This window comes from Pagrus major, chromosome 1 (assembly GCF_040436345.1).
Source record: "Pagrus major chromosome 1, Pma_NU_1.0".
Lineage (NCBI taxonomy): Eukaryota > Metazoa > Chordata > Actinopteri > Spariformes > Sparidae > Pagrus > Pagrus major.
Genome location: NC_133215.1, coordinates 24,756,691 through 24,811,843, shown reverse-complemented (window position 1 = coordinate 24,811,843; position 55,153 = coordinate 24,756,691). Strand labels below are relative to the sequence as shown.

At 41.0% G+C, this 55,153-nt stretch overlaps 2 protein-coding genes across 2 annotated transcripts; both read left to right on the top strand.

The window, feature by feature from the left end:
• The first annotated feature begins 24,490 nt into the window (after positions 1 to 24,490).
• dusp5 (dual specificity phosphatase 5) lies at positions 24,491 to 29,604 on the top strand. The gene is made up of 4 exons (XM_073478384.1): positions 24,491 to 24,955; positions 25,778 to 25,920; positions 26,527 to 26,746; positions 28,793 to 29,604. The coding sequence occupies exons 1-4, from the start codon at positions 24,592 to 24,594 to the stop codon at positions 29,197 to 29,199; spliced, it is 1,134 nt and encodes a 377-aa protein (XP_073334485.1). The 5' UTR covers positions 24,491 to 24,591; the 3' UTR covers positions 29,200 to 29,604.
• An 827-nt stretch (positions 29,605 to 30,431) lies between these two features.
• smc3 (structural maintenance of chromosomes 3) lies at positions 30,432 to 54,941 on the top strand. Its single transcript, XM_073471210.1, has 29 exons — positions 30,432 to 30,615; positions 31,327 to 31,402; positions 31,605 to 31,643; positions 31,741 to 31,808; positions 32,101 to 32,172; positions 32,917 to 32,996; positions 33,097 to 33,175; positions 33,446 to 33,563; positions 34,009 to 34,184; positions 34,395 to 34,475; positions 35,035 to 35,199; positions 37,253 to 37,374; positions 37,672 to 37,885; positions 38,619 to 38,722; positions 39,915 to 40,014; positions 41,246 to 41,406; positions 41,804 to 41,945; positions 42,301 to 42,451; positions 42,944 to 43,096; positions 45,243 to 45,394; positions 45,491 to 45,649; positions 46,580 to 46,687; positions 46,979 to 47,087; positions 48,414 to 48,661; positions 51,117 to 51,329; positions 51,511 to 51,702; positions 51,854 to 52,031; positions 52,378 to 52,484; positions 53,684 to 54,941. The coding sequence occupies exons 1-29, from the start codon at positions 30,601 to 30,603 to the stop codon at positions 53,753 to 53,755; spliced, it is 3,654 nt and encodes a 1,217-aa protein (XP_073327311.1). The 5' UTR covers positions 30,432 to 30,600; the 3' UTR covers positions 53,756 to 54,941.
• Positions 54,942 to 55,153: the final 212 nt, after the last annotated feature.

Below are 55,153 nucleotides of genomic sequence, written 5' to 3'. Positions count from 1 at the left end.
TATCCAGGCTTCACTACCCAGCCTCAGACCTCCGAACAAAAGCGAGTCCATTTCCTGTTGTAGAGGAAGTACATGGCTGGTTGTGTGTCACTTACGTGAGCGGGGACAGGAAGAGTTCGTTGGCCAACAGGAAACTGTTCCCTCCTGCATGCCAAACATTGTGCACAGCAATGTTTGGACGACCTTTCTAATCACATCTGTGCTGAATCCACAGTTTTGTTTTACTCCTGAACTTGTCAGTCCTGTTTTTTGTTGTTTTGGCTTTTAAAAATAACCCAAGTTTTTGCAGGATTTGGTGGTACACCTGCAGATGCTCACATTTACTGTCTCGGTAATCTGTATTATTTTCATTATCATCACAGGAAAGAGCTATTTTAACATGTGGGAAAAGTCCAGTTTCCATAAAGTATTTTTTCTTTAAGCGAAAACAGAATAAGATTCCCAGAAAGGACAGCCCCCACTGTATGCTGGGAAATCAGATTTAATGAAGCCTCAGGATTTTAAAACGTGTTTAACAGGTTGTTGTTATATCTTGTGAAGTATTATTTAACAAACAGAAGTCACACAGGAGGTCATGAAGAGAACTGAACCGGTCAGAAGATATTATTTCTTAATTGTTTTATTTCATAATTTACAGCAGTTCTTCTTTTCACCTTCCTGTTGTCAGGCTAAAACAAAGTATATGTGTAATGTGTTGAAATGTATTCAGAGCGTCTCTTCACCACTTTGTTGACGTTTAACAGAGTTTCTCATGCTCTGGTTGTGACACAGATGTTACACCTGTTTTCTCTTCAGGGGAACTTAAACTTTGAAACTGCCACCTCATTTGATCAGGGAAGTACAGAAACCACACTACAGTTTAAGCCCCGAAACTGAAAAAGTGCTTTCGTTTTTTCTGTCATGGTGCATTCCGTTTCCACAATCGAAATGATGTAACACGTTAAAATAAACATTGTTCAAATGTGTTAAGTGCAATGATTCAATCACTCATTAATGTCAGCGAAGAATTTAACACAAAGCCAGATTTATTAAAAAATATATATTCTTGTATTTTTAAAAATGTTTTGATAATGTATTTATTTCTTTGTTTATTTCATATTACAGACATGTAGTTTTGGTTTTCTTTTGTCCATTTGAAGTCAAGTTGTTATCGTTTTTGATAGAGAGGACAGTTTTATGATGAACAGGAACTTTGTGTGTGCTTCTATAATGTATCCGTTTATCTGTTTATTTCATCAAAAATGTGTAATTTTAACAACATGTCATAACATTTATAATTAAAATTTTAACTAAATTGATTTTGCAATACATCCTGAACTAAAAAACCAAAGGCAATCCAGGCACTCCAAACAAGATAAGTAGAAAAAACTAGAGAGGAAAATGATTGTTGTGGCTAAATCGCTAAAAAAGCCAACATGTTTGGACCACTAGGTCTTCATCAGGGCTCAAGACAACAAACAATGATGTGGCCCCTCCTCTATTGTAGCAACAGCCATTAGGCGGCATTCACCTGACCCAATTAATGACATACCAAGTGAAACTAACAGAAAATAACAACAATTAAATGACAAGAGATTACGAAAAAAGTTTACATCCAAACAACATACAGACACCCATATACAATATGATACCCCAACAGGCTGTGGAAAAAGAGGGAGGCCTGTACAGAAACAATGGTCTCATTAGGACCAGGATAGTTTAACACATCCAGTCTAAGAATCCAAAATGCTTCCCTCAAGTAAATCAAAGGTAATCCCTCCTGATTTAATGATGACACGAAGATCAATTTACTTATTACATGCTGAGCTACACAGAAAACCCTGATGATGTCACAGTGATGTCAACAAAGCTTTGTTTTTGCATTTAGCCTAGTTCTTGGATTTTTAATCATTTTAACAGGCAGAGAGTCGAATAAAAAGACACTCAGACAGGCTTCAAATGTTTTTGGAGCTTGACCTCTATTAGCGTAGAAAATTGTGAATATTTTGATCTGATTTGCATCAATTTGTTTCATTATTTTACTAATCTGTCTTTTAAAAAGTCCCTAAACTTCATGGAAATGCAATAGTACAATTTAAAAGGAGTTGTGTGACCCAACAGACATCCACCTTAGAGCATTTAGCCTAAAGTTTTACATGATCAAAAGCGAGTCATAACATTTCATGAAAATCTAACCAGAGGACGTCCAGATAATGGTTATGTTGACGTGTATTTTTAGTGAAATGATGCTTCAAAACATTCAGAAACTTCCTCTACAAGAAAACCACAGACAGGCCCAAATACCCCCATCTTTCACACATCACAATTGGAATTTGCGTATGCAAACCGTCCACAGAACCACAGGCAAAACTGTGAGAAAATATTTACATTTGGTGTTTTTGAGTCTCGGTTTACGAGAAAGTTCTCATCTCCAGTTTAATTTTAGTTCATGACTGTAACCATGGTCTTGGTTACAGATGTTCAAAAAGTGACTATAAGAGCGTCACATTATAGATCAACAACTTTAACCTCCTCCATGTCATATATTTGCACGCTGTCAAAGTGTCACCACATTCTCACACAGCCCCTCCTCGTAGACTCTGAAATCACACCAAAAACACAGCAATCAGCTCAGCGGAGTCTCAACGTGACCTCAGACAGTCATCGCCACTGAGGTCAGCATCATCATTACCACGCTGACGATGGCAGCTGCTAATAAGAGTGTGAACGCAGGCGGGTGGCGGCATGGTGGTGACTCATCGGGTGATGCCTAGCCCCCACAGCCAGACAAAATGGACGCTAGCTAAAGGGAATCTGTGTGTGTGTTTATGCAGAGAGCGAGCTATAGGGATACTTACACGGGTTCATTCACAGCCAAGAGGGATAGACAATCACTTTCAGCGTTTTGACGTCGAAGTAGGTAGAAGGTAGAAGTTGACTTTGGAGGATGAGAGGGGGTCGCGAGCGAAGAGTGACAGCTATTTGAGTTGACATTTATCAGGTTTGCAGCGGGCGCGATGGGTGAAACAAAGTGCAAGATGGGAGGATGAGTCAAGAGGCAAGGTAATTGCCATCAAATGAGATAAAAATAAGCTTTTAAGGCATCAGCTGTCAGTGAGCAAGAGAGTTGGTGGGGTGGGGGTGGTCACTCCTCTGACTCATTCATTTTGTTCACAGAGGTCTTTCATTCATGCTACGTGTATGTGGAGGCTCTTTCTTCTAATCACCTCCTTCACATATTAGTCAACCTGAATGTCACATGTGTATCTTTAGGTGTGTGTGTGTGGGGGGTGGAGGTGTTTGTGAACCGCTATAATCGTATGTTTCAACCTTGTCTCCTACGACACATTTATATGCAGCTACTCTGCACCTGCAGTTCACATTCTGTGGGAACCTTCAGTGGCAAAGCAGGAAGTAGTGTGACGTTTCGTATGGCTGAATAGTAAAAGTGTGGAAACATGAGACTGTCTTCCCAACAAGGACAACATCAGTTGTTTCAGAAAGTGCTCCAAAACAACTTCTGTTCACATCCATGTGACAAATCCCTTGAGCGATCATATTTATTTTAGCAGGTGCAAAGGAGGAAGTCAGGTGATGTTGTTGTCGAACTATAAAGTCAATGAGGAGGTTGGTTTGGATGCTTGGATCACCAAAATACCAACTGACAGTCAACGTTTTTTAAAACATGTCCACCATCCTTCACTTACCTTAACCACAAAGTTCTTATTACAATTGTGTCTATATCCAACCAAAACTTAACCAAAGTTTTGTCACATAATTAAAGACACTAAAAGGTTTTTGGAAGGCACAGACAGACGATGTCAACCTGCCAATAGTGGCACCAAATCTAAAAACGCTTCTATATGTTGGTCGAGAGGGCATGTACTTCCAACCTAAATGACAAAGAAGGTTTAACAATGTCAAAGTGGAGTTCCATTATTTTTAAACCAGGGCCCTACATTTACATGTTTAGGTGTGTAAATGTCTGCAGAAGTTTTGGAATAGGTCCAGCAGATTGCCTCAGCTCGCAACCAGGACACAGCTGCAACGGCTGCCGCATGATCCTTTGGGACAACTCATACGTCAAAGTTACATCCACTGAAAGTGCTTGTTTTTACTGACCGACTGAGGTTGTTTTTCTTAGTGTCAGACAACATTACTGTGATGATTCCTACAGAAACAAACCTTTTTATTAAAATATAAGATCTTCTTTGTAACCAGAAACACAAGTCTTGTTCAAGAAGAAGGCTCTCTCAGGAAGGCGGAGAGAGTTGGAGAGAGGAGTTTGGAGTTTTCCTCGAGGAACAGCCAGCAAGAATTTAATTCCAAAGTCATTGCTGAGTATTTAACTGACTTTGACGATCTATATGAGGCAACTACTGTAACAACCCTCCTTTTGCAAGATTTCAGAGCAAGACTTCTCCTTGAATGAAACATTGCCGATTTACTGGACTAATTCCAAAGCTTTTGTTGAGTATGAATCATTTCTACATCAAAACATGTCAATACAGGGCCCAGGTTTAAAACAAAAAAAAAAGTTTGGTAAAGTGTGATTGGATTGGCCTTCGTGATGGTTCAGGAAAGATTGTGGCCACACTTAATAAAAATGCAAACATTCAATGCTGTTCTGCAGCAGGACATAAACACTTCTTTACTACAAGTCCACTGCATGAAGATCAGACACACTATACACTGATTCAACACCTTGACCACTACACCCACACATCCCACCTCTCTACATGAAGGTCACACTACTTCTATAAATCATGAGGTGCAGAATCGTCTAATATCAAGCCCCTTTCTGAGGATACTGGGCTGGTTTACCTGATGAGGACCTCTTGCCATGCATGAAGGTCCTCTTTCGGGCACAAAGGTTGAAGAAACAAAACATTATTGCTCCACAAACCCTCTAATGAGAAGGTTCAGGGTGGGTGGTTTGGCATCCAAAAAAAAAAAGGCTTGTGACAGAACAAACCACTGTTTCCATTACGTCTCCTACTAGCTGTCAGTGTCAGTTTCTGTAACCATGACGATTATCTTTCCTTAACCATATGTGTTTTTTTTGCCTAACCTTAACCGTACCTTCATTTACAAACTATCATTTATTTGCCATAACTACAGTCTTGCTCTCACCTTAATCGTACCAGTCGACATGCGCAGATATTGAGGATGCATGAATTTTTAAAATGCTGTCTTTTAACCTAAGCTGGGGTTTTGCAGAGTCACACAATTGCAATGTTCATAGGCAACCAACTAAGTAGCTTAATAACAGAGATTTTGTTTTGACGTTGCTTGTTAAAAGGGCTATGGTGTACTGGCATTATGTAATGTAAATAAAATACAAGAAAAAGTATTTATATCTGTTCTATATTGAGGAAAATAATGTGATTAGAAATAGCTGTATAGTGTTTCTGGATTAGCTCGGAAAATACTTGTGGGAAACTTGTGTGTGAGAAAATGTGCATGAGACGAGACGGCTGTTCAAACTGTGACAGGTGTTCATCGACGTGAAACAAATAAAGTTTCTATTTGTGTTCTAAAGGAAAAATTCTGACGAGCTTTCCTTCTCCATACCTCGGATGGCCAATAATCGTTCAGCAACTACATTACATACTGAATTTGGTTCATCGCCAGATGACAGATTACATTTTTCTGGGAAACTTTTAGGCAAAAATCTTTGTTATATACAAGTATATTTTTTACTCTCTGAAGATCTGGTCTTATGTCCAGAAAACCTTTAACGTAACAACACAGAATTATAGGATACCATCTCGTTACTTCCTGCTCCCAGATCCTCTCTAGGAATTCCACTCAGAGGGGAAATGCCTCACTAGCATCCAGCCCCACCCGGCTCCCCTCCGCTGGGAGACGTCTGCCTGCCTCGTCCCCTTTCATCAGTGCCAGAGGTACTTCATGATAACAAGCTTTAGCTCCGTCACTGATTGAATTCAGGTAGCAGGACTCATTTCCAGGGCATTGATCGCTTCCTTAATGAGCAGACACCACGGAGCCTTTCGTATCGAGACTCCTAGTTTTACATTTATAGGGGTAAAACTCAGACAAACAAAGAGCAGAGATAACCTGGCTTAGAGTGTATCTGCCTCCACTTAGTGTATCAAGAAAGGAATCCGTAGCAGTGGTAGATTAAATGGCCATTAGCCTGCGTCAGTGGCTTGACTTTCAGGAGACAGGAAATTACCTTTTGATCTTTTACCTGTTTTACCAGGCAACTCGATTTTTACAACATGAAAACAAACAAAAGACAATGACTTACTAGCTGCCTGAGAGGCTGGTAGAATGGAAAAACAAATTATCCCAAGCAACAGTTTACCAGCAATTCATGGATAACAGCTGACCAGTCTGTTGATGCTCTTCTCTGATCCAGCTGACGATATATGACTCACAATGAGAGTGCACATTAGTCCTCCATGTGATTTCATTATAATGTGTGCTGAGGGAGATGAGACGAGGAAGAGGGAGATAAAACAACACACTTGGATGTTACTTGGAAAAGGAAGCGATTTTCCTGGCATGGCATGTTCTTTGGTATTATAACATAATAATGTTCCATGAGTTATTTTGTAATAAAGTGTTTGAAGTATGCAGGGGCTTGTCTGTCACTGGTTTCATACCGTGCTTCCTCAGAATGAGAATCAGAAGCTCCGGGAGAACATGCCTGGACTTGTTCAGGCTGAGTAGGTGGAGAGGAAAGTAGTGTTGGCATAAAAAAAGCAAGGTTTGTGGAAGGAAACTGAGAAAATAAAACATGTTTTATTCATCCTGGTCAACTGAGGCATCAAAACGCTTTTAGAAAGAACCATCCTTCTCATCCTTTTTTCTTTTTTTACAGCAGTACGTTGGTGCAGTGGTCAGCAACAAGAATGTTCTGGGTTTGAACCTGAAAAACTTCAGTGTGAACTGACTGTTTCTGCTCTACTGACACAGGTGGAAATGTATCTACGCATCAACAACCGTGACTTCAACGCAAATTATGTGTATGTCATGTGATGCGGGAATAGATGCCTATTTTACCCTTTTCTATTAAAGACCAAAGCGAGATGTTCGCGGGTGTTGCTGAGTTTTTTGTCCAGTGTGACAGGGGTTTATGTGTCAGCCCTGTGATGAATGGCAGCCTGTCCACGGGGGATGTCCAGTGTCAGCTGGGATTGTCTCAGCCCCCTGGGACCCTGCAAAGTATAAGCAGTGACAGATAATAGATGGAAGTTGGATGTTGCTGCAAAATTGTGCCTCCAAACCAAGTCAGTCCCAGTCAAAGCATTTGATTTTTAATTCTGCAGGGCTAACACCAAACCTTCACCTCAAATCGAGAATCTGGCCAAAGAACTGACAGGTGTGTCACCAGGAGCAGCTTTTTAATAGTGTCATTGTGCATACATGCTTTATGTATGGCCTATATGTGCCACCAGTCCCCTCAGTCTGCTTCAATACTGAAGGGAGCTCTCTGCCCGCTGTCCCTTTGTAGAAACGGAAATGACTGTGCGAGGGTATTCCCTGAAGATATGATGTCTGTCTGATTCTCGACTGCTCTGTATATGTGTCTGCGTGTGTGGGTCCTATCCATAGTCTGTGATGGACTTTTGTTGCTCATTTCTGTCTCAGTGACTCAGGAACGAGATTTATTTTTCAGCAGGCTGACTCATCCAGGGCGTTTTGATCACCATCTCAATAACCGTCATAATCTATTGGTAGAAGGAAAAGGTTGTTCTTTCTGACACTCACACTTTATATATGAGTCTGCTCCTTCTCTCTGTCGTTTTAACAGCCTCCCAGTCACATTTGGTAGTAATCTTCTCATTAACAGAGTAATGTGTGTGAGTTTTTGGAGGCAACAGAGATCTTAAAGTCTGTATTAATCATGACATTTTTTTTCTTAGATATCTTTCATTTTTTCTGATTTTATTCATATAGCCCAAAATCACACATTTGCTTCAATGGGCTCAACAGTCTGAACAACGTAGACCATCCCTCCTTCAACCTCATGATATAAAACACACTCATATATTCTAATGTGTATTGGTTTGTCAATTGACATCCATTCATCAGTGTAACGATTAATCTAAGGAGGTAACCTTGCATTTGACAAAGACGTCCAATGCAAGGAGCTGATCCAATGTGAAAAAGCTGCCCACAACAACTTGTCAGAAACAGTTTTCGAGTTTTCAAATTTTAAATTTGCGTCTTAAAGTCGTGTTTTGTTTGATATTTTATTTCCTGTAAAAGGTCTGGTTTGTAGGATATGGCAAGAATTAGAAGGTAGCTCCAAAAACCTAGCATATCAGCAGGGTAACCAACAACTGCTGCTCTTTGCTAGCTATCCTCGGCTGTAGCTGGCTACTGTTAGCTAATTAGTTGATGGCTCAGTTGTCCGTGGAGCCAGTCTAACTAATGTTTGTCTGGACAGGGACCTCAGATCAAAGGGGGAGTCAACATGGGCAACGGGGGCCCAACTGGATTTTGCAGCTGAGAGTGAACACAGCCTTCAAGACTGACGGAGGTCAGTTTTACAACAGGGGATACAGTATGGAGGTGATTTACAGCAGCTCTGACCAAGACTATGACTTCAGGGACAATGAGACACAATGGGTGGGGACGGGAGAGAAGTTTTATTTAGTTTAGGTTGATTTGAATGAAGTTTGCTTCACGATGTGTAATTAGGGTTGTCTTAGTTCGGTAATTTAACATTAAAAAGGGAGCAACTTGCATTCAGAAGGTGTCGGTGTGAGTTAATTTTGTTGCTTTCTTACGCTAACAGCTGACATATATCTGCCAACTAAAACTACAGGGGTCTATCAGACTATCAACCTTTGTGGTACAAGGTGGTATTGCTAAACAGGACGGGCCGGGGGCTAGCTGGTTAGCATGCTAACTTCAGTAGACAGCTCTGCAACACGTCTTTGACATAACATCAACACCATAGTTTCTCATTTTTAAAATGTTTTAAAGTAAAATCCTGGCCATATATTAGAAGCATATATTAGAACTAATGCACATAAGGTTGGGGAGTGAAGGCAGCTGGGGCAATAGAGTTTCCAGGGGAGTTTCAGCAGACAGCAGGAAGTTTTAGGTTATAATGACAGGCCATAGGATACACCTGTGTGAATATGATTGGATGTTACTGGTCAGCTGGTAGCCACGCAGCTGATGAATGAGTCAGAGATTGTGAGGCTGAATGAAGCAGCTGATGTCAGTAAGATAATGTAAACCTGACTGCAGTGATCTGCCTGAGCTACTCTGCTTCAGTACAGTATTTACTTGTATACTAAGTCCCGGTATAGTACGCTATCATTATAATAATATATATAAAGGAGTGAACATGTTGTATAGAGTCTATATTAATAGGTTAAGGAGGCTATTGAAGCTTTATGGCGAGCTGCAGTGAGAATTGTTTTATGACTTGAAACAGAATGACTGAAATCGGCCATCAAACATGCACACATGCGCGCGCGCACACACACACACACATACAGCCCCCGCTCCTTCAGCTCCAGCATCTCTGACCCACATGTCTGCCCTCTTCTGCTCCTGCAGGATTCTGGAGGATTAATGTCTTTTTCTCACTGATGACGGCACAGCAGCTTAATGTCATTCTGCCTCTACACTTACACACATCCGCAAACACACCCCCGTCTCACAAACAAACACACACACATCCCCACAATCATATATCCATACTTCTCTGTCCCCATCTCACATGAATGAGTCATTATTGGGGGCTTCTTACATGAATACAGATGGCAACCAGTCAGTGCTTTTGAGGTTTGTTTATATCATGAAGCTTTGAAAAACAAAAGGACTTCCTGGTGGTGCAAAATAACCTTCACAAATAAACATAATTTATGTATTTGCTGTGATTATAGGCAAGTTGGTCAATACATGTGACTCAACATTTTCTTTCACCACGAGCCAAGATCTCCTGGTTTCAAAATTCACTTTCAAAACCATCCTGGAACAAAAAAACTTTCCTCCCACTGAAGTTTCAAGGCACTCCCAACACCAGCAGGTACAGACCTCTCACCCCAGTTTCATGACATTATGCTTACAGAATCTGTTGGGACACCACTGGCTCGTTATCAAGGTTTTTGAAAGATCAGCCCTGATGTGGTTTGTTTTGGACATTGTCCACTGCACGCATGGGCAGCTCTATCAGCTGTGACTCAGTCATTAATAAGCATAACTAAAGTGTGCATCATTCAGACTAACCCTTGTTGGCTCAGATCTTGGTGAAATATGGAGCAGAGGTCAATGTGCACCTTTGTGAAATCTAAACAAAAAACTGAGAAACACATGTGAAGGGCAGTTTTATGAGCAGTTTGTCCACCATGAATAATACGTTTTCCTTAAAGAAACAGGCACCAAATGGTGGTTGAATAGAGGTGCTGCAACAATGGACTGAATGAGAATTGTGACGGACAGTTTGTTTTCTCTTCCTCTTTGACATGTGGTTACTCATGGCCACATGGACGCAATACTAAAATAAATGTACAGAGGAACACAGCTCTTTAACTTTTGGTTTGTCAGTGAAATCAATAAGAACATGTTGTGTTTCTCACTCTGTAATCCAACCTGTCCAGAGCTGACAGTCTGGATGTGGCCACTTGATCACAGCTTGGTTTCTAGTGTCGTCAATTTTCTGTTACGTGTCTTTCCCCCTCTGCCCCTCCCTGCACCACTTCAACATCTCACCCCACCCACGGATCAGCTTATCAAGAAGCAGCGGTTCCTCGTAATCAAGGCAGAGGGTTATCCAGATAAAATTAGTCGCTCATTCATTGTATCTGATAGCTCTGCAGGATGTATGGGGGGGGGGGGGGGGGGGATGCCTCCAGAAATGAGGATGCGTAACCTTCGTTTGTTCTCAAACAAAATCTTCCCTGAAGTGGCAGCCAGAGGAGTTAAAGCCAATATGAGGAGAGAAAAAAAGAAGAAATTGAGAGTCAAACCTCCCACGTCCTTCCCTCCCTGTCACTGATTGGGGGAAGTTAGGTGGAGACAGGCAACGTATGAGTCACCAGCCCAGCCCGTCCCTCTGCTCCCGTGAGAGACTGTCAAAGAATGGTATAGAAAGCGGAAATGTTATAACCCAGCTGATTGTCTGCGTGCCTGATTAACCCACCGCTGATTCAGTGTGCTGCATCACATCACCTCGAACACGACCACCATGATTACACACACGCAAACACTGGAACAATGCTGACAAGATTTTAATTGGTGTTGATTGTAATGGTGTCATTTTCGTCATGTATATGCACGTGTGGTATGTGCAACAGCTTTAGGTAACGTTCCTGATTTCTTCCTTTCTATTTTGTTGTGTGATGGTGTGTCTCTTATTTTTGCTAGCCCTTATTTTCAACCTACCTTAGGAAACATTACCATGCTGGTATAGTTAAAATGGCATGAACGGGCATAACCGATAAACCAGCCTGGGCCCTCTCACCTCAGTCAGAGAAGAGGAGCGGGCTACAGAGGTCTGGTAAACATCTTTCCGCTCCCTCTTTATTCACTTGTACAGTCCAAATCATCTGGCATCCCATCACCTGAAACATTAGAGCATGTTGTATTTCGCAATGAATGAAATCAGCTGACTCAGCAAGTACAATAAATGTCATATCAGTGCCACGAGCTCCTGACAGTTTACAGTAAACAAGACTGATGTGTTTGTATTTCAGACTTTAATGTGGCTCAAGACTCGAACAGTCCAGAGCAGGGATCTTTGTCTGGTGAGGTCTGAATACTGCGGAGTACTGAAGCAATGCACGGTGAAGAATAATGAGATGAAAATTTAGCAAAAACAGCACTTTGAATATGAAACAGCAAATGGTGTCTTGTTTCATACAGGTTTGTGGCTGCATACCAGCTGGGGTTTCACCTTATGAGGGGGCTTTACTTCACAGTCTGAACACAATAGAGTTGGCAACAGGACTGTGGCTCATCATGGAAACAAATAGTGTGCGACCTTCACGGGAAGCCATGTCAGAAACCCTCCCCCACACAGATGTACTCAGATAAGGGATTTTTTTTTTTTTTATCAAAGACCGGAAGTTAAGAGTCACTCTTGCACCATACCCCCCTCTGTCTGTCTGTCTGTCTCTCTTTCTCTGTTTTACTTCCACCCTCCTCTCTCATCCCATTGTTGTCCAGCCTGTCTCATCACCTGTGTGGGTGGCACAAAGCCAAATCCACTCAGCTGGAATTAAACTCACTGGGACCTTACAGATTGCACTGCTCCCCTTTAATCACACACAACACACACACACACACCTGCATATAAACACATACAATCACACACTGACACTGACACTCTCCCACTCAGTGGATGGAAAGACCGAGGCAGGGATGGAAAGATGTAATAGATAGGAGCACTGGGAGCGGGCGGTGACTGGGGAGTGCCTACGTCATAGGAAGTAGGTATAGACAGTACTGTCACACACACACACACACACACACACACACACATATCTACGCACAGTACATAGAGTTCAAATACACACATACACACACAAACTGTTATCATTGGGAGCAGGTGCCAGTGTGTCAGAGACATAGAGGGAAAACATTTGCAGCAGATGTTAATGCACACATCATTTCCCTGTTGTTGGCAGCTGATTAAAGGAAAAATACACTGTTACCATTTGCTGATATATGTCCTTTTTTTCAGACACTTATGTAATTGATTTTATGATCAAATATTTTAGTTTTATGTTCAGTTCCTGCCTGGAGCCCTTTACTGCATGTCTTCCCCATGGCCGATTATCTAATGAGCAATTCCTGAGATGGATACCAAAAGTAGTGCTGTAACTCCACTAACGTCACTCAGAAAAACTACACTGCTCTTCCAGCTTCTCTCACTGACTCAAATTCAACAGCTACAAACATTCATTAGAAGTTACAGATTGTTTGTTTGATATTATCGAAATGAAAGGGTCGTGTTTACAGTTATATATTTGGGGGGGCACAAAGGTGTCATGTCCCCCGTGTCCCCCCTGTGATTTACGCCTATGGTTCTCCCCTGTCTTCAGCCCTACTATCCAATAAAGGCAAAAGCCCAGCCAAAAAAGCTTGAAAACTGGTCTTAAGAGAATAATTAAGGCATTGTTTTCGCTTTAGATGCGGTAGCTGTAAAAAGCATCGTTAACTGTTGGGGGGATCTTAGTTAGCTGCTAATAAATGCATAATAAAGTAGAAATGTAATCTTTATAAAGAACAAAAAAAATCTCAGTTAAGATTAAGAATGACATAATGGGTAAGTCCTTAAACTTAATAAATGTGTTAGTAATGCTATTATGAGCAATCTTAAGAAACTCATAAGGCATTGATTAATGTTCCTAAGCATCAATAAACTGCTAACAAGTTTATTATAAGTGCTTATAAATGTCTTATAATCGAGCAATAAACATGTATATGATGCCATTATTATACTTATAGTCTTATTAGCACTTAAGATGTTAATAAGCATCTTATAATGACTTATGATAACAAGGACCTTAATATGATAATATAATAAGGCATCACTGGATTGGGTAACGTGTTGTGCTTTCACGAATCTGTCTCTTAGATATTACATTCAAAATTTCTTCTCCCAATTATTCAGTTGCTGCCAGGTTTATGTTAATGTTTACCACAGTTACAGGCTACACCGCTCACTGCACACTTTCACCTTTGAAACACAGACACACACACACACACAGCTGCAGATACAAACATTCAATTGTCTACAGGAATGTTTTCGTGCTCGCAAGAGAGCATGTTTCCTTGAACAACAAAGGCCGGGGTGCCAGCTATCAGGAAGTGCTCGGTTGAAGCCAGAAGCTGTTTTGCCTGTAAATCACTGAGGCTTTTCCGAGGGTTTTGGCAGGTGACGGTGTCTACAAAGCTATTGAAGAAGGAAGTACTGCACCCACTTTGCAAAGCTTCTTGAAACCAGTTTTCCAACCTTGTTGTTCAGTGAAAGTCCTGGGAAATTTGTAACTCTTCCAGCTTTTTGTTTGTTGATTGTTTCCTGCGTGGTATATTAGTATATTCAGAAACTGTGTAGCTCATCATTTTATGCACAAACAAAGGTGAACTGAGACACACAGCCACTGCGACTGTAATGGCTTCTCCACAGTGGCTGTGATATTAAAAGCTTTTTTACATAAAGAACCAAATAATCCGGGTTGTATGAATGCAACCCGGATTATTTGGTTCTTTATGTAAAAAAGCTTGACGTACACAACTGTACTTAGTGCATATTGGGATTTATTCTGCAGGGCTCTGAAGTTGATTATCCATTGGCTGACTCACTAGCAGAGTGATATTTATTGCTGTCTCAAAGTAACATTAACACCCTCAGCGAGGCAAACACCAGCTACATTTTCAGCACTGCCCCTCTGTTTATTTACCTTCTGGCTTCCTTCTTCATTTCCTCTGTGACCCACTGTACTCAACGGAAGTGAAGACTTATAACAATATAGTGACATATATGTGTATTTATAGACACTGAAATGAGTTAGAGAGCAAAGCCGAGAGGAAGGCACAGCTTTGCCCAGGCATTGTTACATATAATGCTGAGGATGTGGTAGAGTAATGCCGAGCAGGCAGACATACGGGTGGCTGTATCGAAACGTTCATACTCTCAAGCTGATTAATCACTGAGGCCGTGAGGCTGCTGTCAGGATGCATTCCTGCCCGTATTTTACACACCCACTGAACCAATTTAGCACAAAAAATAATATATCTTTCTTGTGACACAAAATGACCAATAACACATAGCACTGGGGACTGATATCAATGATAACTCTTGTCTGGCGGGGGACAGTCTATACTTTTACATAAAGTCAACAAATCACATGATATAACAAAAAACAACAATGCGCTAGTTCATCTATCAACACTTTCTGACTTCATCCTGTGTGTCGCAGGCTCATCCATCAACCCCAAACTTATAAAACTTAAAAAACAGGCCACACATATATAAATTCATTTTTTCACAGTTGAGCACTGTAGTTTTTAACAAATGTTACCCAAGTAGCAGGAAATGGAACATTTTGTTTGGGACTTTTTTCAGCTGCGGATTAACACACATTTATTGTATCACCAGCTTTAGCCTTTAACTCTCTTGAATGCTTGTATTGTTCTTGAACAAAAACTACACATCAGTTGGCACTTCGAGATATTAGAATTTTCAAACACATTGTTGACTGTCAGCGTCTCCAAAAACAACCTACATCACCGTTCCCACTGTTGCAGCGAAATCCCCAGATTCCACCAGGGCGTGTCTGGCATGTTACGGCTGCAATATGGTCGGCAGTTTTCACTGGCTGTGCCACTGCACGTTTCAGCAGCATCCTCTCCGCTCTGCTCTGTAGAGAATACGCGGCAAGTATACTTTTGACGGGAAGCGGACTGCAGCTGCGTCAAGCCGCACAGAGCTGATCGATCCAGACAGGAGGTCAGACAGCGGACGGGTAGAGTACATCAGGTCAATTTTCAAAATAAAACACCCTGTGCAGATGTAGCCTGCTCATCTACAGTAGAAGCACAAAAATCAAGAGAAAATGATGAAATATGCACAGTCTGAGCAAGCCTAAAGGCATGATGCCAAGGACAAAACAGCTTTGCGCACGCCACGTAACAGAGACTTGCCCAGTGGAATCAAGAGGGAACAGCAGCACACGTACCAGACCGCCATCGTGTCGCTGTTTGGTCGGGTTTAGGCAAAAAAAACTATTTGGTTATGTTTAGGAAAACATCATGGTTTGGGTAAAAATCACCACATTACCTCCGTTACAAACCTACCTGCATCACCTAAGGTACTTACCTCATGTCATGTATGTGACGTAACTTGTAACTTGTAACTTGTAACTTACAGTGACTTACACTTGTTTAATCTTTCCTTCCATCCTTTTATCTCCATCTTAAAAGGACTTTTCCCTCTTTATGCTACTTCTCCTCACCTCCTCCTTTCAGCTGTAATTATAATACGAATTAAAGATGCAGAGGACTTGTAAGAGGAAAGAGGAAAGCAGCTTTGTGCTTCCAGATATGGATGTGTGTAAGTGTGAATGTAAAGCAGGTGAAGAGCATGCAGGCATCTGGCATGGCAGCTTGCAGAGATCTGCATGCGCATTTCGTGTTATTTTAAGGGATGTGATATACGTGGGCCCCTCTATAATAGTCCTCCTCGATAACCAGGTCATGCTGTGATTCAGGGTACAGTACAGCACAGAATGTAATTCAGCTATTCTCGCAGTTACATCTTGTCAACCCGATGCTGTCTGCTTACACTGACTGACAACATGGGTAGATTAAAAAAATAACAATAATCAGAGGTGTTTGTTGTTCTTTATAGTCAACACGTCACAGAGCTGCATGACAAGCCCCTCGAGCTCCGCAGTCAGTTCCCACAGGACTCTTGCCTCTGCAGCCAGAACAGGACGGGCCAGATTTATCACCACCCGAGGCCACGACTATTTTTACGCAGTGAAAATTTCACCCGTAGACCCAAAGTGACTTTTCTTTGGAACAATAACTGGGGGCTAAGAAAGGGTTACTCTGTTTAATCTGCCAAACACTCTCTCTCTCTCCTTCCCTCCTTAACGGTCTTGCCTAAGAGTTCAGTTTTCCTCGAAGAGTCATGACATGACGGTGAGCAGTGGGTGGAAATGGGGGGTGAGTCAAGCCTTTGAAGCTCTTGTGTGTGTGTGCTTGTGTGTGTGCGCGTGTGCGTGTGTGTGTGTGTTCAGCATGTGTCATCTGGGGCCATCATATCATGACTTGAACTCAGGAATACCAAACATTCTTGTTCCATAATGAATTTGGCAGCGGCTGGTTGACTGGTGTATTAGATGTGATGTGATTTGAGTGTGCGGTTACTCACAACGCTGACGTTTGTTTTTCCTGTCTCTCATCGAACACGGCATCAACAAGAACTGGCGTGTGACTACATGTCATCAGCAATCCCTGAAATACTTTTTGATTGAATTTACTGAGAAAAGCTTCAGGGGTGACAAAGTTTCTTTGCCAGCAGCACTTTTGGCACTCCTTATGTTATGAAATGTAATATTGACTTAATAGTCTGCTTGTTTTTCTCCATAACTGCCTCTTTTTTCTACCCTATACAGGTGTTGCAACATTGGGGTCTCAACTCATTTAAACTACTTTTGTTTGATTGGTTGTTTAACTATTGTTTAGAGTGGGTTGTGATGATTTAGGCTACAGTACTCGTTGTACTTGGTAGGTTTCCACTAGTAAAAAGTTAGGCTATATTCTCATCCAAGTTGTATGATTGCAACTGACAGATCACTGATATCAATACCTGAGTCTACATACACAGACTGATAACTGCATTGTAAAATCTGACAAAGAGAGTTTTAAAAGAAAATTGATCGTTCTGCTTTTGTATGGAACAAAAATGGGGGACTCAAAGTTCCCAAAGTTTCATAAAGTTTCCATTAAAATGAAAAGAGTTGGTTCAGAAGATTGTATTTTACTGAGTTGACATAAACAAGCTCATATTGTAGGACAGACTGGACAACTTTCAATACAGCATACTAATAAAACAAACATATTAATAAAACACTAATATACATAAAATACTACGAGTAGAAAAGATAAAACAAAATATATGATGAATATACACAAATAAACCTTAAAGTGCCAAAGATTCAAAATTCAAAAGTTGAACAACCCAGTAACACTTTATAACAACCATCATTAATAAATGCTGAATTCATAGTTTGTTAAACTTGAGTTAATAGTTATTTCAACTGTAACAAACAATCACGAGTTTCCTATACCTTCTGACAGAGGGCATTTCCTATACAAGCGCAGGTGCTGGGTGAAAATCATCTTTATAGGTCAAGTTGATTTTTGAGTCTCATTCCCAACTTGTCAAATACTGGCAGGTTGGGACTGTAGGTCGGGTTTGGCCATCATCCCAAAGCAAATATTTTGTTGAAGCCGAACGTTATAAATTAATAAGAGAGATGGGAGGGAGTTTTAGTGAACTTATTGTGGCATTTCCTGTTTTCTGCCAACACCAGCACGCAGTAGAAAGTGTATTTATGACCAGAGAACACATCATAGTTTCCCTGTTTTATCAGCACGGCCTCACTGACTTTGATGTGATGGGACGGGTTGACATTCTGTGGGAGACATTACCAGAAATGACTTGCTGCTGCTATTAAAATAAATGTCCTGCAAACTATTAATTGTTGATCTACAGTGAAACTTTGAGTCACTTTAGATCCTGAGTGGAATTCCAAGCTGCTGGACTCAGTGGTCAGCTGAGGGGAGGTGAGATGAGTAATGTGGGCCTTATTGGGAAACAGCATCATCATCTGGAGGCTCTGTCAGCAAACCAGGAAGCACCTGCGCAGCTGAGGGGGGAGGGGAGGTGCACGTCCCTGCAAAGGCGACCTATTGTGTTTGGGTGCTTTTTATAAGTCACATGGAAAAGGGGACATTCTGGACAGGAAGTGACTTGACGCACTCACATACCGTACTAATGGAGTGTGGCCAGCGGTTATTGTCTGGTGAACATAAAAAGTCTTGACTCGAGTTACATGCAGCATGAAAACAGACACATAAAGATGGCTTCAGTATAAACTATTCTGTCAACAAGTAATGTAACCAAGAAAAAAAGGAAAAACCATTCTCATACCATACATCAAGGTAAAATAATCCTCATTAACAGACTAACACCTTTAACCAGATATTGGCATTTATGTGTTGGCAAGAAAGTTGCGGTGAAGTTTGATTGCAGGAAATATTGAGACTTTTTAGGCCTTGTACACAGTAACAGTACATTTTTGGATGTATCCCTCAGACTAAAGGACATAGTGGGTCTTTCTAGGTCCCCCATTTTGGAGCAGTGTTCAACAATAAAACAGCAAGAAATCAATCATAGAAGAGGCAGAAAAAATGATTTTTCCACCAGCAGGAGCCTCAATAGACCAGTAAATAGCACAAGCACAAGACTTGAGGTTCTGTTTCTGTGAATCTTTGACAGAGTCGTCAAAGTATTTCTGGGAAAACAAGAAGAAGAAAAAAAAGTTTATACTTGGAAGTGGGCAAAGCAGTTTATACTAAAGTAAACAAAGGCTAAACTGCAAAAATTCACCATAACTCCAAGGAAGCACTGAACACTAAATATAGTTCATCTGAAATTTTCTTGTGTTCATCCACCTTTGTGGACATTGTCAAAGCATCCGTCCAGCCTGCGTGTTATCCCCTGTGCACCACTAACAGTTATCTGATGTTTCAATCACATAAAAATAAGTACTTTGGAGGGATTTATTTTGATGGCAAGTTGACCTGAATTAACATTGAGGACCGTATGACAAATAATTAGAAACCAAAGATTTTAATTGTTCAGTAGTCATACTCCTGAGGAAGTATTTATGACAGTCTTGTCTGTCAATGACAGAAGATGGAGACTGGCTGGACCGTGGATGCAGGAACTAGGGTTGCCTAAACGAGGCACTATAAAAAGCATTATTGATAAAAAAATATTGATAAAAATATTGATAGTAATAAAGTGTGTTGCAGGCTCGCAGCAGAGCGTCTACACGTTATAAAGATTGTGTTTGATCATGAAGCCTAATGTTACTCTACAATTCTTTGGCTTATTAGTCAAGTGTCTGCTGCAGACTGGTGTCTCTGTTACCAGTGACAAACAGGCACATCAGCGTTATAGTCACTCATCCCCTTTATGAAATGTCTGTATGAATGAATGAATTGATTTATATTGGTTACATACATCTTGAGAAACAAAGATTATTTCACACAAATTTTCTCACAGTCCATCTTCACTATGCTGCATTATTATAAACTGTGAGCATTAAAATGCCTTGTGTGTCTGATGCACGTTCTCCGTGGCTGGCATTGGGTGTCTCATCACTTGTGACGGCAAACAGAGATGATATTTACTTTTGGTGATCATTGCTGCTCCTGTCTCTTGTGAAACCAAAAGCGAATGCTGAATTTAATCCAGACCGTGATCTCTTCCAAAACCTAACCAAGTACTTTATTGCCTAATCCTAATCAAACTGGGACTGAAAATTGGAACTATTCATTTAAATCGACTGAAGCTCAAACGTCGAACAAAAGCATGACAAAATCAGGCAATTCAATTTGACCTGTTGCACTTGTGACCCGATGACATCAGCACACAGATGACACACTTTGTGGAAATACTGGTTAGACACAGTCACGGTCGATACAACAGAGTCCTAATGGCTGACCAGCTGACGACAGGACTCTGTGCAAGCAGGATTGTGGCTGTCTTAAAAATTGCCTGTCTGCTTCCTAAACATATAAGCTTTACTACAGAGCCACTGATACACTGAAGCAATCCTGTTAGACACGTGTATGGACTCAAACCATTGATGTAAGAGGGGGGGAGGAGACCAGAGGAGAGAGAAACAGAGGAAAAGAGGAAAGCAGAGATAATAGACTGGAGTGGAAAAGAAAGCCAGGTCTTGTTTATCCGGCTCGTCTGGGTCTACTGTTGTTATTTACAGCTGACACCAACAAACCCCATAATGAAATGAGAGCTCGGAAACGGATGGTGGGCCTCCCCGCTCATCAGCCATGATGTCACAAGCCCAGATTAGACTGGACCATATGGCACACTGCCTGCTGTCCCTCTAATCCTCCGCTGCCATCCAGGCATGTCTCCACCCAACCTCAACCCATCCAATTCACCCTCCAGTGCATGCATCTATCTATCTATCTATCTATCTATCTATCTATCTATCTATCTATCTATCTATCTATCTATCTATCTATCTGTCTGTCTGTCTGTCTATCATCAATGGTCTGTCACTCATTCATTTAACTGCCTCTTTTTTCAATGACACTGGTGTGGCTATCTTTTGTTTTGTTTTGTTTTTTGTCTGCTGTCCATCTGTGTCTGTCACCACGTCTGTTTCACTGTCTGTCCACGTCTCATTTTTATCTTTTCTCTCGCTCTCTGTTTTGATCCTGTTATCATTCCCACACATTCATGCAGCAGACGCAACATGATGTAACACATATTTGTTGGAGCCATTTGACCAAAGAGGCTTTCAGTGCCTGTTGTTTACATTATGTATAGGCAACATTTTATGTAACGCGGCTTTGCCCTTAAATCCTGAACTTTCATCACACTGGGTGGGAAACTACCCACGAAACAAATGTTATTTCATTAAATACATGCAGTGTGCAATGGCTCAGAAATTCTGATTAACAGTGAAAGTAGTCCGAGGAGCAACTGTAATATTATGTCTTATTTTATGTATTCAATTTTGTACACATTATGTCTTATTCTTTTATTTAGCTTGTCTTTATTTCTTTGTATACATATTGAATGAGCATAGACAGCCACCATTAGCATTCAACCACATTCTAGCTAACACTACTGTTTGATACGATACTGTTTTGATGCGATACGGTTAGGAAACCTGGAAGTGAAACACACAGGATATAATCAAACGGTAATGTTAGCTAGGCACTTGTTGAATGCTAACATCAGCTAACGAGTTATCAAATATGTTGGCGTATGTGTGTCCAAATTTTCACTATCGATCACCTTTTAAGTTGCTGATGAGTTGGGGAGCTGTAAAATGACCACAACTTGTCAGATTACCTACGTTTATACGACTTGTAACCTGGAGCACAGCAGCATTACGTTACCTAGCGTTCAAGCTTCCTATTCAAATGTCTAGAAAATTATTTTAATTCATGAGAAGTAAAAATAGCTCTGCATGTAACCCCCTGGTAACATTGCAAATTGTTATTTTCCCATTTCAGTTTTTATTAATTTAACAAATGAAAAATTAAGTGTTAGCTTTAGGTAGCTACTGATTTTTGGTACCTTTGGACAGACCAGGTTTGCTATTTCCTCATGCTTCCAGTTATAATGCTAAGCTAAGCTATTTGGCTGCTGGCTGTGGCATCATATTTACTGTACTAACATGAGAGTGGTATTGATTTAAGCATTTAAACTTGGGGGAAAATGTAAGAGTAAGAGTATTTTCCAGCCTGTCTACCTCACTGCGGATGACCAGAATCCACGAGGCTCGGTCACAGACGGTTTGCTTTGGCTTGACAGGAAATATAGCTTGTATTGCTAAAGCAAAGCTAGCTAGTCGGACAAGAATGGCAGAGAACGTGCAGCCAAAATGTTCCAATACTAACATGAGACAGTGTGTTCACAGTACACAGCCACTGAGCCTGTTGTTCAACAGCTAAAGCCAATAGGACAAAGCACACAGCCTCTGTACTGAAGAACAGAGCCGCTGCAGCAACAGACTCGTTGAGTGGCTAGCACAATACACACACCCACCGCAGAGAGCAGTAACTGCTTGGGCGGCCTTTACAGACTGAGGTAAGTTTGCTTGTATTTATTTGGCTGTGGCATTCAACTGATTTGTTTATTTATGTATTTATTAGACTGCAAAAGCTAAGAGATCTTGCTGAACGTATCAAACTAGCTGTTAACGTCCCAGCTGGCCAGCTGAAGCTAAGGGCAGTCGGTGTACTGAGGCGGTGCGGTATCAGTGGGATTAAAGGCTACAGTTACATTTCAAACATACACACACTAACACACATGCAAACAAAACCCAAACACAGTCCTCAGCTCTGTGTCAGGGTTAGTTGTCATGTCATGTGAGCACACGCAGTATGACGTTAAACCTGTTAATTCATTTGAGGGATTAGGCTTACATGCTGAGGGATATAAGGCAGGTTCACTGGGCTATACATGGGACCAAGCGGAAGTTGGGGGTTGCTTGTGTCAGCTTCTTGTCGTCCAGCTACTGAGCTCTCCTTTAAATTCTCCACAAAACTCAGGACTACAAGAAAGATTATTCAGAAGTAGCCTTAACGTTTGGCCATGGACTTTTTTACTGTATTTGTATACAATCTCTTAACATCCAGACAGTAATTAAAATGTTGTTTTTTTGAAGGACCGTCAGTATGCCATGTCACACTCTGTGTGTTATGAAGGTCCTGCAAGATCATTGCAATATTTTTCTGTAATGTTCCCCCAAAATTGTATGTATTTGTATGTGTTTGGTGTACAGTATGCTTATGTGTGTATGAGTTTATGCATACAGTATGTACCACACCCACCTTTTTCATTTATTGCATTAATGTGTATGTTGCATTTTACTGCTGTATGTGTTTAAGGTTAAGCTCATTCCATCTACTTCATACAGGCCTACTGTTGGTAGTTTAATCTACAGCAATGTTTCATCATCTATAAGATCATTACATGTTTGTAGCATCTCTGTCCTGTTGGAGCCACATATCTCTGAGTCAAATTTCAAGAGCTCAGAAAAACGTGCATGCGTGTGTGTGTGTGTGTGTTTGTGTGTGTGCATTGTGAAAAAGGAAAATGTAATAATTATTTTTTAAAGTATAACCAAGGTAGACAAAAAACGACCTTCACAGGGCTGCTTAATCCTTCAATGTATCAATATTCAAAATTAAAGATAACCAAATTTGGAGATACATGGTTTTCACTGTGTCAGAAGGGTATGAAAAATTGTAATCTGAAAAGTAACTTGTAACTAAAGTTGACAGATTAATGTAGTGGAGTAAAAATATTTGCTTCTGAAATGTAGTGGAGTCAAAGTCGGCTATAAAGTTGCAATAAATGAAAATAATCAAGAAAATTACAAGTAGGTCACCTCGAATTCGTACGTAAGTCCAGTACTTGAGTGAATGCACATTAGTAGTTGCATCCCACTAATGAAAAACATGGCTCAAAATAAATTTAACTTGAATTGCTGACCATCAAGCTACTGCAAAATGTAATTTAAAATGCCTTAATTACACAATGCTCCCTTTTTCTATCATTAAAACTTGGTTTCCTCTGTGCTTTGGACGTGTTGGTTGGACACAATGAGACATGTGAAGATGTCACCATGGAGTCTGTAAAACTGTGACAGCGTTTCTTATTATCTTCTTACATCTTGCAGACGACACGACTAATCACTGGCTGTAATCAAGAATCCAGCAGATTAACAAAGGCTGATGACATTGCTGTTGCAGCCTTACTTCCCTGCGATATTCCTGTGATACCTCCTTTTACTTAGAAATGTGTTAGTGTTGCATTATTCATCATTCATCACAAACAGCCTGTGATGGCTGACAGCATCCTTCCAAAACATTGCATCTTTTTTTTAGCCAGTATGTTTAACAGTATTGTTAGGTTTGTTTTCTATTAGCTGGAGTCATTCTTCTCATGAAAGAAAACAAGAAACTGTGGTTTTATGTTCAGAGGTGTAGAAGCTGAAGATGAAAGAACATGGTGCTGCTTCAGGACACAGTGAGTAATAGCTGAATCGAGCACACTGCAGTGTGGTTTTGACTTAGCAGCACCGGGGGCGGAGCCACAGTCCAGTCATAGTTGTGGGCGGGTTTTTCTGCTGCGATCACACCTCGCCGGTGTCCATATATGGTTCCTGACGTCACTGGCCGGAGGTTCCATTCACATAAAACTGATCAGCCGGAATCCCCTTGGAGGACATGTAGGCACAGACGCGCACGGGACTCTAACCCTAACCCGTACCCACCGTACAGGAGTCATCCAGTTTATTCTTTAGGCAATAATAACAACTCAAGATGAAGGTGTCCAGCATCGACTGCCGGCGTCTGAGGAAGATCATCAGGAAGGAGTCCGGGAGCTGCCTTATTGTGGATTGCCGACCTTATTTCTCATTCACGAACTCCAGTATCAAAGGCTCTGTCAATGTCAATCTCAACTCAGTGGTGGTCCGGAGGTCTCGAGGTGGGCCGGTGCCTCTGCAGTTTGTCATCCCGGATGAGAGAGCCCTGTTTCGGCTGCGGGAGGGGAGCATATCGGCTATCGTAGCTCTGGATGACCGGACGTCCCACTGGCAGAAGCTGAAAAAGGACAGTGTAGCACAAATAGTAATAAACACTCTGTCACATCTAGCGAGCGGGGCGAACATCTGTTTCCTGAAAGGTGAGAGCTTTGGGGTTATTTTAAATCCAGAAAATAAAGTGTATCAGTTTAGTTGTTGTACATAAAATAGACTGTGACAACAAATTCTCTGCTTCACGTTTGAGTAAACTTTTTTTTTAAATGTCTTGGGATTGAACTTGTGAACACGAGTCTGTACTTTGTTTTTTTCCCCCGCGTCAAACTTAAAATGTAGGCCACTCTTATAGACAATTAATAGGCCGAATGGAGGCTACCCATGTGAATCTACATAAACTGAGAATAAAGAAAGGCTTCACCGTATATATATATATATTTACATCTTATTTTACTTTCCCTAATAAGCCGGATTCGTTAAGGCCAACTCATCTTCCACTGATTATCCTCCTCGCTTGGTGTTGGGAACATTTTTTCTCTCACTTCTTGGAGAGATAAATGTCCTGCGTGCGTCAACGGAGCGGATGAGTCAGTGCGGGAGTAACGCATTCAAATTGGTGGTGCAGTGACTTTCATTTATAAAAATAAAAAAAAAAGAAGAAAACAATAAATGTCACCCGAGACGTTTCTTTAAGGTGTTTGTGATAATGTATTTGAAACTCATCCATTTCCGTCTGTCACCTCTGCGTCCTCAGGATGTTGCTCTAAAAGGATTACCGGTCCTTCCACTGCGGGGCCCCTGTAATTAATTACGCGCTTATAATCAGGTTATAAAGGTTATAATCCGGTGCTAAGACTGTTTCATAAACGCTGCTATTTCACAAGATGTGTATTTGTGTGTGTGGAGAATTATTCTAAGCTTGTTTATCACAGTTATGTGCTCACGGTTTATTCCCCCCCTTCTCTCAGGAGGATACGAGAACTTCCACTCTCAGTACCCTGAACTTTGCACTGAGGTGAAAACCGTCGACCAGAGCGGAAGCGAAACCGAGAAAAGAGTCAACAGCAGCCACAGCGAGAAGCTTTCTCACCACAAACCAGATTACGATCAGGTATGGAAACACCCTTCACAACACAATGCTGCCCGCTCTCCCACACGGGAGCCACTTCTTTATATTTTATTTCTAACCTTATCCGAAAAAAGAACAAACACACCCGAGCCCTGCTGACATCAGACAGACTTATATTTGGCATCAAAACATTTTCTCAACATACTATAATATTCTGTGACCTTCACTGCTCCCCGGCCATCTCATGTGTGGCTCGCAAAAGAGGAGAGAGAACCCGATGATGCCCAGGACACCTCACAGAGAGAAAACCCTCTTTCATCCCTGACCTTTCTTCTATCTCCTCCACTGCCCACATAGAGAGCAGGCGCTCTGTTGTGTCTGTGGTTGACATATTATGAGTTAATTCACTAGGTTGAATTCATTCCTGCAGCTGTGTGCAACCATGCGTTTTGTCTGCAGATGAACGTAATGTTCTTGGGCTGACAGGTGTTTGGATTATGTGGCTTGGACCAATGAGTGCATACTTACCAAGCTTGATGCATCAAAATCTGCCATCCAGTGTTGTCTTGTCAGGTGGCTACGAAATCTTGTATATTGTTCCTTATCTACATGAACTCACCCCCCACCCCCTCTCTCTCTGTCTTTCAGGGTAAACCTGTAGAGATCCTGCCTTTCCTCTACCTCGGTAGTGCCTACCATGCCTCCAGACAGGACTATCTCAGCGACCTTCACATCACGGCCTTGCTCAACGTGTCGCGCAGGGACCTACAGCCGGCAAAGGGCCACTACGACTACAAGTGGATCCCAGTGGAGGACAGCCACATGGCTGACATCAGCTCCCACTTCCAGGAGGCCATAGAGTTTATTGGTGAGTTGAAGGGAATGGCTCTCTATTCACTATCTTCTGATCGAATCTGAAATCTAAAAAGTGAAGGGTTAGGGAGATGGAGTTCAGTCAGCCGATTAGCTTGTGAGGGAAATAAATACACCACCACCAAGATAGAGTCTTTTTCTGGAATACCATGAAACCCCAGCTTCACTATATTTATAGTAGTACAACATCACCCCAAGGAGTCTTAAAAAAACCTCCCTAAGCTGAGTCACCTAAACATAGGTGTGTTTATTTCTGTGTCTCGGAATAAGCCCCCCTTGTCGCTGCGTCTCACCTGCTACCATTCACAAATAGAGGGCTATAAGAAACCCAGCTGTAATCAGTTTAACTTGATCGCCTGCCTCCAATCCCTCACCAACATATCCAGCCAGTCTGCTTTCATTCAGGATTTGCTCACTGCCCCCCGCGTCTTAACTTGGAAAAGACGCTCCCATGCCGTCATTGCCTCCCAGGCCTAATCTTAATGGCTTTACTCTGCCGGGTGTGGCCAGTCAGTGTGACAACTGGGTGAGCTGTCCGTGTTTAGTAATGGGCGGGTGGAGGAGGCTGGGGGTGGGGGGGTGGGCTGACTGACACACACAAACACAGTTGTTTATGGCGACTGACACACAGTGAGAAAGCACAGTTGTTGGCTGCTTGCAGGTGGAAATCATCGATGGGCCTGAGGGCAGCAGGTAGGCTAATGTGTTACAGAGGAAGAGAGAGTGTGTGGGAGAGGAGAGAGGTGCGGGATAATAGCAGCAGCTAGCAAAAGATGTACACAATGTGCTGGTGGCTATTTATAGCCAGGCATAACCAAGGACAAAGCTCACCAACGAGCAGCTTGGCTGACCAGTACTGGGTGGCTGCTATTGTTGGTATTATGCATTGTTTGGGGATGCAGCCCACATTTAGGGTGTCTTTTGTGTAAGCCCGTCTACGATTACATAAGGCCGAAAAATGTTCCAGGGGCAGGTTTAGCCTACATTCAAAGAGGGACTCCAAAATTCATCAACCATGCCAAGCGATTAGAAATGTGGTGCACACAAATCCTCACCGAGCTGCAGCCGCTCCCCAAAAGGAAATCAATCAGCAATCAGAAAACCTGTCTGACCTGGTGGATGATGTACAGTCAGGGAGGAGATAATAAATATTATTGACCCCCTGGATGAAAGCAGCTGTCGAAGTGTGTCATGACATCTCCGGCCAACGAGGGCGCATCGCTCGAGGACGGTCATTAAAACACCCACGGCTGCTGTCACTCCTTCTTTTCACCCCTCTTCCCTCTCTCGTTGCATCCTCCACTCCAGATGGGAGGTTCATGATTCATTCATGCGATTTATCGAGGATCAGAGCTGTCAGAAATCATCATCGGTCCCTGTCTGCAGTGGCTTTCGGGAGCAGGCAGAAGTGGCCCTCGATGTTTCTGTTTAATAGAAAGAGAGAGGCACAGGTGTAGGTGGAATTAAGTGTCTGTAGGTAGATCAAACTTGAACGAGACAGACAGTACAGAGACATGTAGGCGTTGGCAGTAGTTCTAAGAATTAACAGGATCTTGAAATGTGTCATGAGCGACACTTATGCAGATGACAGAGAAGAGATTTTTGTGTGGGCTTAAGAACATACACAGTGAACTGTGCAGCAGCACCCAGTGCCTCCGCAGACGTGTAGGAGAAAGAAAGTCTCATGTGCAGCTGCACTCTGTGACTCAGACAAGTCTCACACCTGAAACTGGTATAGGATGTGTGTACATTTCTGTGCCTACAAATGAGGTGTGCCAACAAGATTGACGTTCCTGTTGTGTGTGAGAGAGAAAGAAAAGAATGTACTATGTGAAAAGTGTTCACATTAATAAGTGAGTGGGAGTAAAGAGTAGGCAATTATTACACAGTTAAAATGTGATTTTCCATATTTGTTATTATTCTGTTTAAAACTCCCTGTTGAACCTCTTCACCACGTAACTTGACTTAAAAAAATATCAATTACAGACAAACACAAATAAAACAACAAATTAACCTTTACCTCATCTTCTTCTCTTTCCAGATCACGTGAAGCAATCAGGGGGAAAGGTCCTGGTCCACTGCGAGGCAGGCATCTCACGCTCACCCACTATCTGCATGGCCTACATCATGAGGACGCAGCAGCTGCGGCTAGATGCGGCCTTCGACATCATCAAGCAGCGCCGGGCAGTCATCTCACCCAACTTCAGTTTCATGGGTCAGCTGCTGCAGTTTGAGTCCGAGGTCCTCTCGACGGCCCCGGCTCACGCAGCCACACCTGAACCAGCCACACCCTGCGCCCCAGAGTCCGCCTGCTTTTTTGCCAACGACTTCACCACTACCTTCAACAGCAAAAACTTTGAGCCATCTGTGTTCACCCTCCCTACCTCTTGCCTGCAGGCCCCGGTCCACCACCAGTTCAAACTGAGCCCAATAACTGCACTGCCTTAAAATGAACTGTGACTGCTTGTAGTCTTACTTGAAAAAAAAAAAAAGAAAAAATAATGCTGTCTGTGTGCCTTGTGTTGAAATCAGCAGAGCAGATAGACTTGAGATCAGTAACAGAAACAGAAGAGTCAAGATAATGGTATTCAGTTCATGGGCCTATGAAATCTATGGGCTTACAGAGTCTGATGTTGCTTCCCTGTCTTCTGAGCTGCAGTGATGAAACAACACAGCACAGTAATAAACTGCAATATACATGCCTTAGGTTGTTATTGTGATTTATTTGCCTATTCACAAATACAGTCAGGCATTGAAACCTAATTTATTTGAAAACTACTGTCTGTCTGATGTTTTTTCAATAATGTGGATATAAATATGTGTTTAATAAATGTTTTCACCACAAAAATAAAAGCTGTTGTCGTGTAATCATTGTAGCATTGTTTGTAGTTGATGGGTCTATAATTGAGAAGTTAAGTTACCACAGCCTGTTCCCATAAACAGTAATACAGAGCAAAATCTGTAGCCGACTTTATAGACTTTGCATGTAGAGTACAACTTCTGACAGGACAGGGCAAACATACAACTGGAGGGGCAACAGTGACACCTGCAGTGACTGAGTTGGCCTTTATAAGCAGATACAGAACAGCAGCATTGCTTCCATTCAGTCAGAATGCATATTTCTAGATTATTAGTCAACAACTTAGTGTAACTAAGTGGAAAACTATCAATGAAAAGTAATGCATTAGATTTTTGAAAACCAGCCTCAGGAAAAAAACAACAACAAAAAAACAACAACAACAAAAAAACAGTCAAAATTCCCATTAGATTCAGAGTGGCAGTGTGCTAATACAATACATAGATATAATAAAGCGTATCAGTTGGTAATAAGTAATAAACAGCTACATTTATCTATTGACCGGTTTAGTTTCTAATTGCCTTCAGTTTGCACGGAGCGTGCTATCCACTCTTTTCTGTCTTTGGCGCCTAGAAGACAGACAGGAAGACTGTACCAACTGTACAAATAGGGAGATCAGTAAATAGCGTCGTGTCAAACACATTATTTACGTAAATTTGTATAACAACCAAAGGGTAACCTTAATGTACAAGGCTGTATGCTGCTTTTCCGTTGACGGATTCGGTCTAAATAATTTAACTATTGCATGTAATTTAGTATACATTTATTGCTACAACCCTGTTTTCACACAGTGGTATTGTCCATTTTATCCCGCCCCCGCCGCCATTTTCCATGTTATTCTCTGTTGCCACACAGGGTTTCACAAATTTTGAATGCATCTATTTCGAATATTTTGTTGAGTTTGGGTTATTAAACACCCGGCTTCTCCAGTTTAGTGGAGGAGGGGAGCTTATCTCCAAATTCAGCCAAGGAGACATCCTGCTTAGACAGCCATGTACATCAAACAGGTAAGCTAACGGCATCAGACTTGTGCTTGTTGCAGGCTATCACTGGCCTATCGTTAGTAAGGCTATGTTAACATTATCCCAGTGAGTGATTGTGCCCGGAATAACGAGGTCTCACACACAGTCTAATGTTATTGTGATCGCAGAGCTCATCAAAATCGCACCAAAGACGGCAACAAGTTTAAGAGCTAGCTTGCTAAAGCTAGCTTAGGCTACATTGATTAATGTTGAATTGGACAGCCCGTTCTCCTTCTCAGGATGCTAAGCTAACGCTAACGTACATTGCTAACTTCTGTTAGCGGATTTGTCTCGTTTCTATTAATGTTGCACATTACCACTTAGCAGATAATTTCATTACATGTAAATATGAGCTTTGATTGTATTGTGGTTGCTTAAGTTTGTATTTATTTTTGTTATTAAGCATGCAAAAGCGTTGACGTCCTGAATGAAAAGTGGCTCGTACAGTAGCCGACAGTAAAGGCCCTGGTGGAAGTCGTACACCGCTTATGATATATGTGATGCTGCGCTTAGCACACAAGTTGTACAGCTCGAGTCGACTTTATATAGGAGGGCACAGGTTGTTATAATGCTACATTAAGGATAAGTTCCTCTCTATCTGTTTCACATAACCACGTCTTGGTACAGTATAGTTAACCTAAATATGAGGATGTTTAATGACTGTTTACTTACGGTGGTCTCTGGGTTCTTGTGCAGGTCATCATCCAGGGGTTCCGAAGTTACAGGGACCAAACGGTGGTAGACCCTTTCAGTCCAAAGCACAATGTCATTGGTGTGTATATGCTCACCTCAACTGTCCACTCATGCTTTTGTAATAAATGTATTTTTCAATAATATGTGGATGTAAGGGGATGTACTTTGAGTGCACCTACATAAGTTGCCAGCCAGTATTGGTGCACTGAAGACTAGTCTTATGTGGGTGGCTGTGGACATACCTTACCATGTCCTCATTCTGTGTTTTTTTTCTGTTACAGTCGGAAGAAATGGGTCAGGGAAGAGTAACTTTTTCTATGGTACGTGAGCCTCAAATAATTATACAACACAGCTGTCAGACATTTTTCCTTCAGTGTTTTTGTTCTCTAAAACTGTGTCTCCGCTCTGTTTTCTTAGCCATCCAGTTTGTGCTCAGTGATGAGTTCAGTCACCTGCGACCTGAACAGCGGCTGGCCCTGCTCCATGTAAGTAAAAGGCAAATGTCAGACACACTACAGATCCCAGTGCCTGAAAATGAAGTGCCCCCTTGATGTAGTGAATGTGTAGAAATTTCTTGTCAGACATGCTTACGCTGACAAAAACTTGTGTAACTTCCTAATTATAAATAATGGATTACGAAAGTCTTTACACGAATTGTTGCATTTCTGTTAATAATGAGTTTGTGTGTATAGAAGTTTGAGATACAAAGGGAAACATTCATACGTGTAAACATTTATTTATTGTATTGAATATGTATTTCCTCCCTTTTCACTGTAGGAGGGAACTGGTCCTCGTGTCATTTCGGCTTTTGTGGAGATTATATTTGACAACTCTGACAACCGGCTGCCGGTAGGAAGTTCAATTTAATCCTTTGACTGTTACTGCACACACACTGATTGATTCTTTCTAACTTTAAGTAAAGTCTTTTCAATTTGTATGTGACAAATACTCTGTTGCTTTGATTTGCAAAGCCTAAATGTGTATATTGTTGTACGCTGAATTTATTTCCCCAATCAGTCAGTAGTTGCATTGGCGCTTGTGAATAACACTTGTGCTAAATCAGCAAAAAAGTCATAACATTTAACTTCGAAATTACCCACAGAATTTATAACAAGCTTTTTAAAATGTTACAAATTGTACACATGTATTTGTACGACTCTTAAGAAACTTGTAAGACTTAGAAAATGCACATACATACAACCTATGCATGTGGCAAAGAACCAGATGTGAAACCACCTTTTAAAAATTTTTCTTTACTTCTTTACTTTTCTCTGCAATCACAGTCCAGGTTACCAGTGGAAGTGGTACATTAATACTATATTATGTTGTTCAGTTTATGTTGGCTGGCTCCCTAAATTGCTGACAACTGCTATGACCACCAATTGTTGTCCCTCTGCTTCCAGTACACACAGTGCTTATTATTTTGACGATGAACGCCGGATGTTTGCACCACTCTAACAATCACGATTGTGCAAAAATTGCTTTTAACTGGGTGTAAAACTGTAATCATGCAGCCATGTAATACTGTGACATAACCTGTTGCTGTTGTGTGTGATTCTCCTCTTGACCAGCGATAAATGTCTCTCCCTCTAGATCGACAAAGAGGAAGTCTCCCTTCGCCGCGTCATTGGCGCAAAGAAGGACCAGTACTTCTTAGACAAGAAAATGGTGACGTAAGTATTGCTGTGGGCCGACTGTCCATGTAATCAAAGGAAATAACAACTCTGTGAATCAATGTAATCACTCGTTTGATTGCGTCTGTGATTGTTGCAGTAAGAATGACGTCATGAACCTCCTGGAGAGTGCCGGCTTCTCTCGCAGTAACCCCTACTACATCGTCAAGCAGGGAAAGGTGAGAAAGGAGTGGATGCCAACCTCACATGTGTTTTAACACATTATAGTCTATTTGTCATTGGTACGTTATGCAATGCAGCAGTTAAACAGGGCTCTAAAAAGAGTGCTAACTGTTCCTCGCTCGATGTCTTTTCCTGTCTTGTAACCATCATAACAAAGAAAACGTTTATGTATGACTTTTTAAGCAGAATGTCAGTACTACCTATACTACATTGAGCAGCAGCAGCAGAGTATTCCATCTCACACGTTATGTCAATATTTCATGCAGATCAACCAAATGGCCACAGCACCTGACTCCCAGCGTCTGAAGCTGCTGAGAGAGGTGGCAGGGACACGCGTGTATGATGAGCGCAAGGAGGAGAGTATTTCTCTCATGAAAGAGACAGGTAAACACTTCTTAACATCATTGTTTCACAAACTGCCAAGAATTATTATTACTGATTGTATGCCATTTGTTCACGTTTTAAGGGATTCAGTCACAGAGTTGTGCTGCCTCTGCTTATGCATGGTTACACTTAAAAGTTTCTGAAAAGGTTCATGGTCATCATTTGTATGTAGTAGCCAAAGGCAAAGTATGTACAGTGCAAACAGTGAACAGGAACAAAAAGCATGATGTTGTTAATTTGGAAAATAAAGTTGCAAATATTCATCCAGTAGCAGCAGTAAGCAATCATCAATCATTTTAAGTTCGATAATTACACAATTTAAAATCAGTATTTAAACAGCATTCACCAAATTATCACGAGTCAAAAATGCCAGTCCCAGAATATGAAGTGTGCAATTAGTGGCTTACATTTTTAAAAAGCAACCTAATGTGTGTGTGTTTCTCAGAGGGTAAGCGAGAGAAGATCAACGAGCTGTTGAAGTACATCGAGGAGCGTCTGCACACCCTGGAGGATGAGAAGGAGGAGCTGGCTCAGTACCAGAAGTGGGACAAGATGAGAAGAGCCCTAGAGTACACCATCTACAACCAGGAGCTGAATGAAACCCGCGCTAAATTGGACGAGGTAAGGAAAAAAAAAAAAAAAAAACTCAAAGAAAGAAAACCGACTTGTGTTTGTTGTTTGGGTGAGAAAGTTGGAAATTGTCATTACCCATTATTCATTCATTATCTTACACATGCACATATAATACAGAATATTAGTTGTTGACCAAAAATGCTAAATATTAAATGCATCAATATCAAGACCTTTGTATTTCGTTTGTGTTTTTTTCAGCTGTCCTCCAAGAGAGAGACCTGTGGAGACAAATCCAGACAGCTGCGAGATGCTCAGCAAGATGCCCGAGACAAAGTAGAGGTAAAGAAATCCACCTTGCAGAACAAATACAAATATCTGGGATTGGTGATCGGTAAACATAGTAATGATCATCACAGCATTATGTCTAAATGACATTATGTCTGAATTACTCAAAATCACATCAAAATCACAATTTCAAGTGTTAAGTGTTCTCACACTGTGGAAGATTTGTAGTATTGATTAATTTATTCATCAGGAAACTAGTTTGTGGATCATAGTGTCACTACAGGATGTGGCTGTAAGGAGAGATTATAAATGTTGTCACTGAATTTAAATCCAGCCTTTATCAAGGCTGCAAAACCTAATTAATTAGAAACAGTCTTGTTTTGGTGTCTGGTTGTAAGCAGGCTATCTGCTTCTAACTGTTCACATACTTGATGAGAATGCATTGAAATTAATACATAATTTATTTAATGTATCCAAATTTCCGGACAGTATGCGGCCTTGGTAAATGAATACAGAGTTGATTAATCACTGAAGAGGAAGTCAGTTGTTGCATTTACACTCCGTTGAATTGAATCCCACAGCCTGTTTCCTAATTTTGGCTCCCTTTCTGTAGGAGACAGAGCGTGTGGTGCGAGAGCTGAAGTCAAAGATCTCGGCCATGAAGGAGGAGAGGGAGCAACTATCGGCCGAGCGCCAGGAGCAGATCAAGCAGAGGACCAAGCTCGAGCTGAAGGCCAAGGACCTGCAGGACGAGCTGGCAGGCAACAGTGAACAGAGGGTACGGAAGCCTCCCATCTGCGTCACTCTGCACACGTGATGCTGCACCAGCAACACATCCCCCTCCCCCTTCCCCTGCACCATCACTGTCTGTAGAGACGGATGGTCGTCTTTTTCTCATTTAAACCACTTTACTCACCCATGTTAGTAGTTGGAAAGTGGGGCACTTGTGAACAGTTACGTTATTTGCCCTTAAAGTTCTGTTTATTTGATTGGATGTTTTAAAAATTCATTAAACTAACAATATTTAGAAAACAAGTTTTGAAAGCTAACCAGCAAATGTTTGTTTTACTAGAATTATTGTTGATACATTTCCTGTTGAACCCAACTGATACTCTTATTACTGGGGCCTATCTTTATTCTGATATCGATATATCGACCAATATATAGATATTTATATTTTCTTCAAGCATCTTTTCCTGAATTATGTTCTGTGGTTTGATATCGGTGCATACTGGACAGCTTCTATGCTGACACCAATATATCTGTGATGGGCCAGTATTGGCAACTAATGTTGGTTGGTTGATTAACTTCATCAATTTATTAACTAATCAAAAAACACCGATCCAAATATAGTAGTCTGTGATAAGTTTAACTTCCCTGTGAAAAAGGAGTTGGCCTAATGTACAGACAGTTTTTAGTGCTAAATCTTTCAGTGGAACATTTGCTTGGATGAATTGAGAAGCAGAGGAAGCACCAGCCTGTGCATCAGACTCTTTTCCATCAGCTCCACTATACATCATTCCTGGCACCAGGTTGTGTGTACAGAGCTGGCATGGATCGCTCTCCGTATGGCCTTGTGTTCAGTGTGTGTTTGTGTGCACGTGTGAGTATAAGGACGATAATCATGCAGAACGACTTTATTGGCTCAGTCTGTGTGTGAACCGTGATGGGTCCCAGGCCGCATGCTGGCTGTTGGTTGGATGAAGCCCACCTGGCGTCGGCTGGCACAGCATCAGCCAAAAGTTATTGGAGCAAAATGAAAAGCAAGGGAAGCAGAACTGCGTCACTAGTTTCTGATGGCTCTGATTTGATGTGGCATTGACATGATGGGGAAAGTGGAGGAAAACCTGTGGGATGACATCCCACCAACACCACCCACACAGAAAAATATGTCAAAACCAGTAGTCTGCTGTTGGGGAGAGCTAGGAGGAAACTACAATTCTTAATGAAATTGGAAGAGAAAGATTTGAGAAGGATTGTTAATTCTTGACAGAGGCTTGAATTTTTAAGAATGGGTTTACTCTACATATTGTAGAGAAAATATTTTTACTTTTACCTACCCTCTGCATTTGCTGGATGTTCCCTTTATTTATTAGTTTAGTTTAGTTACTACTTTTTGAGTATTGCATGTGTTCTTGGTTTACAGATTACAAGCGGCATCAGTTGAAGAGATTAGGAAGTAATTGTGAGTTTATTCTTTTAGATTATGGTGCTTTATACAAACAGTATATTCAGGGTTCGTACAAAGTCATAAAACTTTCAAAAATGTTTAACAATGTTTTAATAGTTTTCTTTCCAAGGTAAGGATTGTGCTTGAATTCAAATATAATAATTGAAAAAAATGCTTGAAATTGAACATATTGGGTACGCACATGTTAGGGTCTGCCCACACAGTTTCTGAATTTATAATCTATCCATCATCATAAAATACACTGATGCTGTGTGCGATCTCCTCAGCATTTGTTGGCAAAAAGGCAGGAGTACATCTACGATTATGCGTAGTAATTGAGTTAAAGCCCAATGTGAATATGGCATCTGAGTAACACAGGATATGATTTGTGGAACTGTTGGTATTTTTTGGAGGATTATTTTTGTTTTGGCCTTTTCTGTGGTACACAAATTGTGCAAACACTTATACTTATCCAAGCTGTTAACTGTTGGACCATTATGATGTGGCAGGAGTAGATATAGATATTAGACATGTGGGGAAAAATATAAAAATAAATGTTTGTACTTTTTAAAATCATCCCTCCACCATCTTCCTCTCACAGAGCAGACACTTCAAGTGTCTCTCCTTTGTTTGGTAAAATGGCATGCTCTTGCTCTTCCAGAAACGCCTGCTGAAGGAGCGTCAGAAGCTGCTGGAGAAAATCGAGGAAAAGCAAAAAGAGCTGCAGGAGACTGAACCCAAATTCAACATGGTGAAGGAAAAAGAGGAGCGGGGCATATCGAGGTAGGGATGACTCATTCTCGGCATCGGTCCCTTGAGCAGCCTGTGACTAGGTATAACTCGATGAGTCAGTCATCACACTTTGAATACATTTTAATGGGGAGAGATCAAGAGGTGGATGCACATGATATATTTGTGGATTCTCCTACAAAGAAAAAAGGGCACATGCGTAGAGAAATGTACATGTAATTATGCACACGTCTACATGCACAGTTCGTTGGGGAATTAATAGCAGTACAGTGGCTTCCTGTGTGAACTTGTAGAGTTTGTAACACATTCCATGGTTACACTTTATTCCAGACTGGCCCAGGCTACACAGGAGAGGACAGACCTGTATGCCAAGCAGGGCCGTGGCAGCCAGTTCACCTCCAAGGAGGAGAGGGACAAGTGGATCAAGAAGGAGCTGAAGTCTTTGGACCAGGCCATCAATGATAAAAAGAGGCAGATTGCAGCCATCCACAAAGACCTGGAGGACACAGAGACCAACAAGGAGAAGAACCTCGAGCAGTACAATGTAAGATCACCCGAAACTGTTACAGGTTTTCAATCTGAAATGGTCACTTTTTGTAGCTCAGGTGAAATTAATCAAAATGCCTCTCTTACTATTATTACGACAATATGTACTATTCATTTCGTTGAAAGATAATTCGAACATGGAGCTAACAAATTCAGTTATTTTCCCAAATTATATCAGGTTGTTGTTTTGGTATTTAATGTTGATAATTGATTAAAGCAAATTCACACTGACAACGTTTTCACGCAAACTAATTTTCCACTATTATTCCGAACAGACAATATTCAAAGTTTGATTTGGGTCATTTAATCAGCATATGTTGGGATATTCTGAATTATTCCTTATTCTGAATGCAGCATTTTCTGACTAAGACATTTGGGATATGCGGATATTATTGTCGCCCTGCTAACTTTTCCAAGTGTGGTATGTATGGTATGTGGTATGTTCTTTTAAATGAGAATGTAGGTTGAATATTCATCTCTATAAGCCATGTAAACTGCTTGGTAGGAATATTGTCTTATTCTGAATAAGGGCCAAAACCGGAATACTTAATGCATGGGCACATAGCCAGTGTCTCCAGTGCAGGTGTAAATATTTGGTGCATTTTAAAGGGACTTCTGAATGCCACTGTATGATATATTCCTCATTCAATTCCTTTAAAAGCTTTCTGCAGTTTAAGTCTAACCTCTTGCCATGACTGTGTATCAGACTTACTTTCATCTTGTCTCTTTAGAAACTCGATCAAGATCTAAATGAGGTCAAGAACCGCGTTGAAGAACTGGACAAAAAGTACTATGAAGTGAAGAACAGGAAAGATGAGCTGCAGAGCGAAAGAAAGTAAGAACCTTCCCTTTCCCTCTAACCTCCTCATTGATCTCATATCTTGGACTTTCAGCCTTGGCTTGTGGCCATGCCTCTTTATTTTTTGTATAGCATCAGTTGAGTTTACATTCATCTTTACATGAGTCATGCCTGCCTCTTGCATTAAGATGAAAGGTTGAATTGTTTACCCCTTCTTTAAGCCAATATGCCGTTTTCTGCTCGGCAACCTTTAGTTCCTTACCAGAGTATTGTCTTCTGTGAATATCACTGGGCCTTCTCTGTCTCCTTAAACAATGAGCTTTATTTATATAACAGAGAGTATGATGCATCGTGTCTCTGCTGCCAGACACCTTTTTTGCGTTTTAAAGGTCTTCCAGAGTGGATGAATTGTGTTGTGGTGAAAATCAAGTCAGGACAGATGCTTGTCTGCCTCTTGAAACACAACAGAGCATTTCCGTTCAAGTCCCGCCATAATTGAGGCAACAGACTCAAGGCAAAAGATGTTTTTTGTGTTTAAGTGTTAAAAAAGAGGTACGGATCTTTACGAAAAAATAAATTACACTGAATTCAATAACAGGTTCTCATTTTCATCACTTCACGAAACAGATGTTATCAATATATGTTGTCTGATATTGACTCTATCGTGCACCTTCCATTTCACTGTGATTCATTGTTGAGGTGTAGTGGGTGAAAAAGGCAGCATAATGACAGCTCTGAGAGGAGCACAACATGCAGATCCTGCAGCTGCAAGCTGTTAGCAGTGTATGAGCTCAAAATATGAATAAAACACAACTATTACCTTAATGAATACAAGATGGAGACTGTTTTGGCAATGTTATTGTTTTCACTATTTAAATTTGATTTATTAGCAAGAATTAAGCAAATCTGTTTCACTTGAGAATAATAGCAAATAGACACAAATGATTTGAAATAATGTGAAAATCAAGGAGACGAATATTTTAGTTATTTACTCAGTGCTGCACGCATATAGTGAATCTGCAGTTATGGACAAAAATGCTGCGTTTCTACTTATTTTTATGAAGAGAAGTACCTCTCAAACATAAAATCAATTAGTATTTATTGAAATATTATTTACATTAAAAATATTCTAAAGATGTGTTTTTCTGTGAGTATCATGGCTGCAGTTTGGTTCTGCTCTTTCTGGTGACATAAGTGTAACAGTGTGTGATTGTCTGTGTCTGTCCAGCTACCTGTGGCGTGAGGAGAACGCAGAGCAGCAGGCACTGGCAGCCAAACGAGAGGACCTGGAGAAGAAACAGCAGCTCCTTCGAGCCGCCACCGGCAAGGTCCGTGTCACTGTACATGACTGCGTAATTATTGACTTGCATAACGCAGCTGCAGGATACCTAACGCTATCGTCTGGACATACACACAGACACCTCATCTCAGGATGACACTTGTAAGCCTGAGGTAGACCTGCCACATGTCTATCAAACCTTCACACATGTGTTTACTTGCTGAATTGTATGCTGAGAGAGGAAATGGGCAAGTGAAGATAAATCAAACCAGAGTGAAAAAGTGTGTCTCTCTCCGACTGAGCCCACCTGAATACTGCGAAGGACTCACTTTGTGACTCAGCCAGTTGTCAGGATAGGTATATCAAATAGAATCATTCATCTGCCTCGCTACTGGCACCTTATCATAGCTAGCTAAATTTACATATGACTCACTCCTCTCTGCCCCATGCAATAACTGCCAGTTGTCTCTTCTGGGCAGATACATCAATCAAATATCACTTCTGAATAATGTCTGCTGAGATGAAAGGAGGCTGTTTGTGGCTTCATGGACAAATATCCTGCATTTATTTTTTCTTTCATTGGTCCCGGCTGACTCATCTTGTCTCCAGCCTTTGATGGATGCTATCTGTCCTCTCACAGTACAGGCACGATGTTGCAAAATACAACTTTGTCATTCTGTACCTTACAGTATTAGCTACATTATATTTGGAAGTAACACAAAAAAGTTTTACAAATTCAGGGGTTCATCTGTTAAAACATTGTTCTGTAACAACGGTCTCTCTTAAAAAGATCAAGGCTGCTTTTGGGATTGACCAAAAAACTGAAAAGTTTAAATTAGAAGAAGAATTATAAGGATTTGGCATGTTTTTAGGTTTTTAGGGTAGAGTGAGAGGAGGGACGTTCAGTTTGCTGTAATTTGCAACCGCACTGCTAGATGCCATTAAGTCCTACACACGGCACCTTTTAATTGTAACACTTTTAAGTTCTTCGACATCCGCAACACAAACGCTTTTTCCCCTCAGGACAGGAGCTGGACACGTGCAAATAGGCGGGGTTGGAGAGACAAAAAATACTGAAAGGCTTGCTTGTCCTGTTTTTGAATTTGATGATCAAAATTGAAAGCTTATTTGATCAGTTTTCAATTTAGGATAAAAATCACGACAACCCTAATTAGCATATAAAATATGTTCCAATGCTGAGTGTTAATTACCAATTGTAGGATCAAATTAATCTTTTAATCAAGGTGAGACTCATTGTTCTGTCTCTTGTGGCCCACCAGGCTATCCTGAACGGCATTGACAGCATCAACAAAGTCCTCGAGCATTTTCGTCGGAAGGGCATCAACCAACATGTCATTAATGGTTACCACGGCATCGTCATGAATAACTTTGAGTGTGAGCCCGCCTTTTACACTTGTGTGGAGGTAACTGCTGGTACCAGGTGAGGGCAACTTTTTATGTTTTCACTGTTAGCTCTTTGTGTTGTTTTCCATGAAAACGTCTCCATCACACATTTGTGATGGGTATGAAAGTTTTGCAACAGAACACATGTAGTCCGATTTTAAAATCAACAATGATTCCACTTACTGCATGCTGATACAAATGTGTCCTGTGTATTTAATGAGCAGGGTGTTCTCTTTGCAATTCAAGTGGTCAGAGTGAAATAATGTGTTGTGTTTAGTTGTTTCAGATATGCATATATTTGTCTTGTTTACATCAACGCAGCCTTGATTTGTAGTTAAAGTAAGAATCTTGCCAACCCATCTACTCATTGATGTTAATTGTTCTTTTTCTTTGTTGTTCCTTTGTGTCTGCTTCCCTGCTCTTTTATTTTCTAGACTGTTCTACCACATAGTGGAGACTGACGAAGTCAGCACCAAAATACTAATGGAGTTCAACAAAATGAACCTGCCGGGAGAAGTCACATTCCTGCCCCTGACCAAGCTGGACGTCAGGGACACCGCTTACCCAGAGACCAACGTAAGGAACATACATAGATTGCATCTGAAACCTTGTATGTAGTAAATTTAGACCTTGACCACAAATGAGTATATTTAACTATGAAACAATTAACTTAAAATGAAAGGTTAACCAAAACTTTGACCATGCAGGATTCTCTGCTAATCAGCACCTGAATATTTAAAGAAACACATGTTGGCAGTCAAGCACAGAGTGAACCTAAATGATTTATTTAAGTAGTCCTCCGTTGATTTTCCCAGTTAAAACATCTTTTCCGCCAATACCCATCTGACAATAGAGAGATTTTGTCTGGTGATGAAGTGTGTAGTATACTGTATGCCAATTTGTCCATAACAATGTTTTTTTGCCCCTTAAGGATGCTATCCCCATGATCAGCAAGCTGCGCTACAGCACCAACTTTGACAAGGCCTTCAAGCATGTGTTTGGAAAGACCCTGATTTGTCGCAGCATGGAAGTTTCCACCCAGCTGGCCAGAGCTTTCACCATGGATTGTATAACTCTGGAGGGTAAGCTGACCTTTGATACACAGCACAGTATATACCACTAACACAAGAAAATAAAAGTTTTACACGGTTTAGTACCAGTCTACCTGGTGATGTTGTAGCCGCTTACTTCGGGCCCTCAAGTGTATTCCATATTGACATTATCATCAATATTTGTGCTATCTTGCTGATGAATTGGTCTGCTACAAAAAGTACAGAAATAGGCTTTGGAACAGCTATGAGCTGTATAATAACTTGAACTATCGACTCTGCCTGAATAATGTTCCCAGTTAAACTGTTTGGCCTTCAGCAGATGTGAAGAGGTTTAGCAATGTCCTCTGTCGGCAAGCTAATACAGGATCTTTGCCTTGACTTTGGAATACTGAACTTTGTGCATGCTTGTTCAGTTTCTATGTAGCATTAAATGACATATTTAGGACTAAATGTCATTGTACTTCCAGTTCTGTAGACGCAGTTTATCTCTTCTATGCAGTACATTGTGTTGTGACCTCCTAGGTGACCAGGTGAGCCATCGTGGAGCTCTGACAGGAGGCTACTACGATACCAGAAAGTCTCGTCTGGAGCTGCAGAAAGACATGAGGAAGGCTGAAGAGGAGCTCGGTGAGCTGGAGGCCAAGCTCAATGAGAACCTGCGCAGGAACATTGAACATATCCTTTCTATTAAACCATCTAATGGGTTTATCTAAGGGTCTTAGTCACTCTCTTTCTGTTGGCTGATTGGCTGAGTTTAAGATCAGTTTACTCAAAGGTGAGTCATGCAGTTTATTTAAAAGCTTCACCAAATGATCACTTTATCAGTGAGAAAGATTTGTTTCTCCCTTTGAGATATATTGATGTGTGAAATGTGTTGAGTCACATATGAATACCAAACAGTTATTATGTCAGTGTTCATCCCATGGGGTATACAGGAAGTACATGTAATTAGAGGAAATCTTTCTAGATTTATTATTCACCTTTAATGTTACCAAACAGACTTCATCCTTTTTTGAAGTATAGCTATAATATTTTTGAACATTGAATACAGCTAGTCCGAAATCAGTTCCTCATCTTTTCATCGCAGTTCAAGAAAATTGTTTCATTTCAGGATAGAATTAGATTTTTCTGAAATGTTAAATAAGTTTCGGTGCAAACTAGTTTTTCCAAATGAGTTTTCTCATTGACATATTTTTACAAATGTTTTAAGGACAGTTGGCTTTATAAGGCAAGCTTTTGTTGACTGTATCTGGAGTATACAGAAATAAAACGGTAGGTGTGATAAAGTGTAGGCACTTGTGATACTGGAATTTTGCACCCAGCCTTGGACAAATGGAGGAGGAGACATTGTTGTCACCTAGTTTGTTGGAAGCCAAAAATATCTATAAAGAAGATCACCATCGTATCCTGTACATCAAGACATATTTTAATTCAAATGCCATAGTGTAGCGTAAAGGAGCTCTCTTCTCTGTTGGAACTCTATTCAAAGATGTTTTAACACTCCTGAGTGCAGCTGCTACTCAATAACAGAGTGCTGTCAATTGGCTAAGCCTGTATTTTAATTTAAATCCATTTAGGTTATGTAGCCACCTCAGCCAGCAGCAGGCTGGCCTCTCTGAGAGGGTCTAAGCAGGTCAAGAAGGATTAGTGTATATTAGGTCATATCGGCCAGAGCCGTGACTCACTGCTGGACAGCCCATGAAGGCAAAACAGGCGGATCAAAAAGGATTTGTGTCTGCAAGTACGTTATGTATGTTTATGGATATGGTCACTTCCGCTCAGGTATGATTATCTGTGTGTTTGCACACCTGTGTGAGCATGGGTAGTTTCTCACTCACAGCCCAGTGCTGTGTATGCAGCTTAATGTGTGCACCTGGCCATTACGTACATGTGTGAGTAGGCAGGGGAAATGGATGACTGAGCCGATGACATGGCGCTTGTCCTTCACTTCTGCAGCGGTGAGTCAGAGAACAGATCAATCATTTAAAAGCCTCTTATTGTTCACTCCCCACCTCTGCCCCATCGATAAGCATGAGATTACGCTGATGCACCTCACTCATCCCTCCTGTTTTAAGATTCCGTCTTCATTTTGCCACCCGCTCCACATTGCAGTGGAAATATTGAGGTCATGCAAAAGGGGCAGTTGCATTGTGACTGCTCATAACTGCGACAAAACTTATTGACTTGGTTATATGAAATGCACCTGATTCATAAGAGGGCAGTGGTCATTACAGAGATTAATGCAGGTTTTTTTTTTTTAATCATTTAATTCAGGGCAGTTGTGATCCTGATGTCGGCTGTTCCATTCAAGAAAATTACCAGATGAACCATCTATTTTCTCCATCTGCTCGTGGCAACAGGCAGGGCTGTCCTCTGACTTTCAATGGCCCCTTTTAAATCAGCAGATTGATTGACTCGTGAGTGAGTGTTTTATTGAGTCCAGCCAAACCTCAAAGGCCCAGTGGAGTGTTGTAGTCGTGGAAGATCAATAACCCTGTCTGTTAAATTAGCCTAATGATGAGTATGTGCAGCCCTCCTTAATCCTCTGCCTTGATATAAGTGATGATACAGTCTTCCCTTTGAGACCCAATGAGTTGCACTAAAAAGCCTGCTAGCTGTCCTCTGACCAATTTTATTTGCTAATGAGAGCAGACTCTATGAAAACAATCTGTTCTTTTGTTAATTTGTGTATAATTCTTTATTGTCCAACTCTTTACTAAGCGGTAGAAGTAAGAAGTACAGTGGGCAGTTTCAGCAGTCTTGCATGAGGTTTAAATCTTTCATAAACATTTGCTTATACCTCCTTAATGGCTGCCTCCACGCATCAACAATGAGATCGACCAACTGATGAACCAGATGCAGCAGATCGAGACACAACAGAGGAAATTTAAGGCCTCCAGAGACAGCATTCTGTCAGAGATGAAGATGCTGAAGGAGAAGAGGCAGCAGTCAGAGAAGACGTTCATGCCCAAGGTGCTCATCTTAGGACCAGAGTTCAGCTTGTAACCCGCTCACAGTCTGTCTGTGCAGTCCACTCATGTCTGGCTCTTTCTCCTTCTTCCACTCCAGCAACGCAGTCTCCAAAGTCTGGAGGCCAGCCTCCATGCCATGGAGTCCACTAGGGAGTCACTGAAGGCCGAGCTGGGAACAGATCTGCTCTCACAGCTCAGCCTGGAGGACCAGAGGCGTGTCGATGACCTCAACGATGAGATTCGTCAACTGCAGCAGGTCAGCAAGAAGATTGGACAGAGATGTATGCTCTGTCTGTTTTCTATGCACAGGATCTGTGGCACAGATTGTCATAGTGCTACTTTTCTCTTTATGTTTACATTCAAAATGAACAAAATCGAAATCTGTCGAGAATCTTGTTATCACTATATTTAGTCACAAATTTATGTTTTTGTTTTGGACCTCGACTTGATTTATTCTTTTGATTCTTTTGAAATCAACTATCTAAGATTTTGTTAAATTGAATTAATTACCCAGATCCCTTCGCTTTTTATATCTAGTTATATGCTGTTGCCTACACTTTGTTGTTTATTTGTCTCACGTCCCTCGTCGCATCCTGCTAGTGTATTCAACCGACCTGAGTGAGGTGAGAGCAGCAGCTGTGAGTGGGATGTTCCTGTGATCCAGTGTTGCCTCCTCTTTCTCTTACACTGCCAGCTGCTCTCAGCCTTCACCTCAATGAACTCTCAGCCGTTCCTGCTGTTGTTGCACAACAACACCGCCCCCGCAACATGGAGCCTTTCATGTATGGTTCTCCAGTGTTGGCGGTTGTCAAATTATATTACTTGCAACATAACACTTGGTCAGAAGATATTATTAATTTGGTGTTTGCCTGTGTGAATGCAGACACAGGGGTGTTTGCACCAAATCCAGGGCAAAGACTATATGGCGACAGATGTAGTAGATATTAATCAGAGGCTGTTTATACACAAATTTTAGCACCAGTTTTATTTAGTTACATTTCAAATACTCTGGTGGCATCATTCTGTGCAGCAGATTTCTTCCATCTGATGCACAGAACAAGAGAAAACTATTTTAAAAACTTTTAGATATTGAGTTACTGGGAATGTAGTAATGTCTTGTTTGTCTGCACCTGGCAAAGACCTGACAGGAGTAATTGTTTGTGTTTTATGTGTTGACCACCCACAGGACAACAGACAGTTGTTGAATGAGAGGATCAAGCTGGAGGGCATCATGACCAGAGTGGAAACATATCTCAATGAGAACTTACGGAAGCGTCTCGACCAAGTGGAACAGGTACACTGTCCTGTCTTAAGTCTCATGATTGATACGGCTCTGCATACAGATTGTTTTTTAAATGTACGATTGATGTGTAACTGTTACTTTGTTCTTTTATGTTACTCTTACAGTAAATTATACATTATTATTTGCATAAGCAGCAAGTTCAGCGGTTTTATCGTTTGCAGCTGTTAGATGAGTCTTAGTGTTGCTTTCAGTGCTTGCATTCATTCAAGTCAGAGGAGGGGTTTTTGAATTCCCATGACCCTCTTTCTGTTTTTTAATGTGGCCTAATTTTCATTGACACAGGAGCTGAATGAGCTGCGAGAGACTGAGGGAGGCACAGTGCTCACAGCCACAACATCTGAGCTGGATGGCATCAACAAACGTGTGAAAGACACTTTGGCTCGATCAGAAGGTACCCATTATACTAAAGACATGACACTAGGACAGTGGTGGCAGCCTAAAAATTAGTGAAGCCAACCTGTAACCAAAAGGAGAAGCTGGAAAGCGGTTTAAAAAAATACCCACTTTCCATTCAGAACCTTTCAAAAAAACATAGACCCCTTTTTTTCCACCAGAGCTGATCAGAAAACGACATTGGTTGGTAATGTTTCCCTGTGAAACTGATATTCCCCTATTAAAAGACCTAAAGAAAAGCATTGCAAGTGTTTATAAAGAGGAATTAAATGCAACATTTTCCACAATGGTTTGGAGCAAAGACCGACAACTGTAGAACATCGTCTGTGCCAGTAATTCTTATAGTTGTTTTTTAGCTTTCACAGATCACTCTGCATTGACTTTCGCTGCATAATGCACGAGAATCTACTGACAAACTTGGTATAAGGATGATGCCAATCATTCATCAAGATCATCACACACACACACACACACACACACACACATTTATTTATACTTTTCACTAATACTTAAAAATAAAATAAAAATAAGCATCAAAATGCATTAAAGAAAAACTGCCACGAAATAAAGTGAGATTAAATGATTTTTGGATTGTATAATTAAAGTATTTACTCTGCTACTTAAGAGTCACATCATTGAATATCTTTTCAACCACTTAAGAAAACAAAACTTGTTGCTATTGTCTGCTCTCAGAAATCTTTATTGATTTATCATCTATTGAGCCATAACTGTGCTATCTATGTTGAGAAACTGTACACAGTCGTCAGTGGGTTGGTACCACCAGCAGATGGTGAGAACTGCTGTGATGTGTTTGACTCACCGTTAGTATAATATGTTGTTCCAGAGTCAGACTGGCCACAAAGTTTTTTTATAAATGTTCTAGTGGTGCTGTGACTCAGACGAGGTTGATGTGAATGCAGTTGTCAGAAAGCACTTGTTCCTGAATAGAATTCATTAGCATGGATTCATATGTAATAACTGACAATAGCTTATTAAGACATATTCACAGCATGAGCTTATTCTTAAGTAGGCTTGTTTTCATGCCTTTGTTCTTAACTCTTTGCATGTCAATTTTCCATTTATGATTCAGTGAACAATATGATTTTCTTTGGTCTTTCTCCATTAAAAAAGTGGGGGAAATAACCTCCACATTAGTAGGTTGTTGATGAAGGCTTAAGATGAAACTTGCTCCTTGTTATAAGGTATTAATCATGTCTGAGCCAGGGACGTAGCCTCTTATGTGTATGCACTAATGTATAATCTGAAATTAACCCTGTGACTTCTACTGCACCACTCTTACCGCCTCCTCCAATGTCTTTCCCAGATCTGGATTCTATGATTGACAAGACAGAGGGGGAGATCAAGGACCACATAAAGAGCATGGAGCGCTGGAAGAACATTGAGAAGGAACAAAATGACGCCATCAACCACGACACCAAGGAGCTGGAAAAGATGACCAACAGGCAGGGCATGCTGCTCAAGAAGAAGGAAGAGTGCATGAAGAAGATCAGAGAGCTGGGCTCGCTGCCTCAGGAGGCCTTTGAGAAGTACCAGACCCTCACACTCAAACAGGTACATGCATGCACACCCAACCGTAGTGCTTAATGATGATGCATGATGGTTTCTGGCTTTCATGTTTAATTCATTTACCAGGCAACATCATCACCATCATTCGGAGATGAAGCGTGGCTTTATATATTCTAATTTAAGGTTACTTTTTTTTCAGTCTGTATTCAAACAACAGTCAGGTGCCTGTTTGAAGATTGTGTCAGAATGTTCTCGCTGGCATCATTCTTCCTGTTTATACTCACTATTAAGAGAGTGCTTCATCATGTGCTTTCAATGGAAGTGATGGGGGAGAAAAGTCATCCTTCTGTGCAGTCTGAGTCAGACAAATGAAGTGGATATCTTCCTATTTTACAGTCTTTCCCCCTTCTATTGAAACAAGTTTTGGAACAGATCTCTTCAGGGCCGATATGAACAGGAAGAATGAATACAGCAAGATGCCGCTTGGGGTCAGGGGAACAAGCTGTAAACGCAACATTGACCTATAATCATACATGATTAAGGTAAAGGATAAAGATGTTATGCTGAATATGTTGGCAAAACAGTTACCTATTTACACATCCAGCCAACACAGCGACATTAGCATCCATTTGGGGTTGTGCTTCTGCCCGCCGGAAGAATCTAGGTCCAGTATTCACTTTTCACACTTGGTGCTCTGGGTTGTTCTTCCCCCAAATCCTGAGGGAAATATCTGGCTCTTTAAGTAGAAAAATGCTGCACCCACGAGTCGCTCACGGCTGTCTGCTGTTCGGTGGTGGGCAGGTAGTGTACATTGTCTTTATGAGAGCTTTTTTTTTTTATCACTGTGGCTGAACATTAGATTGAAAAGAGCAATGAGACTCAACCTAAACAGTAAATTTGTTGCTGTAAAACCAAAATGATGCGCTGAAAGATGTTCAAAGCCTCTGTCTAGCTGAGAGAACTGCAGAGAGGTGATAATTCTCAGTGGGATTGTCACTACAAGCTTTAACATTACACATAGTCATCTGAGCAATTGTTGATATAAAGAAAATTAGTGCAGCTTTGAGCCTCTTGAGTTGCCAGCACTTTCTTAAAGCCAGTCCTGGCTTCCACTTTGTAGTCACGACGTTGTAGTCCCCCAAACCCTGTTGTTGACACTAAACATTGACACTAAATACATAAGAGCAGCAACAACAACAATAACTATGTAGGTAAACTGAAGGTCAGTTTTCCGTGCAACCGATCTTACTACCTGAGTGTGCACACATACCCACACTGATAGACCCAGGTCTGATAAGGAATAAGGCCTGAGGCCGTCACATCACATCCCACCCACTCACCAGTGACTCAGACACTAGTTAGTGTACTGCCTCTGATTTTTTTTTTTTTTTTTAGCCAACTGCCTCTGGGAGCAGACAGAGAGTTTAGTGGACTTGGTTGCATCTTCCATAAGTGTCTGAGCATGTACTGAGTGTGTGTGTCTGTGTGTCTGTGTGTCTGTGTGTCTGTGTGTGTGTGTGTCATCTCCCCTCCTCTACAGTGCTGAAAATAACCTCACGCTTTCTCATAAACACTCCACATGGTTAATCTTTCTCCACAGGACACTGCTTGCGGGTAAGATGGTGCCATTGATTGCAGAAGTGGATGAGGGGGCCAAGTAATAATGGCACTTGCTCATGTTCCCTCGGCCATTAGTGATTCAGATGGATGAATTTATAGTTTGAGAGTTTGGAGAGTGCATGTCACTTTTGAGCCAGGCTAAGCTGGTTATTAATTAATCAGGTCACGTCCTCTTCAGATATGAATAGAGTCTGGCAGAGCACTTTTAGATTCTTGCTCTGAAATGAATAATGGATCTGGACTCATGCCTCCGTTTAAGTCAACAAGTGGTATCATTACACATAAGTGGGATACAGCTAACTTTTTTTAGCAGATGATATATTGATTTAAAAAAAATCTCTACATTAATTAGTTTGAGTAATATTATTAAGAAAAAAACCTTCTTAAATGTGAATATTTTCTTGGTTCATGACTCCTCTGTGAAAGTAAACTGAATATCTTTGGGTTGAGGACAAAACAAGACATTTGACACCATGAGCTTGGGCTTTGGGACACAATGATCGACATTTTTCACCATTTTCTGACATTTTATAGATCAAACAACTGATGGAATAAACAACAAAGAAATCAACAGTGGAAAGTTAATGATAATCATTTTTTTGTACTGTCTTTTGAAACCTCTGCCAGGAAAAATTCACAAAGGAGAAGTCACAAGAGCAACTTTTAAAATATAAAAAAAACATTTTACTAATCTACATAAGACGGAAATAAATAAACATTCAATCATCACTAATATACTTAAAAGCCACATTATAGACAAGATTCTGAAGACAAGACAAGAATGTTAAGAGAAATATTTTTAAAGATACTGGCTGACTGCCAGCCTGACTTCACCCAGAGCGAATGATAATTTAATCCTTCCCTTTTTCCTCTCCAACAGTTGTTCCGAAAACTGGAGCAGTGCAACACAGAGCTGAAGAAGTACAGTCATGTCAACAAGAAAGCTCTGGACCAGTTTGTCAACTTCTCTGAGCAGAAGGAAAAGCTGATCAAGCGTCAGGACGAGTTGGACCGTGGCTACAAATCTATCATGGAGCTCATGAACGTCCTGGAGCTGCGCAAGTACGAGGCCATCCAGCTCACCTTCAAACAGGTATGTGGCATGTCACAGCCTGTTCAGAGATGGGCACATACATCCATTATGAAGTAGAAGGGCATCGACGCCAAGGACTGTAATGAGGTGCTGATAACTGGTAGTAAAGTAGTTGCACACTCTGGCTCCATATGAATTTTTATTTATATTAATTTTGTGCTCCATATTTTCTCCCACTCAGGTGTCAAAGAACTTCAGTGAGGTTTTCCAGAAGCTGGTGCCAGGTGGCAAAGCTACGCTGGTGATGAAGAAGGGTGATGCTGAAGGCAGCCAGTCTCAGGATGAGGGAGAGAGCGGCGCAGACAGTGAGAGGGGCTCTGGTTCACAGAGCAGCGTTCCTTCAGTCGATCAGTTCACTGGAGTCGGCATCAGGGTGAGAGTTTTCTTCAGTTGTTCATTTTATGCATTTTAACTGAGAACACTATCCCTTCTTTAATCGCTGATGAATGTTATTCCTAGCACAACATTTTAAAAAAGTGTTTCTGCCTCTGGTACAATAACACAACCTCCCCTGTGTTGTGTAGGTGTCATTCACAGGGAAGCAAGGTGAGATGAGAGAGATGCAGCAGCTGTCTGGAGGTCAGAAGTCTCTGGTGGCTCTGGCCCTGATTTTTGCCATCCAGAAGTGCGACCCCGCTCCTTTCTACCTGTTTGATGAGATCGACCAGGCCCTCGACGCCCAGCACAGGAAGGCTGTCTCAGGTAAAGTGCTTGTTTAAATATATACAGAGAGGGATTCTCCTTAAATAGCAACACAAATAGAGGCTTCTGTACAGTTTTTTACAATCTGTGCCTCAGGCCAACAGCAAATACTTTATGATCATTTCAGTTTTGTTGTCATTGTCAGATTTATGTGAAATATACGGCTGCAGCTTGCAGTGGAGTTGTAATGGATGAATATTTTGTATTTTAAATGTTTCCATTCATGATAACAGCAAATCATGGTTCCTGTGTTTGTGAGAAATTAATGACTCGTACTTCAATATTTCATTGCTAACAAATGTAAGAAGGTCATAAACACCATCTTTATACTGCGTGTCTATTTTAGACATGATCGTGGAGCTGGCAGGCCATGCCCAGTTCATCACCACCACCTTCAGGCCTGAGCTGCTCGAGTCCGCTGACAAGTTCTACGGTGTCAAATTCAGAAACAAGGTGAGTCTCCTGCTGCAGGGCATGGTTTGTCCACAAGGATTCATTCAAGTTGAAGATTACCTGAAGAGGTTTTATCACAGACGGACTGTGTGGGATCTAAACAGTGCCAAAATGATTCTCAAAAGTCAAACGACCTTGTTTTTCATTTTACAAATCATCAAGTTTAAGAGGGTTCAACAGTGAATGTGCAGCATTTGCCGTTCTAAAATGTAATAGTGAAGTAGTGAACAACATTTAATTTATCCTGAATAACACTATTACATTTTAGGGTCTGCAGGGTGTCATTGGGTGGAGGGACACTGCCTTTCCAGCTAAGAATTTGGTGTCAAACTATCTAGCTGAATTGTCCTTGAGCAAGTCAGTAAAATAACGATGATAATAACAAAAATGACATAGGTTAATAATAGGTTATTTGTCCTGATTGTTTCTTAAATCCAGGTACAAAAGCTTCTGTTATTTTGTCCTTTTATTGTTAGTATCAATTTTCCTGAAAATACCAAAACCAACAATGAATTTGTTCTTCTGACAAGTATTGTCTTTGTAACTATGAACCTGATATAGCTTCCATGTTAACTTTACTTGTGTCCAAAAACCTTATCGCCGCATTAGTTGCGATAATCACCACCATTACTGCAACATTAACATAATCATCAAGTGTTTGCAAAACACTCGGATCAGGGTGTCTGTGATGGGTGAGTCAAAGTGTCTGTAGTGTGGTAAGCTAAAACAAATAGTTTACTAACAGCTTTAGTCATACTACGGTTCAGTTGACATAACTGTAAAATCCAAAATATCCAGACCCTGAATTTACAAAAGAGGAAGTTTAACTCCAATCTCTGTCAGTGTAATGTCATCATCATCATCATTGTCATCCTATTTAAGTCTTGGTATCAACAAACAAATGGGAAATTTTAAAAAAATCACGATATCTAACAGGTAAATGAAGCAAGCATCGTTACAGAAATTGTGTGCATGTAGACAGTGAACAGATGGCCACGGTTGGCTGGTGTTGATTTCCACTGTTGACTTCTTCACAGTTTCTCCCTGTAAACCAGGTTTGTGTTCTGCTGAGCTGCCTGAGTGAAAAGAAAATATTTCCTTTTGATTTGTTGAGGTTTCATAACATAAATGATTACTGATTAGTCAGAGTGGCTGAAATGGAGACGTCGATTGGTCATTAATTCTGTGTATGTGTTTAGGTGAGTCACATCGATGTGATCACAGCGGAGCAGGCCAAAGACTTTGTGGAGGATGACACCACCCATGGTTAACAGTCTTCGGCTCTTCATCCTCCTCCTCCTCCTCCTCCTCTACAGTGCACTGCGTAGCTCAAAGCCTTCCACCACCGGGCCCAAAGACAGAAATATCTCACTCCATCTATCGACCAGCCTTTTTTTAGCCCCTCTGTTAAAGATAAACAGTGCAGCACATCTATGCTTCTCAGACCATCTCTGAAGTTGTAAATCGTTGCTTTGACAACACTCAGCTCAAAACTACTGGTATTTACTGTTTACTTTTGACATCATTTCAGGCTGATAAAACTACAATTAGAGAATCAGAAAGTGGTTGTGTTGAAGATCTGTGAGCAGGGAACATTAATTGTCACATTTTCCTGCTCTGCCCGACGGATAACAGAAGTGTTCTTTTACATTTTGTCTGAAGAGGTCCTGAAGAGAGCACTTGTTACCTTTTTGTGTTACTGTGTTGAGTTTTATAACAGTCAGTTTGAGCAGAGCTTTGGTAATCTGTCATTTGAAAGTGCCAGAGAGGCTCTTGAAGGTAACAAGCCTTCAGAACCTTTTCAGACAGCAGATCCTCTTGTGTACAGTTGAGACAGTTTTGATATGACTTGGATGAAAATTGTTGAAGTGAAACTTTAAAGCTCAGTGGAGATGAGAGGCTCTTAAGCTGATTTAGAGTTTTGTTTCTGTTGCCCCCCTTGGAAAAAAGAGTTTTTGTTCACTCTTGTTTCTGTAATGTGTATACTCTTTGTACTCATGAAACGATGCTAACTTGTATCTGTTATAACCAGCCTCATGGCTTAAAATGTTCAAAGGTTGTGGTTCCTTTTTATGGTTGTTTCTGTATTGCGTAATTTCCTGTTTTTTAGGTCATTTAAATATATATGAAGGGTTTAATTCCAAAGCATCAGATATCTATTTTGGAAATCAACACAGCTCCATGAATTTGATCGGTCGATATTTTCAAAAACAGGTGATTCAGCGGTGAATAAACCAGATCTATTTGGGTCCTGAAGTGACTCATTACTTCAATAAGAAGCCAAATTTTGCTTTTTCTAGAATGAAAAGTTTGTTTTTTTTAATTCCTTACTGGAAGTGTTGTTTGGGATTAAACTCCTCATATATTGTACCTAGTTTCAAATCTGCTTTTTAAATGTTTTGGTTCCTTTTTATGTAATTAGAAAACTTACAAAAATAATAAAAGGTTTAAAAATAATCTGTATGACACAGTTGTGTTACTTCTTTCTTGATAAGACCACAAGGTGGTGCTGCACCACTGACACCTGACATCCTCACATGGCCAGAGCTGTATTTAAACAGAGAAACAGTTTGTCTTAAGGTGGAAATAAATTATGCACTATTCAAGAGGGTTTTAGTGAAACCTTAACGGATTAGTTTTAAATTGAGCTTCTCAACATTTTCTCCTAA

Bases quoted from the DNA above. Each gene is read 5' to 3' on its own strand.
- dusp5 (XM_073478384.1), top strand. From the start codon at position 24,592: ATGAAGGTGTCCAGCATCGACTGCCGGCGTCTGAGGAAGATCATCAGG. The intron at 24,956-25,777 runs GTGAGAGCTTTG...CCCTTCTCTCAG, and splicing joins GAACATCTGTTTCCTGAAAG to GAGGATACGAGAACTTCCAC. The intron at 26,747-28,792 runs GTGAGTTGAAGG...TTCTCTTTCCAG, and splicing joins GGAGGCCATAGAGTTTATTG to ATCACGTGAAGCAATCAGGG.
- smc3 (XM_073471210.1), top strand. The intron at 43,097-45,242 runs ATATCCTTTCTA...GGCTGCCTCCAC, and splicing joins CCTGCGCAGGAACATTGAAC to GCATCAACAATGAGATCGAC. The intron at 48,662-51,116 runs GTACATGCATGC...CCTCTCCAACAG, and splicing joins AGACCCTCACACTCAAACAG to TTGTTCCGAAAACTGGAGCA.